This window comes from Oncorhynchus gorbuscha, linkage group LG10 (genome assembly GCF_021184085.1).
Source record: "Oncorhynchus gorbuscha isolate QuinsamMale2020 ecotype Even-year linkage group LG10, OgorEven_v1.0, whole genome shotgun sequence".
NCBI lineage: Eukaryota > Metazoa > Chordata > Actinopteri > Salmoniformes > Salmonidae > Oncorhynchus > Oncorhynchus gorbuscha.
In genome coordinates this window covers 21636312-21707788 of record NC_060182.1, presented here as the reverse complement: position 1 = coordinate 21707788, position 71477 = coordinate 21636312, and the positions used below count along the sequence as shown (strand labels likewise).

The 71477-nt window shown below is 42.3% G+C and overlaps 4 protein-coding genes across 11 annotated transcripts in view; 3 read left to right on the top strand and 1 right to left on the bottom strand.

The window, feature by feature from the left end:
• The window catches only part of LOC124045680 (peroxisome proliferator-activated receptor gamma-like), a 23610-nt gene extending 12200 nt beyond the window's left edge, over positions 1–11410 (top strand). For 3 of the 4 annotated variants that reach the window (XM_046365194.1, XM_046365193.1, XM_046365191.1), the window contains 3 exons: positions 2254–2450; positions 2965–3442; positions 7905–11410. In XM_046365194.1, coding sequence (XP_046221150.1) covers positions 2254–2450; positions 2965–3442; positions 7905–8152 — 923 coding nt within the window. In that variant the 3' untranslated portion in view covers positions 8153–11410. The remainder of the gene's footprint in view (positions 1–2253; positions 2451–2964; positions 3443–7904) is intronic. The other variant, XM_046365195.1, reaches the window with a different exon arrangement.
• Positions 11411–14138: 2728 nt separating this feature from the next.
• On the bottom strand, positions 14139–35346 carry LOC124045679 (RAF proto-oncogene serine/threonine-protein kinase-like). Of its 4 annotated transcripts, none has more exons than XM_046365189.1 (18): positions 35281–35346; positions 35018–35088; positions 27586–27812; positions 27061–27173; positions 26598–26700; positions 24478–24635; positions 23396–23488; positions 21411–21585; positions 20651–20693; positions 20395–20510; positions 19907–20024; positions 19615–19699; positions 18944–19120; positions 18701–18747; positions 18415–18533; positions 17792–17923; positions 14592–14726; positions 14139–14403 (listed from the first exon to the last, which is right to left on the bottom strand). In XM_046365189.1, the coding sequence occupies exons 3-18, from the start codon at positions 27784–27786 to the stop codon at positions 14263–14265; spliced, it is 1956 nt and encodes a 651-aa protein (XP_046221145.1). In that variant the 5' UTR covers positions 27787–27812; positions 35018–35088; positions 35281–35346; the 3' UTR covers positions 14139–14262. The 4 variants fall into 4 exon arrangements, with proteins under 4 accessions (XP_046221145.1, XP_046221146.1, XP_046221144.1 ...); XM_046365190.1 differs by lacking the exons at positions 35018–35088; positions 35281–35346 and adding exons at positions 33677–33710; positions 33939–34159; XM_046365188.1 differs by lacking the exons at positions 35018–35088; positions 35281–35346 and adding an exon at positions 33939–34159.
• Positions 35347–36312: 966 nt separating this feature from the next.
• On the top strand, positions 36313–40300 carry LOC124045678 (CCHC-type zinc finger nucleic acid binding protein-like). Of its 2 annotated transcripts, none has more exons than XM_046365185.1 (5): positions 36313–36463; positions 37755–37877; positions 38241–38306; positions 38705–38903; positions 39288–40300. In XM_046365185.1, the coding sequence occupies exons 2-5, from the start codon at positions 37757–37759 to the stop codon at positions 39403–39405; spliced, it is 504 nt and encodes a 167-aa protein (XP_046221141.1). In that variant the 5' UTR covers positions 36313–36463; positions 37755–37756; the 3' UTR covers positions 39406–40300. The 2 variants fall into 2 exon arrangements, with proteins under 2 accessions (XP_046221141.1, XP_046221142.1); XM_046365186.1 differs by having other exon boundaries at positions 36315–36458.
• Positions 40301–40753: 453 nt separating this feature from the next.
• LOC124045677 (haloacid dehalogenase-like hydrolase domain-containing 5) lies at positions 40754–46839 on the top strand. The gene is made up of 8 exons (XM_046365184.1): positions 40754–41426; positions 42712–42915; positions 43252–43364; positions 44037–44130; positions 44225–44258; positions 44376–44550; positions 44783–44971; positions 45491–46839. The coding sequence occupies exons 1-8, from the start codon at positions 41307–41309 to the stop codon at positions 45888–45890; spliced, it is 1329 nt and encodes a 442-aa protein (XP_046221140.1). The 5' UTR covers positions 40754–41306; the 3' UTR covers positions 45891–46839.
• The last annotated feature ends 24638 nt before the right edge of the window (positions 46840–71477 follow it).

Below are 71477 nucleotides of genomic sequence, written 5' to 3'. Positions count from 1 at the left end.
GTTCTGTGAAGGGAGTAGTACACAGCGTTGTACGAGATCTTCAGTTTCTTGACAATTTCTCGCATGGAATAGCCTTCATTTTTCAGAACAAGAATAGACTGACGAGTTTCAGAAGAAAGTTATTTGTTTCTGGCCATGTTGAGCCTGTAATCAAACCCACAAATGCTGACACTCCAGATACTCAATTAGTCTAAAGAAGGCCAGTTTTATTGCTTCTTTAATCAGAACAAAAGTTTTCAGCTGTTCTAACATAATTGCAAAAGGGTTTTCTAATGATCAATTAGCCTTTTAAAATGATCAACTTGGATTAGCTAACACAAGGTGCCATTGGAACAGAGGAGTGATGGTTGCTGATAATGGGCCTCTGTAGGCCTATGTAGATATTCCATAAAAATCTGCCGTTTCCAACAACATTAACAATGTCTACACAGTATTTTTTATCAATTTGATGTTATTTGAATCGACAACAAATGTGCATTTATTTAAAAAACAAGGACATTTCTAAGTGACCCCAAACTTTTGAATGGAAGTGTAAATGTGATATTTCAGTTTTCTTTTTTATTAATTTGCAATAACATGGACTATTAACAACATTATGAAACATTGTTGCTCCTAGGCAACGCCCCACTCCCTGCAGCACCAGCACACATTGAAATAGAATGAAAAGAATGGGTTTGGAACCTCTAATCATGGCAATTTGACTGGCAAACTCATGGGTACACTCGCAATGGCTGCATGGTATTGGGATTTATACCATGGGTAGGTCTAATCCTGAATGCTGATTGGTTAGTTAAAACTGCATTCCAGCTGATCTCTATTCCACAAGTTGCCACTGGCTAAATCTATGATGTTAAAATGCCTATTTACTCTGTTCCATCTGACTGTGTAATCCACTGTCTCATCAGCCCAGCCAAGCAACATATAAACTTGAAAAAGCATCTAGACATTATCTCACATTTCTTTTAGATTAACATTTTGTTTTCAACAGCAGAGATTTGTATAAACCTTGCTGTCTGTCTCTCCGACATTTGCAAAATTGAAACAATATTAAAATTAGATCTCCAGCTGTCGCATAGTAATGAACGTGTCGGGAGTCGGGACGAAACGGACAAGCAGGCAGCGTTTCTCAGCCAGTCGAAATCATGAATAAGCTGGCATCATGTTTATGGAGATATACAAAAAATATTTTTTAAATGTTGAAAAAAATTCACATGAAACACAGCTAATTTGAGGTCTTTCCAGCTTCAGTTCGAAGTGATCATGTTACTGTAGCTGTGTTGTTGGCTAGCTCCTGACACATTTTCTATGCCAGGCGAAGTCGTGCCTCATTAGCTCATTGTTATGGATGTATCCAAATAAATGTCACTAGAAGACAGCTTAAACAAATGCAACATTTTGACTTTGTCTCAGACCTAACAACAATATATCCTCCAAACATCGACTTCTCTAGCATTACCACTTAATTAAGAAATAATTTGAATGAACATTCTACATTACCATGGAAATTATTGCTTAAGTGATAATGCCTTTGAAGCCGATGTTTGGAGGATATTTTGGCATGGTTTGTCGGCCCTCAACGAACAACACCCATGCCAATATATCCTCCAAACACCGGCTTCAAGCAATCGTTTCCATGGTAATGTAGAATATTCATTCAAATGATTGCTTTAGTGATGTTAACTGATGTGGCTCATGCAATGGAATGTAGTTTTTCTAATGTAAGTTGAGTTGAATCAACAAATCACAGCACACATTGATGGGTACACTTTCTGCTTTTACTTCCTGCTTTTCTCCTATGGGTGCACTCGCAATGGCTGTCAGTCCACCCATTATGCCATTATTGACTTGAACGGGGACATCCGTTTTATTAATTATATTTCTATGGCAGCACAGTCAGGAGCGGAGTAGAGAAGAAAATGTGCGTCTTTATTTTTTGTTGCTATTCGAACGGTTATAAAGGTGACCCAGTCATTTGGCTGACCAATGACCGTCATCCAAAATTCCATGACTGTCACAGGCTTAATCAAGGATGTTACACATATTCAATGTGAACTGTTTCAACAGCAGGTGTCTGTCTGAAACCAGGCCTTAAGTCTTTGGAAAGGTTTCTACACAGCAGGATGAAGTATAGTCCTTCCTCCAACGTCTTTGTCATTGTCTTGTTTGGGCAGCCAGTGACGTGTAGCATTATTCAATACAGAAAGAGTCTGACTGGCACCCAGGCTATATAATGATTTTGATGTCCCCACGCAGCCATCCGCTTTGGCCGGATGCCCCAGGAGGAGAGAGAGAAGCTGCTGGCTGAGTTTATGGATGTGTCCCCCAGGAGCCCAGAGTCAGCGGACTTGAGAGCCTTGTCCAGACAGCTATGTCTGTCCTATCACAGACACTTTCCCCTGACCAAGAGCAGGGCCAGAGCCATCCTGTCTGGGAAGACCCACGAAAACTCAGTAAGGGCCCGATTGTTACTTGAGATACTGTACAACTACATGCACATAATCTTTAAAGTTTTGCATAAATGTTGCATTGATGTCAATGGAACATTTGTAATATGAGTCAGAACAGAGCCATTGAAAGCCACTTGACCTCTTTCTCTCTCACACACACCAGACATTTGGTTCTGTATATTTGAATATCACAGTTTTTGGAAAATGCACTCTGTCCTGATTAACTGGTAGCAAAATATCAGTGTACAGTAGGAAGCAGTAATATTGGGTCATCTCAGCTTGTCGAAGAGGAAATAACTAATAGCCAGTTATTTATACTTTAGAGAAGCAGATATATTTTCACTAACCTAAAAGTCAGGATTTTAATTATCTTTTATTTCCTAGTTAGATTAACCCGTTGTGCACCCAGCAAGGGGCCAAATACTGAATCACTACAAATTGCCAAGAGAATGAATGGCAATGGATGGCAATGCTTCATAATACATTGTTTTTAAGAGATGTCTCTCTTTCCTTCCAGCCGTTTGTCATCCATGACATGAAGTCCCTGACAGCGGGTCAGGACTTTATAAACAGTAGACAGTTCCCTTTCCTGGAGCACCAGAGGTCTGTCCTGCCCCCTCAAGAGCCTGCCGGGGAGCTGGAGCTCTTCTTTTTCCGGCAGGTTCAGTTCCGCACCGCAGAAGCTGTACGAGAAATCATAGAGTTTGCCAAGAGTATCCCTGGGTTGACAGAGCTGGACATAAATGACCAGGTGACCCTGCTGAAGTACGGGGTCATCGAGGTCATGTTGATCATGCTGGCGCCGCTGATGAACAAGGACGGCACACTGTTCGCCTACGGACAGATCTTCATGACCCGGGAGTTCCTCAAGAGTCTGAGGAAGCCCTTCTGTGAGATGATGGAGCCAAAGTTTGAGTTTGCTGTAAAATTCAACGTGCTGGAGCTGGACGATAGTGATACAGCGCTCTTCCTCGCTGTCATCATCCTCAGTGGAGGTGGTGTTTTTCCGTTTTACATTTATGCATTTACAGTTGAAGTCAGAAGTTTACATACACATAAGTTGGAGTCATTAAAACTTGTTTTTCAACCACTACACAAATGTATTGTAATCAACTATAGTTTTGGCAAGTCGGTTTTGGACATCTGCTTTGTGCATGACACAAGTCATTTTTCCAACAATTGTTAACAGACAGATTATTTCACTTACAATTCACTGTATCACAATTCCAGTGGGTCAAAAGTTTACAAACACTAAGTTGACTGTGCCTTCAAACAGCTTGGAAAATTCCTGAAAATTATGTAATGGCTTTAGAAGCTTCTAAGTAGGCTAATTGACATCATTTGAGTCAATTGGAGATGTACCTGTGGATGTATTTCAAGGCCTACCTTCAAACTCACTACCTCTTTGCTTGGCATCATGGGGAAATCAAAATATATCAGCCAAGACCTCAGGAAAAAAATGTAGACCTCCACAAGTCTGGTTCATCCTTGGAAGCAATTTCCAAACGCCTGAAGATACCACGTTCATCTGTACAAACAATAGTATGCAAGTATAAACACCATGGGACCACGCAGCCGTCATACCGCTCAGGAAGGAGACACATTCTGTCTCCTAGAGATGAACGTACTTTGGTGCGAAAAGTGCAAATCAATCCCAGATCAACAGCAAAGGACCTTGTGAAGATGCTGGAGGAAACAGGTACAAAAGTATCTATAACCACAGTAGGTCAGGTCCTATATCGACATAACCTGAAAGGCCGCTCAGCAAGGAAGAAGCCACTGCTCCAAAACCGCCATAAAAAAGCCAGACCACAGTTTGCAACTGCACATGGGGACAAAGATAGTACTTTTTTAGAGAAATGTCCTCTGTTCTGAAGAAACAAAAATAGAACAGTTTGGCCATAATTACATCGTTATGTTTGGTGGAAAAGGGGGAGGCTTGCAAGCCGAAGAACACCATCCCAACCGTAAAGCACGGGGGTGGCAGCATCATGTGTGGGGGTGCTTTTCTGCAGGAGGGACTGGTGCAGTTCACAAAATAGATGGCATGATGATGATGGAAAATTACGTGGATATATTGAAGCAACATCTCAAGACATCAGTCAGGAAGTTAAAGCTTGGTCGCAAATGGGTCTTCCAAATGGACAATGACCCCAAGCATACTTCCAAAGTTGTGACAAAATGGCTTAAGGACAACAAAGTCAAGGTATTGGAGTGGCCATCACAAAGCCCTGACTAAATCCTAGAAAATCTGTGGGCGGAACTGAAAAAGTGTGTGCAATCAAGGAGACCTACAGACCTGACTCAGTTACACCAGCTCTGTCAGGAGGAATGGGCCAAATTTCACCCAACTTATTATTATTTATTTTTTTATTTCACCTTTATTTAACCAGGTAGGCTAGTTGAGAACAAGTTCTCATTTGCAACTGCGACATGGCCAATATAAAGCAAAGCAGTGTGAACAGACAACACAGAGTTACACATGGAATAAACAATTAACAAGTCAATAACACAGTAGAAAAAAAGGGGAGTCTATATACAATGTGTGCAAAAGGCATGAGGAGGTAGGCGAATAATTACAATTTTGCAGATTAACACTGGAGTGATAAATTATCAGATGGTCATGTACAGGTAGAGATATTGGTGTGCAAAAGAGCAGAAAATTAAATCAATAAAAACAGTGTGGGGATGAGGTAGGTGAAAATTGGTGGGCTATTTACCAATAGACTATGTACAGCTGCAGCGATCGGTTAGCTGCTCAGATAGCTGATGTTTGAAGTTGGTGAGGGAGATGAAAGTCTCCAACTTCAGCGAATTTTGCAATTTGTTCCAGTCACAGGCAGCAGAGTACTGGAAGGAAAGGCGGCCAAATGAGGTGTTGGCTTTAGGGATGATCCGTGAGATACACCTGCTGGAGCGCGTGCTACGGTTGGGTGTTGCCATCGTGACCAGTGAACTGAGATAAGGCGGAGCTTTACCTAGCATGGACTTGTAGATGACCTGGAGCCAGTGGGTCTGGCGACGAATATGTAGCGAGGGCCAGCCGACTAGAGCATACAAGTCGCAGTGGTGGGTGGTATAAGGTGCTTTAGTGACAAAACGGATGGCACTGTGATAAACTGCATCCAGTTTGCTGTGTAGAGTGTTGGAAGCAATTTTGTAGATGACATTGCCGAAGTCGAGGATCGGTAGGATAGTCAGTTTTACTAAGGTAAAAGTAAGCTTGGCGGCGTGAGTGAAGGAGGCTTTGTTGCGGAATAGAAAGCTGATTCTTGATTTGATTTTCGATTGGAGATGTTTGATATGAGTCTGGAAGGAGAGTTTGCAGTCTAGCCAGACACCTAGGTACTTATAGATGTCCACATATTCAAGGTCTGAACCATCCAGGGTGGTGATGCTAGTCGGGCATGCGGGTGCAGGCAGCGATCGGTTGAAAAGCATGCATTTGGTTTTACTAGCGTTTAAGAGCAGTTGGAGGCCACGGAAGGAGTGTTGTATGGCATTGAAGCTCGTTTGGAGGTTACATAGCACAGTGTCCAATGTCGGGCCGAAAGTATATAGAATGGTGTCGTCTGCGTAGAGGTGGATCAGGGAATCGCCCGCAGCAAGAGCAACATCATTGATATATATAGAGAAAAGAGTCGGCCCGAGAATTGAACCCTGTGGCACCCCCATAGAGACTGCCAGAGGACCGGACAGCATGCCCCCGATTTGACACACTGACAGAGCTGGACACTCTGTCTGCAAAGTAATTGGTGAACCAGGCAAGGCAGTCATCCGAAAAACCGAGGCTACTAAGTCTGCCGATAAGAATATGGTGATTGACAGAGTCGAAAGCCTTGGCGAGGTCGATGAAGACGGCTGCTGTCTTTTATCGATGGCGGTTATGATATCGTTTAGTACCTTGAGTGTGGCTGAGGTGCACCCGTGACCGGCTCGGAAACCAGATTGCACAGCGGAGAAGGTACGGTGAGATTCGAGATGGTCAGTGACCTGTTTGTTGACTTGGCTTTCGAAGACCTTAGATAGGCAGGGCGGGATGGATATAGGTCTGTAACAATTTGGGTCCAGGGTGTCTCCCCCTTTGAAGAGGGGGATGACTGCGGCAGCTTTCCAATCCTTGGCGATCTCAGACGATATGAAAGAGAGGTTGAACAGGCTGGTAATAGGGGTTGCGACAATGGCGGCGGATAGTTTCAGAAATAGAGTGCCCAGATTGTCAAGCCCAGCTGATTTATATGGGTCCAGGTTTTGCAGCTCTTTCAGAACATCTGCTATCTGGATTTGGGTAAAGGAGAACCTGGAGAGGCTTGGGCGAGGAGCTGCGGGGGGGGGGGGGGGTGCTGTTGGCCGAGGTTGGAGTAGCTTGTGGAAGGCTACCCGAAACGTTTGACCCAAGTTAAACCATTTAATGGCAATGGTACCAAATACTAATTGAGTGTATGTAAACTTCTGACCCACTGGGAATGTGATGAAAGAAATAAAAGCTGAAATAAATCATTCTCTTTACTATTCTGACATTTCATATTCTTAAAATGAAGTGGTAATACTAACTGACCTAAGACATGTCATTTTTACTAGGATTTAAATGTCAGTAATTGTGAAAAACTGAGTTTAAATGTATTTGGCTAAGGTGTATGTAAACTTCCGATTTCAACTGTATGTTAGATAGATGCGGTAAAGAGGTCAATGGAACTCATCCCAAACGTGTGGGGGAAAGATACCTTGGGGAAAATGTCCAGATTCTTCTCATTGCCCCCTAGCAAAATTAGCTTACCTTAAGGCGATTGTTTATACAGTATGTGTATTTCACACTATGTTGAGGTAAACATCGAAGTATATTGCTTGTCTGCATGTCAACCCCAATACATGTTCATGTCATCGTCACCAATCAACTGCATTGCAGTTCAAAATGACTTTGGCTACCACCACCGATTTTTGTATTCTAGCTATTCTACCAGTTTATACAAACCGGATTTAGCATTTAGCAGTCACTTTTTCTAAACCTGAAAAGGAACTTCTCAATGTTATGCAGCAAAAACAGCCATATATATCAAAATCAGACTTTAGAAAACACATTGTGGGCCTGTTACAATACATCAATCATGACGTATTTGACGAAAATCCACTTTGTTTGATCAGATTTGTTGATTGTGCGCCAATATGGCATCCTTCTTCTATCCCCAACGGTCTGCCTTCCATTGACCTCAACTGCAGGATTAGGTGTTTTATTGCTCTGAGATGGCTTGATTGGGCTTGAGACCAGATATAAAACAATGGTGACCTATTTTATGCTGTATCATTTCAATTGACCTTGGACTTTGCTCATCAGGACATTGCAACTTCAGATCATTTGATGTATACTGTATGTCCAATCTTCCTCTATTTCCCTCTCTCCTCTTGCACTTTCCACTCTCTGTTGACCTCTAACCTTGACCTTGTTGTGCTCTACTCTAGACCGTCCAGGCCTGGTGAATGTGAAGCCCATCGAGGACCTCCAGGAGGCAGTACTGCAGGCCTTGGAGCTGCAGTTGAAGACCATCCACCCAGACTGCCCCCAGCTGTTTGCCAGGCTGCTGCAGAAGATGACCGACCTGCGGCCGCTGGTGGCTGACCACGTCCGGCTCATCCACCTGCTCAAGAAGCAGGAGCTGGAGACGTGTCTGCACCCCCTACTACAGGAAATCATGAGGGACCTGTACTAGAGTAGTGGGAGACTCAGGTTAACAGCTATGAAGAAAAGAAGACTATACAGCAGTGGAGGTTGCTGAGGGGTGGACAGCTCATAATAATGGCGCAAATGGAATCAAACACATGGAAACTGCATTTAACCCAACCCTCTAAATCAGAGAGGTGTGGAGGGCTGCATTAATCAACATCCACGTCATCTGGAACAGTGGGTTAACTGCCTTGCTCAGGGGCAGAGCGACAGATTTGACCTTGTCTGCTCTGGGATTCAATCCAGCAGCCTTTTGGTTACTGGCCCAATGCTCCTACCCACCAGGCTACATGCTGCCCATATTGGTGGTACCACCAACATCCTGTGCTATACAGTAGAGTTTTATCCAACTAGTGTGTTTATTATAACAATATGCAGAACCTCGTTGGTCTTTATCTCGCCAGATCTGTTGGTGCTTTGGTCAACTCTTCTGTGTCATGTATATAATAGCAGCAATAGTCACTGAGACCAGGCTAGTTTTCATCAGGCTCTCAGTTAAAGCAAATGTCTGGCTTCACAGGTGACCTCCATGACAAGTGAGGGTTAAGTCTGTTTTCTTGGGACTTGTTGTTTAATAGAAGGATCTGTGAACTCTATTTAAACAATAATGAACGAGGGGGTGTGGTTTATGGCCAATATACCATGGCTAAAGGCTGTTCTTATGCACGACGCAATGCTGATTGCCTGGATATAGCCATTAGTCGTGGTATATTGGCCACATACCACAAAACCCCGAGGTCCCTTATTGCTATTATAAACTGGTTACCAACGTAATTTGAACAGTAAAAATAAATGTTTTGTCATACCAGTGGTATACAGTCTGATATATCACGGCTTTCAGTCAATCAGCATTCAGAGCCCAACCACCCAGTTTATAATACATTATGAATGATTCATTACTGAGCTTCCTAACATCTTGCTGTAACTGCAGCTATTCTGTCTTTTACCATGCTTTTTAATTAAAGGGATGAAAGGAGAATTGCTTTTAATTACAGGACATTTATTGGGGCATCCTAAAATAAAATAAGCAGATACCTACATGTGTTATATACTGTGAAACACAATGTGTGTTATCGTAATACATTGTTCATGATGTCTTTTTTTATGTAAGTTTCCATGTCTTTGAAGCATTTTTGAGAGGTTAGATGAGTGTGAAAACGTCTGTTAGTTTCCATTTCCTCAACTTCACCCCCTCTAAACATTTCAGTGTATAATGTAACATGTACTACCATGGAAATATGCTATCCTGTGTTATGTATAAATCACCTGTATAAACAATACTAATATCCTTCCTGATAAATACTTAAAGTACATTTTAATGTTGCCATCGCGTGGTGAATATGTCAGAGATGCTATCGGCGTCATGATGTTATGCAATGTCTTGATATTCCACTGTTGCTGAGGCAAAACATGTCAGTGCTCGTGTTAAAGTAACGATTGGTAAGTGTTTTTCTGTTGCTCACTAGAAAAACGAGATTTCAGTCTCGGAGGTGTTTCCTGGCCGATTCCGCGTTTGGTTAATGATGTTTGTCCCCCATAAGCCACTGTAGACGCAGAAGACGATTTCACTTCCTTAAAATCCTCAGAATGAGTCTATGACAACTCAAGAAATCAGTAATAAATGTTAACGTTTTTGCTGATAATATTTTAGTTGCTGAATTTTTCATCTAACTGACATGTTTGGTGCAGTATTTCTCAAGTTAATAAATGTGCGGTGTGTTGTCTTACGTAAACAAAGTCCTGTTGTCTTATATAAACAGTGGGAGCTGCTGGGCAGGTCTATCTCACTGTCTATGCTATTGGATAGAGAACAATCGCCGCAGCTGTTCACCCCATGTTAGTGGGCAAATGGACATCGTCAAATCAAAACCCAACCTTAATTTAACCGTTGTGTTGCACGGATGTTACAAAATCCATTTTAGACGAAAACTGACTTTATGACCAAAATTATCATATTTACACTTTAGTACATTTTGACACTATATTAACTGTTTCTGACACATATTGATTCTACATAGGCAGTTCTCAAAGGGATTCGTTGCTTTGATTATTGCTATACAATGAGATATGGTACGGTTCAAATTCTCTAGTTTATTCAAAACATAATTGGGAAATGGTACAATAGTTATTCTGCCAAAGTGAATTAATGTGCATCACAGGTAGTAGACTTGCAGTACACGTATCTACAGGGTTATAATCTTCTTTGTTGTATAAGTGTCTATCTTTTTAATATTTATTTTAATGTTGGTGCCCAAAGTCAGAGTCATCGTGATTTCTTATAGACAAACATGCCTTGTCTGCACAGGGAACATACATTTTGATTGACAGTTATTGTTTTGAGAGGGGGGGGGTTGCAGAGATGGATTCGTTGTATGTGCAAGAGGATGCCGTGTACATGCGTGTGCTTGTAGATCGTGGATAGTGTAGCCCACTTATAGTCCGCTGGATCTGCTACGGCCACCACTGTGTAAGGAGGGTGAATCGGAAGCATGTGTCACAGCTACGTAGACAACAACAAGATCGCAGCATTCCCACCAGGTGGAGCTCTTGTCACCATAGGGTCAGATCAGAATTAGATCTTTGTATTCTATTGCTTGTCTTATTTTAAGGAGTCGCTCTCTATGGCCTGTCAGAAAGCAGAAATAGAACAGTTAAACACACACGCAGCAAAACTCCACAGAAATAGAAGCCAAGAGGTCAGAAGACAGAGATGGTTTTGGTCTTGTGTTTCACCACTTTTGATGACCCCAGGGCTATTTTTCCCTTCACTGAAGTTTTCTGAGACACACATGATTCATAAGATACAGGAAAACACATTGCTAAAACTTACGCCCTGTCATCAGTCTCCGAATTAGGTCTGATGACCAAATGAAAGGAAAACATCAGGGCCATCAGACATTATAGAACACAAAAACATAATGGTCTATGACTGTAAAAGGTGTTGTGAATTTAACATAAGGAGCTTCAACGTAAGTGTTACCCAATAGCTTTGTTGAGATTGTGTTATCATTTACTCCCATCCTCTCTGCCAATAGCTGTGGTGCACCTAATGCCATTTCCCAATGGTGGAATCCCCTAGTGGCCTGTCTAGACGGGATCCACAGAGAGATTGCACCACACTGCTACTGCAACAGCAAACATTGTACCCAGCTACAAAGTCTTGCACATGTATCCTATTGAGGTGCACAGAGTCTAATGGTGGAGATCAGTGTCTCAACGTCTTTTGTACCTGCCTGGGACAATTTACATTAAAACAAGCTCTTTACAGCATACAAAATCAGTGTCAGGGTTATCATTTTTTGTGTTATATGAATGTCTATCTTTTTAATATTTATTTGAATGTAGATGGCCAAAGCCTTTGTTCGTGCACAGGCCACTTACACTTTGATTGACAGTTATTGTTTTGAGTGAACACAGTCATTTTACCAGTCAGTAGCAACAAAGAATGGAAGGTGTTGAACACTTACGCAAATTAGTTTCACTTCATTTTATTAAAATAACATGAAATAAACAACATTCTCACGTTTACAATAAAAAAGAAATGTACCTCCTTGAAAGAGACATGGCAGACTAATTGCAAATTAGATTTCAAATATTTTTTTAAATATTAAAGACAATTGCCCAATATCCAGCTCATAATGGTTTACCCAAAGAGAAGGCTGATTAAAATGTGTGGGTAACTACTGATCAGAACACTCTGCAAAGCCATGAACCAATCACATGGACCGTAGAAACATAGCATTTGTTAAACGTCCAAATAAAAATCAGTCATGCTTGACTGTCTGACAAGTTATAATTTTTTTCCAGAATTCATTAAGGAAAACAATTATAAAAGCATGAAGATGAAGACATTGATAATAATTTCAAATCTCTATCTGATTTAATACTATGTACAATCAAATACCTCTGCAAAACCAATAGATGGATCACACTGTTTTTGATAAGAATCATCCTAGAAGGTGGTTGGTCTAGGCTTCATCTCCTCTTCAGGCAGGTCAGTTTAGAGAATATCTTCTTCATAAGACACTAGGGCAGTCAGTCCTGTCAGACAGAAAGGTGTGCTTCACAGCTCAGAGATAGAGAGCCTCGTATTTCACTCTCTCTCAGGCATTTCCTTCACTGTCTCTGCCTCTCTGTCCCCAGGTAGATGTGCTTTCTTTCACATATTTACATGTTCCACTAACTGCATTGCCACTCTGTCCATTGCACCAATTTTAGCAATGGAGAAAATGACAGTAGGCCTCTGATTAACCCTATAATTTGCATGAATTTCATTCACCATCAATCATCTTCTCCAACCCAATGGGTAGTCAATATTTTTATTTTCTCTCCATACCAAAACAGTCACTGGAAAAACTCAGTCAGTGACTGAAATCCCATATTGATCCCATCCACCGTCACTGTCAGAGGATTCCTTTAAACCGCAGTCACTCGTCTTGTTCTACGCCATACAATGCCTTGCAAAAGTATTCATCCCCTTGGCATTTTTCCTATTTTGTTGCATTATAACCTGTAATTTAAATATATTTTGGGGGGATTTCATATAATGGAAATAAACAAAATAGTCCACATTTTGGTTTAGTGAAATGAAAAAAATTTGTTGTTAAAAAAACTTTAAAAATTTAAATAAACTGGTGCAACCAATTACCTTCAGAAGTCACATAATTTGTTAAATAAAGTCCAACTGTGTGCACTCTAAGTGTCACATGATCTGTCACATGATGTCAGTATACATACACCTGTTCTGAAAGACCCCAGAATCTGCAAGCAACACCACTAAGCAAGCGGCACCATGAAGACCAAGGAGCTCTCCAAACAGGTCAGGGACAAAGTTGTGGAGAAGTACAGTTTAGGTTGGGTTATAAAAAAAATATCAGAAACTTTGAACATCCCGCAGAGCACCATTTAATCCATTATTAAAAAATTGAAAGAATATAGCACCACAACAAACCTTCCAAGAGAGGGCTGCCCACCAAAACTCAAGGACCAGGCAAGGAGGGCATTAATCAGAGAGGCAACAAAGAGACCAAAGATAACACTGAATGAGCTACAAAGCTCCACAGAGGAGATTGGAGTATCTGTCCATAGGACCACTTTAAGCCATACACTCCACAGAGGTGGGCTTTACAGAAGAGTGGCCAGAAAAAAGCCATTGCTTAAAGATAAGCAAAAACGTTTGGTGGTCGCCAAAATGCATGTGGGAGACTCCCCAAACATATGGAAGAAGGTAATCTGGTCACATGAGACTAAAATGTAGCTTTTTGGCCATCAAGGAAAACGCTATGTCTGGCGCAAACCTAACACCTCTCATCACCCCGAGAACACCATCCTCACAGTGAAGCATGGTAATGGCAGCATCATGCTGTGGGGATGTTTTTCATCAGCAGGGACTGGGTTGGAATTGAAGGAATGATGGATGGCTCTAAATACAGGAAAATTCTTGAGGGAAACCTGTTTCCGTCTTCCAGAGATTTGAGACTGGGACAGAGGTTCACCTTCCACCAGGACAATGACCCTAAGCATACTGCTAAAGCAACACCTGAATGGTATAAGGGGAAACATTTTAATGTCTTGGACTGGTCAAAGCCCAGATCTCAATTCGATTGAGAATCTGTGGTATGATTTAAAGATTGCTGTACACCAGCGGAAACCATCCAAGCAAGAGCAGTTTTGCCTTGAAGAATAGGCAAAAATCCCAGTGTGCCAAGCTTATAGAGATATACACCAGGAGACTTGCAGCTGTAATTACTGAAAAGGTGGCTCTACAACGTATTGACTTGGGGGGGGGGTGAATAGTTATGCACGCTCAAGTCTTCACTTTTTTGTCTTATTTCTTGGTTGTTTCACAACAAAAAATATTTTGCATCTTCAAAGTGGTAGACATGTTGTGTAAATCAAATGATACAAACCCCCCAAAAATATATTTAATTCCTGGTTGTAAGGCAACAAAATAGGAAAAATGCCAAGGGGGGTGAATACTTTCATAAGGCACTGTAGATATTTGGTGTGTGTGTGTGTGTGTGTGTGTATGGTCATGCACACACGTGTATGTTTTGGAACAGGGGCAGGTAGGAGGGACAGGTTGGGTATTGTAGTTCAGAACACAGGCAGTCTGCTATAGGTGGAAGTGAAGGCGTTAATATCCTCAGTGTGGGAGGCTCTGTGCATGGAGGGTTCTGAGGCACTGCGGTTGATCTTAGGCAGGGAGTGCTGGAGCAGCTCAATTGACGACAGGATCTGTAAGAGAGGGAGAGGAAAAGAGAGAGAGAAAGAGGAGTAGATTGGAAGAGTACCGGGAAGCGCTCTCATCAAATTTGGAGGCCTTTGCTACAGTGTAATTTACATTCAACTCCAGAGACCTTTCAACCCACTTCAGCCAATAAAGGTGTCAAGATAATGTACAGAGAAAACTCATTAGCTAGTACCTGGGGGAACAGTGGCCTCTCGTCCTTGATTTTCTTGATGCAGTCGGCCACCAGCCTCTTCATGGCCTTTGGACAGCTCTTATAAAGCTTACTGAGATCTGGAGACAGGTACCCCCGGCCCACCATGAAGATAATCTGACAATGGAGACAGAGATATGGGGATTACAGTGTTATTATTTTCTGTGGAGGTCACAACCAGTCACTAATAATACCTGTGAGACAGTGCTTATGACAGAACTTGACTATGGCCCTATCCTCCTAATTCCTGCTTACAAGCTAAAATTAAAGCAGGAAACACCAGTGACTCGGTCTATAAAAAAGTGGTCAGATGAAGCAGATGCTAAACTACAGGACTGTTTTGCTATCACAGACTGGAACATGTTGAAGGATTCTTCCGATGGCATTGAGGAATACACCACATCAGTCACTGGCTTTATCAATAAGTGCATCGAGGACGTCGTCCCCACAGTGACTGTATGTACATACCCCAACCAGAAGCAATGGATTACAGGCAACATTCGCACTGAGCTAAAGGGTAGAGCTGCCGTTTTCAAGGTGCGGGACTCTAACCCGGAAGCTTACAAGAAATCCTGCTATGCCCTGCGACGAAACATCAAACAGGCAAAGCATCAATACAGGGCTAAGATTGAATCATACTACACCGGCTCCGACACTCGTCTTATATGGCAGGGCTTGCAAACTTCTACAGACTACAAAGGGAAGCACAGCCGCGAGCTGCCCAGTGACACAAGCCTACCAGATGAGCTAAATCAGTTCTATGCTCGCTTCGAGGCAAGCAACACTGAGACATGCATGAGAGCATCAGCTGTTCCGGACGACTGTGTGATCACGCTCTCCGTAGCCGACGTGAGTAAGACCTTTAAACAGGTCAACATACACAAGGCTGCGGGGCCAGATGGATTACCAGGACGTGTGCTCTGAGCATGTGCTGACCAACTGGCAGATGTCTTCACGGACATTTTAAATTTCAACATGTCCCTGATTGAGTCTGTAATACAACATGTTTCAAGCAGACACACCATAGTCCCTGTGCACAAGAACACAAAGGCAACCTGCTTAAATGACTACAGACCCATAGCACTCACGTCCGTAGCCATGAAGTGCTTTGAAAGGTTGGTAATGGCTCACATCAACACCATTATCCCAGAAACCCTAGACCCACTCCAATTTGCCACGCTGATCCTCAACACGGGAGCTCCCAGGGGTGTGTGCTCAGTCCCCTCCTGTACTCCATGTTCACCCACGACTGCATGGCCAGGCACGACTCCAACACAATCATTAAGTTTACAGACGACAACAGTGGTAGGCCTGATCACCGACAACGACGAGACAGCCTATAGGGAGGAGGTCAGAGACCTGGCCGGGTGGTGCCAGAATAACAACCTATCCTTCAACATAACCAAGACTAAGGAGATGATTGTGGACTACAGGAAAAGGAGGACCGAGCACGCCCCCATTCTAATCAACAGGGCTGTAGTGGAGCAGGTTGAGAGCTTCAAGTTCCTTGGTGTCCACATCACCAACAAACTAACATGGTCCAAGCACATCAAGACAGTCGTGAAGAGGGCACGACAAAGCCTATTCCCCCTCAGGAGATTGAAAAGATTTGGCATGGGTCCTGAGATACTCAAAAGGTTCTACAGCTGCAACATCGAGAGCATTCTGACTGGTTGCATCACTGCATGGTACGGCAATTGCTCAGCCTCTGACCACAAGGCACTACTAGGGTAGTGTGTACGGCCCAGTACATCACTGGGGCTAAGCTGCCTGCCATCCAGGACCTCTACACCAGGCGTTGTCAGATGAAGTCCCTAAAAATTGTCAAAGACCCCCAGCCATAGACTGTTCTCTCTACTACCACATGGCAAGCGGTACCGGAGAGCCAAGTCTAGGACAAAAAGGCTTCTCAACAGTTTTTACCCCCAAGACATAAGACTGCTGAACAGGTAATCCAATGTCTACCTGGACTATTTGCATTGTGTGCCCCCCCAACCCCTCTTTTACGCTGATGCTACTCTCTGTTTATCATATTGGCATAGTCACTTTAACTATACATTCATGTACATACTATCTCAATTGGGCAGACCAACTAGTGCTCCCGCACATTGGCTAACCGGGCTATCTGCATTGTATCCCGCCACCCACCACCCGCCAACTCCTCTTTTACGCTACTGCTACTCTCTGTTCATCATATATGCATAGCCACTTTACCCATTCTAAATGTACATTCTACCTCAATCAGCCTGACTAACCGGAGTCTGTATGTAGCCTCACTACTTTTATAGCCTCGCTACTGTATATAGCCTGTCTTTTTACTGTTGTTTTATTTCTTTACTTTACCTATTGTTCACCTAATACCTTTTTTGCACTATTGATTAGAGCCTGTAAGTAAGCATTTCACCTGTTGTATTCGGTGCACGTTACAAATAAACTGATTTGATTTGAGAGAGACAGAGAGAGAGAGAGAGACAGAGAGAGAGAGAGACAGAGAGAGAGAGAGAGAGAGACAGAGAGAGACAGAGAGAGAGACAGAGAGAGACAGAGAGAGAGACAGAGAGAGAGACAGAGAGAGAGAGAGAGAGAGACAGAGAGACAGAGAGACAGAGAGACAGAGAGAGACAGAGAGAGAGAGAGAGAGACAGAGAGAGACAGAGAGACAGAGAGACAAAGAGACAGAGAGAGAGAGAGAGAGAGAGAGAGAGAGAGAGAGAGAGAGAGAGAGAGAGAGAGAGAGACAGAGAGAGACAGAGAGACAGAGAGACAAAGAGACAAAGAGACAGAGAGAGAGAGAGAGAGAGAGAGAGAGAGAGAGAGAGAGAGAGAGAGAGAGAGAGAGAGAGAGAGAGAGAGAGAGAGAGAGAGAGAGACAGAGAGACAGAGAGAGAGACAGAGAGAGAGACAGAGAGAGAAAGAGAGAGAGAGACAGAGAGACAGAGAGAGAGACAGAGAGACAGAGAGAGAGAGAGACAGAGAGAGAGACAGAGACAGAGAGAGACAGAGAGATACTAGATCAAAATAAGTACATTTATGCCCGTGGCTGAAACTGGGTCACACAATCTTAGTTATATTTGATTTGTTAAAATCAAACAAGGCAGGACCGTATCTATCCCTAAATTTAGCACAACTGAAATAGAGACTACCATGGTTTTAGAGATGGCTGTGTGGCAGGCTGGGTTTACCTGGTCTCTGTTGGCTATCTGTGAGTATGGCAGCTCTCCCGTCATCAGCTCATGGAGGACAACACCGTAGGAGTACACGTCAGACTGGAAACTATAGGGCATGTTGTCCTGCATACGGATAACCTCAGGAGCCTGAGAACAGTGGATAGAATAACAGACAAACTTGTTTAAATTGATTTCATTTTTAATTCCAGGAACCATAATGAGTACATCTCAAAGGTGTGGTTTCTAAGTTTCATTTTCAAAAGAGACAAGTCAAACGATTGCTGGAGTGCACGACCACCAAAACCAACACATTTTCCCAGATTAAGAAACTGCTCCCCTTAACCCAGGGGTGGGCAATTCCAGTCCTCGGGGGCCTGATTGGTGTCACAGTTTTGCCCCAGCCTCAGCTAACACACCTGACTCCAATAATCACCTAATCATGATCTTTAGTTTAGAATGCAATTTGATTAATCAGCTGTGTTTGCTAGGGATGGGGAAAAAGTGTGGCACCAATCAGGCCCCCGAGGACTGGAGTTGCCCACCCCTGCCTGAACCCCATCTCTCAGGCCCGATCTCAACAGCAACGAAAGTAAGGTACTTTTCTTCTAGCGTGACATTGACATTTTCCTCTTACTGACCATCCACAGTATGGACCCTGAGGGTTGTTCCACCTGGTGAGAACCACTCCACCTGGCCTTGACCGTGGCCAGACCAAAGTCTCCTATCTTCACCGTCAGGCCCTCATGTAGGAAAATATCTGTACCACTGTCAAGGAAGCAGAGCTGTGGCAGACTGCTGAATCTGTGAAAAATACTACGACTTTGAACTCATACATCATTTGTCTAATTTCAACTATTTTCAACTATTTTCTATTCAGTTGTCACAACAAAGTGACAGAGCTTAAAACAGTGAAGAAAAGGATACTGTTTGACTTCATGTCCCGGTGGATGATGTTTTTGGCGTGTAAATAGCTGAAAGAAAAATACAGTGAAAATGGGAATTTACGACATTTCAGTTGCATGTTAATAATAAACATAATATCCTTCTAAAGCTATCACTTTTTTATAGCGTCAATCTAAAGCTAACACCCTTGTAAACCTAGTATTCCTATAGAGCTATAAGTAGCACCAATCTACAGCTAAGCTTGTCCCTGCTGTGTGGACTCACTCCATGCCCTGAGCTGTCTGCCTGGCAATGTCTATAAGCTGGAACATCTGGAAGTTGGTCTCCTGGACGTGAAGGTGTTTGTAGAGGCTGCTGCCCTCACACCACTGGGTCACGATGGCCAGGTTGTCCTTCGTCATGTAGCCCATGAACAACAGGATGTTGACGTGCCGCGTTTTCCTGCGGCCAAAAAGGAGAGAGACATACAGACAGCGAGAGAGAGAGGCAGAGCAAGAGTGAGAGGGCGATACAGGAAGAGGAAATCACAAAAACAAAGATGAGATAATGCTGCATGAAAATTATCTACCAACAATAAACACATAAGTTATATTATACAATATATTGCTCTCTCTAAAGTGATGAATACAATAAGAATATCACTATAGGGCAACAGAAAGCCCAGTGGTTAGAGCGTTGGGCCAGTAACCGAAGGGTTGCTAGTCAAACAAGGTGAAAATTCTTGAGCAAGACACTTAACTCTATAGGGGTCGTTGTTAATAATGGCAGACCCAGGTCATGACCCCACTCTCTGAGAGTGTTTCAGTGGGATTTGGGATATGCAAAAAACACATTTCCAATAAATACACACTTGTACATTTGTGCAATAGGACAAATATAAGCACCCACCAAATGAGTATTATTATAGTTCTCTCACTGCCCTCACCCTCTCTTACCTAAGGACAGCCACCTCGTTTCTGAAGGCCTGGAACTGCTCTGGCGTGGGGTCAATCACCTTTAGGATCTTCACCGCTACGTCACCTACAACAGACAAACAACGTGGTACAGAAACTGTCTACGCTGCTGTGTGACCATGTAGACTAGGCTCAGTACAAATGTTCAAGTCAACTCATAGGCATGATTGGAAGATCCAGAACTCCTCACAAACCTTTGTAGACCTTCGCAACAGCATAACCAAGCATTACAAGCATTGTTTATCCAACAGGTGCAATCCAGAAGTGTGCTCACCGTGCCATTTCCCTTTGTATACTGTTCCGAAGGAGCCTGAGCCGATACAGGAGTGAAGAACCACTTCACTGGCCTCAATCTCCCAGTAATAACTGGAGTCCCGCTTGTCCCTCGGACGCTGCAGTGGGATAGTCAATATAAGGCCACATTCTCCATCTAAATTAGATCTTACGTACAATTCACTTATACAGTTATTCCTACACTCTTACAAAAAAAGGTGCTATCGAGAACCTAAAAGGGTTCTTCGGCTGGCCCATAAGAGAACCCTTTGAAGAACGCTTTTTGGCTCCAGATACAACCATTCTGGGTTCCATGTAGAACCCTCTGTGGAAAGGGTTCTACATGGAACCAAAAAGTGTTATTCTATTGGGACAGCTGAATAACCCTTTTGAAACCCTTTTCTTTTAAGAATGTAGGAATTAAAAGTACTATTGAGATGCTATTCATTCACACTCAGTGTACAAACTACAGGGGCTGTCTTAACTTACTATTTTGTGTTTCTCCTGAGTGTTGAATGAAGGAGCCCTCTCTCGTCTGTCTGGAGCTGGGGTGTTAGACTGGGACTGGGACCAGCCTGTGGGACTCTGGCTGGGGGAACTCCCGCCTAGGAAGGGAAGATGGACCAATGGTATTTAGAATGGCAGGTTATGACAGAAAGTGTTGTTGTGGGAGGTTGTGCATGTTTCCATTAGCTTAGCAGAAACTGTGCCACTCATGTGGGGTAACCACCTTTTAAAATCTTACCTGAGTCATGATTACGCATTGCTTCATGATTACGCATTGCTTCCTAGGAAAACACAAAACAAAGTATTCTTTCAGATTTTTACACATATCAAATGAACACAAGTCATTAAACAGTTTCCTCATTCAGTTAAAGAAACTATAAAAGCATGTGGGGTACTAGTCTGTTGAAAGGCATGTTATTTATCACACAACACTCTGAAACTCTGCCTCCTAACCTTGTCTGGGCTCTCTGACGTCGCCTCAACAAAAGAGTCAGAGAAGCGAATAATACCTACTCTCCTCTTCAGCCAGAAACACCTGCACCATGAGCTAGGGGAGGTATTCAGACCATCTAGCTAGTCCCCATCAGGGCACAACACAGTGGGACAGGGAAGGAAAGGGAGATGAGGAGAGATAGAGTGCTACCCAGGTGTTACATTTTGTGGGCATATTAGATACAGCTATCAAGTTATCATTTTTCCAATTCCACGGGTATGGAAACTAATGACTCAGAAAGGAATACTGTAAAGTGCAGCGTATAAAAAGTGAAACGAAACAAAGAGAATAGAACACAATCAAGGAAATCATGCAAAGTAAATTGTAATCATGCTAGATGAATTACTTAGTAGAAACAGTAAGGGGGAGGGATGACAGAAGTTACGGAGAAGATGGTTGAGATTCCGAGCGTGTAAGAAGGGCCAGATCGGGCAGGGAGGTTATTTTAGGATGGGCTGCCTGGACCTCCAGGAGTCTCCTGGGGACCCACGTGGTGTGTTGTTACCTCCATCATGCTGCTGTCGACGGGCATGGTGGTGCTGACCATGTGGACGTTGGGCGTGGAGGTGGAGCGCTGCCTCTGGGACAGAGCGCCCCCCGTGGGTGGGTAGGGGGCCGTGTAGTTGAAGGCGTGAGGGGTGAATACAGGGGCAACATCAGTCTTAGGAAAAGTAGGGACACTGAACACAACACATTAAGTGCATCAGTAAGATAGAATCATGGTCATGGTTTTGTCATGACAATTGTTTGGATAAAAAAAGCATCAAATATTATTACCATGATTGAATAATTACTATTTTTGTTTATCTTAATCTGAGATACCATTGAGTGGCTCTTCTAATGCAAAAAATAATAATAATTCACACACAAGATAATTCTACAACTTCTTACAATCAATCTCACAGGGGTGTAGTGGATGGCAGCTTGTCAGTTTCATCTCTGCCATTATGTGACATTTTTCTCAGGCACACCTTAGAACACCCTCACTATGTGACATGGTTAGGAGGCCGTTTCTGTTTCAGGCAGTGACCGTTTGACACTACATCTCAAAATCTTTCCTCTACTTTCTTGATAGTTGAACAAACACAGTCCTGCACACATTGAGATTCTACTAAATTCAATAACAGGAAAATGTTCTAGGTATTAGGATTTCCATTCTACAAATACTACCCCATTCACTAGGGGAAGTATTTCAACCTCAGTTTTTGCCAAGAATTTGCTTAATTTGTTATGCTACAAAGCTCACCAGTCAAAGTTAGCACAAAGCTTACCAAAACATTTCACATGGTACAGATGTGGGATCTAAATTTGAACAGTATTGTCGCAGTAAAAGAATCCTACAGCAACAGGATTTTAACTTTCACACTTTTCCAACAATGTAATGTTTAATCTGTAATTAGGCTATTATCTGGCCAAAATTGGGCTACATGAAAAGTGCAATTCTGCTAATATAACAGTTTGTTAGTGCGGGAGATTTACATATATTTCTGTGAATTTATGTAAATCTCGACACTCATCTGCATTTCCTGCAGTGCAAGAAAATTCTCAGCAACAACAGAGTAATCAAATTAAGATCCAATCTCAGAGTAGTACATATTTCACAATAACTTGGAGGGAAAGGATATGGTTTTTAATGTCTTGCATGTGCCATGCTTTTCTAGGAGTCTATGCAACTCATGGTTGCAGGTTAGCCTTTCAGAATGGTGGTAGGTGACAATTCTCCTTGCACTCCCATTAAAGTTCTTGTTGATTCAGTGATGCTTAGTGTGATTCTGGTCTTGGTTCACTGCTGACTGGAAAGTATATTGTACTGTACTGTCAGTTGCTAGTGAAAGTGGCACTCCATGCTAGTGACATACCATAACAACACTCATAATGTATTAGACCACACTTCTAACCCTGTAAAGCACTCTATGAGAACAAATCCCCCTTTTGGCCATAACAGGACTTTGTTTCGAGGAGCATTTGAGATTGTTCTGCACCAAACAACTTGATACTGTGTGCGAGCTAATTTGGCAATGATCTGAGTGCTTTTAAACTGTAATAAATGCTTCTGAAACAACAGCCTCTTTTCACACCTCTGGTTACATCATAAAGCTAGAGATAAAAAACAGGCATTGATTCGGTTTGAGGCCTGGGTTAAGGTGCTTTACAACTTACAGCTGCATCAGCTGAGGGCCAGTCAAACATGGCAACCAAAGAACCCTTAACATTTGGCCACCATTACCTCTGAGAGTCAAAGACTTAGTAAACCTTACTGTACTGTAGTTAAATCAATTACAACCACACGCAACCCTTAGCCGTCATTAAATGGTAAGTCAAGAGGAAGACTTTGGCTGTACTTCTGTAGTTATTTGATTGCTGATGTTCTGTTGCTGCCTGGAGATAGCCTTGCTCACAGTACCAGGGTGAAAGAGGTCCATGGGACCAGTATCACCCATGGGTCGGAAGTCATAGGTCAGAGTTCAAGAGCAGGAGGGGTGGCTTTACCTGCTGGGGAGTCGGGACAGCGATTCTCTCATTCGCCGAGAAGTAAGAGGAGGAAGAGATGGACCCCCACTTTCACCTGGTGTCGGGAACAACCTAGAGAGAGAGAGAGAGAGTTTCAAGCTTTATTAGTCATATGTACAGGATACACATGGTATACACTGTCCAACGAAATGCTTACTTGCAGGATCCTTCTCAACAATCCAACATAAATAAGAAACAAAAAATCTACAAATGCATCTCTTCATGGCCAGTGATAGCCATCTACAAATGTATCTCTTCATGGCCAGAGATAGCATCTACAAATGTATCTCTTCATGGCCAGTGATAGTGATCTACAAATGTACATCTTCATGGCTAATGATAGCCATCTACAAATGTATCTCTTCACAGCCAGTGATAACCATCTACAAATGTATCTCTTCATAGCCAGTGATAGCGATCTACAAATGTGTCTCTTCATGGTCAGTGATAGCCATCTACAAATGTATCTCTTCATGGCCAGTGATAGCCATCTACAAATGTGTCTCTTCATGGCCAGTGATAGCCATCTACAAATGTATCTCTTCATGGCCAGTGATAGCCATCTACAAATGTATCTCTTCATGGCCAGTGATAGCCATCTACAAATGTATCTCTTCATGGCCAGTGATAGCCATCTACAAATGTATCTCTTCATGGCCAGTGATAGCCATCTACAAATGTATCTCTTCATGGCCAGTGATAGCGATCTACAAATGTATCTCTTCACGGCCAGTGATAGCCATCTACAAATGTATCTCTTCATGGCCAGTGATAGCGATCTACAAATGCTTATTGTTGAAATACGGAGAACTAAAGCCTGCATGCAAAACAATTCTCTATGTAAATATCTATCTTCAATGCAGACTGTGAGAGCACCACTATCATTTTTCTTACTTAGCTCTTTTGTTAGTATGTTCCTTATTTTATTTATTCACCCATTGCTGTATACTTGTACTGTTAATATTTATATTGTTTGTAAGTGTTCTTGCTATTCAATATAAACAGTTAGGTGTTAGCAGCCATTTTGATTTGCTCTGCACAGAAGAGGAGAGGAGTCTTACAGGAGCTGTCTGATGTTGCTCCAATCCACACACATCGTGGGCACTTTGGTGCTGCAATGCTCATGGAATTTGTAGCCGCATGTTTGGCAACGGAAACCATTCAAAAGGAACTTCTGGCATATATCGCAGAAGGCCAACTTCAGAAATGTTTTCCGAACCTGAAAGTTAAAGAGGAAAATTAAGTATTTCATTATTTTCCAGCCGATGCTAACGGCCTGGGTAAACAGTGTCAAATCCTTTATGGGGGGGGGCAAGATATTAAATTGACATTTAAATGACTAAAACCAAATCAAAACTGTATAGAAATGTATAGTCCCTACATTTATAGTTGAAGTCGGAAGTTTACATACACTTAGGTTGGAGTCATTAAAACTAGTTTTTCAACCACTCCACAAATTTAATATAATAATAATATATGCCATTTAGCAGACGCTTTTATCCAAAGCGACTTACAGTCATGTGTGCATACATTCTACGTATGGGTGGTCCCGGGAATCGAACCCACTACCCTGGCGTTACAAGCGCCATGCTCTACCAACTGAGCTACAGAAGGACCTTGTTAAAAAACTATAGTTTTGGCAAGTCGGTTAGGACATCTACTGTGTGCATGACACATGTCATTTTTCCAACAATTGATGAAACAGATTATTTCACTTACAATTTACTTGCTTTAGAAGCTTCTGGTAGGCTAATTTACATCATTTGAGTCAATTGGAGGTGTATCTCTGGATGTATTTGAAGGCCTACCTTCAAACTCAGTGCCTCTTTGCTTGACATCATGGGAAAATTAAAAAAAATCAGCCAAGACCTCAGGAAAAAAATTGTAGACCTCCACAAGTCTGGTTCATCCTTGGGAGCAATTTCCAAACACCTCAAGGTACAACGTTCATCTGTACAAACAATAGTACGCAAGTAAAAACACTCCTAGAGATGAAAGTACTTTGGTGCGAAAAGTGCAAATCAATCCCAGAACAACAGAAAAAGATCCTGTGAAGATGCTGGAGGAAACAGGTACAAAAGTATCTATATCCACAGTAAAATGACCTATATCGACATAACCTGAAAGGCCGCTTAGCAAGGAAGAAGCCACTGCTCCAAAACTGCCATAAAAAAGCCAGAATACGGTTTGCAACTGCACATAGGGAGAAAAATCGTACTTTTAAGAAATGTCCTCTGGTCTGATGAAACAAAAATAGAACTGTTTGGCCATAATGACCATGGTTATGTTTTGAGGAAAAGGGGGAGGCTTGCAAGCCGAAGAACGCCATCCCAACCGTGAAGCACGGGTGTGGCAGCATCATGTTGTGGGGGTGCTTTGCTGCAGGAGGGACTGCTGCTCTTCACAAAATAGATGGCATCATTAGGATGGAAAAGTATGTGGATATATTGAATCAATATCTCAAGACATCAGCCATGAAGTTAAAGCTTGTTCACAAAAGAGTCTTCCAAATGGACAATGACCCCAAGCATACTTCCAAAGTTGTGGCAAAATGGCTTAAGGACAACAAAGTCAAGGTATTCGAGTGGCCATCACAAAGCCCTGACCTCAATCCTATAGAAGGTTTGTGGGCAGAACTGAAAAAGCGTGTGCGAGCAAGGAGGCCTACAAACCTGACTCAGTTACACCAGCTCTGTCAGGAGGAATGAGCCAAAATTCACCCAACTTATTGTGGGAAGCTTGTGGAAGGCTACCCAAAACATTTGAGCCAAATTAAACAATTCAAAGGCAATGCTAATTCAAAGGAATACTAATTGAGTGTATGTAAACTTCTGACCCACTGCGAATGTGATGAAAGAAATAAAAGCTGAAATCATTCTCTCTTTTTTAACTAGGATTAAATGTCAGGAATTGTGGAAAAACTGAGTTTAAATGTAGTTGGCTAAGGTGTATGTACATTTCCGACTTCAAATGTATAGTCTTTTTACTCTGTCAAAATGAAAGCTAGACAGTCAGGGAGCATCAAAAATACAAAAGCGATGGATAGAGGACTATTTTGTGCAAATGTGTACAACAAGGAAATATAATACATTTTAAAAGCGGCCCTTCGGACCTCGGTTAGGACCGAATGCAGCCCGCGGGGTAAAATGAATTTGAAACCCCTGCTTTATGGGCTACTTACAAAGTTGTGCGTCGTCAAGGGGACATGATCTAAGACTTTCACCAGCAGTTCTTCCCCAATTAGTGAGGTAGAGTCGGTATTCCAATCCATACGTGACTTTTTACTGTTAGAAAAGGAACATGACACATTAAGTAAAGTAACAAATACTAGAGAGCAGACTGACACAACCAACCTTTACAGGAAAAGGTCATTCAACATCTCTTAGCCTGAAAGGTTGTATAGCTGCAGAATTATTTTTTTTGCAAAAAATAAAACACTTTCTTACAGCATCATATGGACCTACCTCAAGGTAGAAGTTGCCCCTAACCACAGATCTAGGATCAGCTTGTCCCACCCCCAATCCTAGCTTTTAACCTTAGGTGGGTGAAATAATACCTCACCCTGTATCAGTGGTTAGGGATCATTTCACCTACACTGCAGAGATCCAGTGACACCCCTCTGTTCCCCAGTGCCCAGAGCATACCTCCTCTGTCCTGGGTGCAGTCTGAAGACAGCACAGCACTCCGGTTGCAGGCCCCGCACCTTCAGTGCTTTGATCAGGCAGCTGTGCAGGGTCATACCTGGCCTCACATTCACCTGAGGGACCACAACTAAAACACTCAACAACAACTACAACAACAACACTTACTGGGACCAGTGAAAACACAAGCATGTGCATAATATATTATCTTTTGGGATAATGGGATGATTTGGAATAATGGTGTGCCCTTTGGTCTGTGTATGATGATGACAATCAATTTAGGTAGCAATTTTCCACTAACAGACTGCCACACTGCACTTAGGTGACTCAGTTAATTAAGCCCCCACTCAAACAACATTAGCGCAGCAGTGTGTTGTTGTTTCCATAATCCCACTCACTCACCGTCCCCTAAACTACTGTATTTCATTGCTTCCATTTTTTTAGTGTCCTTGGGTGTTTTGAAAGGCTCTTCAAATGAAATGTATGATTAGTAATGTACTATTATTATTATTGTTCTAATGGACTCACCACTGTGCGCTGCTGGTTGGGGAGGTAGACGCGGATGGTGCTGCTGGTCTTGGAGTCGGGGATCTTACTGTCGTCGGAGGAGCGGCGCTGGGAGGGGAAGCCCTGCACCATGGTCGGGGAAAGGCAAGGGCCCTCGAACACAGAGTCCTTCATCCCAAAGCCGTTGCTCAGGGTCTTCCATGCTCCCTGGAGGTGCTCCATCAGCAAACACTGGTGCTCTCAGCGCTCTGGGGACATAGTCAAAGTGTTGGGTTGAAATTCATCATATAATAATGTTTACGCAGTGTCTGTCTTCATTCCCTCACAACTCCCAATACATTGCATATTCTGAAAAGTAGCTGAGAAAACTAGAAAGGAGTCTACCTGGTAGTAGTAGTGGTAGTAGCTAGTAGGATTTGACAGTCCTCCAAAACATTCTGTGATTTTATTGGTCCTATTAGGGCTGTGGCGGTCATGCCATTTTGTCAGCCGGTGACTGTCAAGCAAATGACTGCCGGTCTCACGGTAATTGACCGTTAATTAACATAAACACATTTGGCATCTCCTGGCTTCCACACATAGCCTACAAGCCCCTGATGCAGGCCTTTGGAACATTTTAAAAAGTCTAATAAATCCATTTAATGTAGCCTACACCATCACAGTAAATCCATCACTTATTTTAGACAGGTCTAAAATGATACAAAGAAAATGTTGTCTATTTCAGATGTCCTTAGGCCCTGATATGGCTATGCCATATGGCTGTGGGCTACACTAGTTCATTTAGCAGACAAAATTTGCTTTGAATTCCGTGGCATTCTTTTATATTATTTTATAGTATTAAGAATACTATTGAACATAGCTGAATAAAATAGAAATAATATTTTCTCCAAACTATTTCTGAGGGAGCGCGCACTTGAGGCTATTCTGTGTTGAGAGGTTAACGAAGAAACTGGTGCTCCTATATGCCTAATTTAGAGTTATTTATGCAACGGTGATTCAAACATTGGGCAATGTGTTTTGATTTTTCATACATTCTAAGGCTGCATGATGCGACTCTAATGATGATTTCACAAAAGTTGCATGAAAGGCATGAACTCTGCTTTGTTTTTTTTTGTGCAAGGCTGTACACTCTTCATCAGTCTCTCATTCACAATTTCACAAGCACTTGATAATGCCTTGAATATCCCGGCCCTTTGCGGCCAGTGGCCGTTGTGCCCTGGGTTGAATATAATTATTATAATTCCCTTCTCCCGGCTGTGTGCTCCAAAGCACTTCTCACTCACATACATGGCTCTCTCGGATATCTAAATTCTTATTAGCCAATGCCCGTCACGTGAGCAGGTCCTTCTCACAGGCATCTCAGCTCCGAAGTAGGCTACAAGTGAAGACAGACACATCGGGGATGCAACTACGCACGTCCTTTTTATCGAATTCTGAAGTGCATATTGAAGATAGCACTGTCCACATTTACTTTTTCGTCAGCCAACAAGATGAGTAGGCCTAACAAACAGCAAAAGCACTAGCCTATGTCCATCTACTATCCCCCATAGTACAAAAGTTGACCTATTTAATTGGTCAACTTCTCCTTCTGTGCAAGAAATAAATATTCCAAACATAGTCTGGGACAGCTGTGGGATGCGATAGATCCCAAAATAATGCAACCACTCTCATCAAAAAAAGTTTAAAAGCAACAAGGCTGATGCAACAGATCAGAACGTTTAGCTTAAAATGTTGATAACCTATTAGGCTATTTCTTCACATCATAAGCACAGCAATGAGCACACGGCAGTAGGCTTTAAGCCGCAAATGTTACAAAATTCAATGAACTAGTGGGAAAACACAATTCTCAAAAGTGACCACAAATGTGATTATGCATGTAATGCTTTATTATAAAGGGAAATTATCTTCCTCAAACTTGAAACTCAAGCATTGCCTATGTATTGTATGCCAGTTAGGCTCTACATTGGTTGTAAAGTGGATTAATGTGCTTAATTTTAAGACGTTATTGGGCCACTGTAGTTGTGATACAAACCTTACCAAAACATATAGGTCTATGAGCTAGTCTACATGAGGTGTGCGACTATGATTTGAAAATTTAACAAAAAAAGCCATGTGCTGTTTCTGCCCATACTGCATACAAGCTGGGCATCATTCACAAGTGATAATATACACTCCATCTCATTTCAAAATCATGGGCATTAATATGGAGTTGTTCCCCCCTTTGCTGCTATCACAGCCTCCCCTCCTCTGGGAAGGCCCTTCCACGAGATGTTGGAACATTGCTGCAGGGACTTGCTTCCATTCAGTCACAAGAGCATTAGTGATTGTTGGGCACTGATATTGGGGGATTAGGCCTGGCTCACAACCGGAATTCCAATTTATTCCAAAGATTTTTGATGGGGTTGAGGTCAGGGCTCTGTGCGGGCCAGTCAAGTTCTTCCACACCAATCTCGACAAACCATTTCTGTATGGACCTCGCTTTGTGCACTGGGGCATTGTCATGCTGAAAAAGGAAAAGGGCCTTCCCAAAACTGTTGCCACAACGTTGGAAGCACAGAATCGTCGAGAATGTAATTGTAAGCTGTAGCATTACAAATTCCCTTCACTGGAACTAAGGGGCCTAGCCCGAACCATGAAAAACAGCCCCAGACCATTAATCCTTCTCCACCAAACATTACAGTTGGCACTATGCATTCGGGCATTTAGCGTTCTCCTGGCATACACCAAACCCAGATTTGTCTGTCGGACTGCCAGATGGTGAAGTGTGATTCCTCACTCCAGAGAACGCGTTCCCACTGCTCCTGAGTCCAACGGTGGCGAGCTTTACACCACTCCAGCCAACTCTTGGCATTGCGCATGGTCATCTTAGACTTGTGTGGCTGCTCGGCCATGGAAACTCATTTTTTGAAGCTCCTGACGAAAAGTTATTGCCCTGACGTTGCTTCCATAGGCAGTTTGGTACTAAGTTTGGTACGAGTGAGTGTTGCAACCGAGAATAGATGATTTTTACGTTACGCGCTTCAGCACTTGCCGGTCCTATTTTGTGAGATTGTGTGGCCTACCACTTTGTGGCCGAGCCGTTGTTGCTCCTAGACGTTTCCACTTCACAATAACAGAAATTACAGTTGACCGGGGCAGCTCAAGCAGGGAAGAAATTTAACGAACTGACTTGTTGGAAAGGTTGCATCCTATGACAGTGCCATGTTGAAAGTCACTGAGCTTTTCAGTGAGGCCATTCTACTGTCAATGTTTGTCCACGCCGATTGCATGGCTGTGTGCTCGATTTTATACACCGGTCAGTAACGGTGTGGCTGAAATAGCCGAATCCACTAGCTTGAAGGGGTGTTGACATACTTTTGTATATACAGTTGATGTCGGAAGTTTACATACACCTTAGCCAAATACATTTAAACTCAGTTTTTCACAATTCCTGACATTTGATCTAAATAAAAATTCCCTGTCTTAGGTCAGTTAAAATCACCTCTTTATTTTAAGAATGTGAAATGTCAGAATAATCGTAGAGAGAATGATTTATTTCAACTTTTATTTCTTTCATCACATTCCCAGTGGGTCAGAAGTTTACATACACTCAATTAGTATTTGGCAGCATTGCTTTAAAATGGTTTAAGTTGGGTCAAATGTTTTGGGGTAGCCTTCCACAAGCTTCCCGTAATAAGTTGGGTGAATTTTGGCCCATTCCTCCTGACAAAACTGGTGAAACTGAGTCAAGTTTGTAGGCCTCCTTGCTCGCACACACTTTTTCAGTTCTGCCCACAAATGTTCTATGAGATTGATGTCAGAGCTTTGTGATGACCACTCGAATACTTTGTTGTCCTTAAGTCATTTTTCCACAATTTTGGAAGTATGCTTGGGGTCATTGTCCATTTGGAAGACCCATTTGCAACCAAGCTTTAACTTCCTGACTGATGTCTTGAGATGTTGCTTCAACATATCCACATAATTTTCCATCCTCATGATGCCATCTATTTTGTGAAGTGCACCAGTCCCTCCTGCAGCAAAGCTGCCACCCTTTACGGTTGGGATGGTTTTCTTCGGTTTGCAAGCCTTCCCCCTTTTCCCTCTGAACATAACGATGGTCATTATAGCCAAATAGTTCTATTTGTGTTTCATCAGACCAGAGGACATTTCTCCAAAAAGTACAATCTTTGTCCCCATGTGCAGTTGCAAACCATAGTCTGTCTTTTTTATGGCGGGTTTTGGAGCAGTGGCTTCTTCCTTGCTGAGTTGCCTTTCAGGTTATGTTGATATAGGACTCATTTTACTGTGGATATAGATACCTTTGTACCTGTTTCCTCCAGCATCTTCACAATGTCCTTTTTTTGTTGATCTAGGATTGATTTGCATTTTTCGCACCAAAGCACGTTCATCTCTAGGAGACAGAACGTGCCTCCTTCCTGAGCGGTATGACGGCTGCGTGGTCCCATGGTGTTTATACTTGCATACTATTGTTTGTACAGATGAGCGTGGTACCTTCAGGTGTTTGGAAATTGCTCCCAAGGATGAACCAGACTTGTGGAGGTCTACAATTTTATTTCTGAGTTCTTGGCTGATTTCTGTTGATTTTCCCTTGATGTCAAGCAAAGAGGCAGTGAGTTTGAAGGTAGGCCTTGAAATACATCCACAGGTACACCTCCAATTGACTCAAATTATGTCAATTAGCCTATCAGAAGCTTCAACAGCCATGACATATTTTTCCAAGCTGTTTAAAGGCAGTCAACTTATTGTATGTAAACTTCTGACTCACTGGAATTGTAATACAGTGAATTATAAGTGAAATAATCTGTCTGTAAACAATTGTTGGAAAAATGACTCGTGTCATGCACAAAGTAGATGTTCTAACCGACTTGCCAAAACTATAGTTTATTAACAAGAAATTTGTGGAGTGGTTGAAAAACGAGTTTTAATGACTCCAACCTAAGTGTATATAAACTTCCGACTTCAACTGTATCGTGTGTCTGTGACCAACAGATGCATATTTGTATTCCCAGTCACGAAATCCATTGATTAGGGCCTAATGAATGTATTTCAATTCACTGATTTCCTTATATGAACTGTAACTCAGTAAAATCTTTGAAACTGCTGCATGTTGTATTTATAGTTTTGTTCAGTGTCGTACCATTGGTAATATATGATTTATAGTGTACGGTTACATTTAATTTGCTCTTTAAAAACCTAACCTTTGGGATGACTTCAATGGCAACAGTGAATCTATTAAGAGATCTCTCAATAATCATTCTCATGACAGCACATTGGTAGTAGTCAGTGTCAAATATTAAACCTTGATGAGAGATCAAATGGATAAAAGTAGCTGTAGAAAAGGTCAATTCTCAGGAGGAGGTGCTGCCCAGCCTATTGTTTTTTCTTCTTCTGATAGTGGATATAACGTTGAAGATCTGACATTGGTTCAAAGGTGCAAATCCAACATATGTTATACAAGGCTTGCCTATGTTGAAAATTGGTTACCATGATGACATAATACTGTGGTTAAAACGTCACCCTCAAAACACTTTTTGCAAATGCAGTGTATTGTCCACATATATTCTACGTCAAAATACCTTGACAAATTATGTCGAAACAAGTTGATTCAACCAGTTTGTGCCCAGTGGGTTATAACTGAAAATAAAAAATAATAACTACATATTCCATCTTTCAAAAAAAGTAGAGATGACAAATGCCAATGTGTTATAGAATGAGAATAGAATGTGTTATATGCAATGCATTTACATTCGACAAAATAAGTAAATATATTTGTGCAGGAGAATAGTGGTAGAAATGGCTGAACACAGTCCTCTAATTTACAAGTTTAGAGTCTATTTTCAACTTTTCCTCTAAACATAGATTGAAATAGCATAAACAATGCCACGCTGTCTAAAATATGACAGTAGCCTATCTAGGGCCCTTTTCCGTACGATCCAAACTTCTTCATCAACCGAAACTTTAGACAGATCTATCACCATTTTCCTATCACATTAAAATACACATATTTGTTCTACTGACTCCAACAAGACTGAAAATGATCTGACTAGTGATAAAGACGACAGCTGCAATCCAATTTTGTGCAGAATTAATGGCACTGCCAGAGCAAACTCACCAACACAAGCTAGAAAACTTCAGCTCCGCCATAACTTGAGCAAAATGTGGAGTCGATGACATCGTCATATTTGCAACGCATTCAGAAAGAAAAAAAATAGCGGGTTATGATCAATCCAAAATGTTTAGCCCGGAAAGAAAGTAACAATGTATCAAACTATCAAACCATGAAATAATAACCCACGTGAAAGGAACTCAACCAACTCCTAAAACCAACTCAACCAACTCCTAAAAAGATCTTTAGCCTTCCTTTCATTACTTACCCTGGGTGAGAGAAAAAAATACAAGCCGACGAGTCCAACACCTTCCCAAAGTCACATGTGAATGACACTATGCAACCGCCCGCTTCTATTTGCCTGATGCTAAATTAAAACTTTAAAAAGTGGTTGTAGTTATGTTGTTCACATACCAATCAATATTTACGGCGATAAAAGAGTTTGAGTTCATGACGTGCGCCTGCCTGACGCCAGTGACTGAAACAGGACCCCACAGTCATAACAAGAATTTCAGCTATACAATTTACTGCGCAAAAATGAGGACACAAATTTAAGTCAGCCAACCCACTCTGACACTATGATATTTACTTTTTATGTGAATAACTAGTGAAAAGTAAACAAAGTCCAAAAAGTGGAGGTGTAGGTTAATAGAAAACAACCACACTTATGTTATTAATGAACTTTGAATGTGTGATGGAGGTTGGGCACTGACAAAACAGCACACAAATTAGACTAGATTTAGCCTAGCTATAGGCATTCAGGATGATTAAAATGTGTTGAGATTGCAATAGGCAGACTTTACATTAAAATATGTAATTATATCAAAACTTCAAAACATTGCTCAATTGCTAAATCTGTGAATCTGTGCAATATATGGTGAATCAGCATAAAATGCAGCCAATTATATTATTTTATATTTTTTGTAGACTATATGCTTATATTCAGTTGCAGAAGGAGAAATCCATCAAAAGAATAGAAAGCACCCCATCATCTGGTAAAAAGAAGGCACTACCCATAGCCTAGTTCAATGAGCATCTACAATTACGCTATCTTTTCAGGCCTGTCTATTAGATTTTTGACAAGAGATTTTAAAATCTTGGTTACTTGATATAGATTAAACCTGCTTGTTGACTTGAAATAGATAAAACCTGCATGGTGACTTGAAATATATAAAACCTGCAAATCTTTTGAACTTAAATGTACTGCATCTATCTTATTTGAGACATGCTGTACTCATCATGAAATAGAGTCCTTTCTCATAGCAAAGAACAAGCTTAAAAGTGTTTGCTCTTAAATGGAGCAATAGGATCTTAGGGTTCTATCTTACCTTCAAACCTTCTACTCACCATGTGTTCAAGATCAGGTCCCCAGCCAATGGTCCCCTGAGTTAGATTACAACATCAAAGAGCCCAGAGTTCTATTGTGGAGAAAGATCAGAGCTTTGGTGATGTGGCTCTCCTCACCAGCACAGACCAGCAGCCTGCTCTCCTTAATGCTATGAGCACACATTGAATGTACGGGCAGATGACATCCTTATTAAAAAAATGTATATAATCATCCTAATTTTATAGTTGCATATCATATCCTCTCTCTCCTGTCAAATGCTCACCATTTTCTGATCATATATTTGATTTAATCTCCATTCCAGCAACTACCTAATTCATATCCTGACAGCAACAAATACCAGGAAATACCAATGCAAGCACTTTGTAAGCAGCCTAAGAGGAAGAGGGCAGGGCTTTATCACTGTACGATCTTAAGGTATTCCATTAGGATGCAGTCTAATCATCCATCCCAGTGCAACGTCAGATGCAGTTTTGGGAGGAAAACAGAAAACCATTATTTCGGGGGAAAGTGTCCAGTCACTGGTATTCACTAAACCAAAATGATGAAACTCAATTTAGAGAATCTATAGTTTTGAAAAACAATGTATTGAGGGGTTCAATATCCCACATCACCCTAGTGAAATCAGCCTATCCCTTCCACGTCCATGACTGTGCAGGCCACCTTAAGATATGGATTATTGCATCTTTCCCACTTATTGATCTGACCATGCACTCAGAGCAGTGAGCTGAAATGCTTAGCCTCCAAGATTCAGTGTAATGTCTTTCTCACTGACCAGCACTGTGTTCAAATAACCTATCTATGATGCAACCTCTGTGTGGAACGGGATGGGTCAGTTTGCATCCATTTATCCCATACACTAATATTCTTACACTTTATAGACCCCTTTACCTTATATCAAAATGATCCAAGGTCATTGGCTATGCTCAATACTGAATATCAAAAAATTGTATTTGATTGATTACCTGCATGCCCACGAGAAGATTGGTGTCAGTCAACACTGATGCATAATATGCATTTTAGCCTACATACAGCTCTTTTAATGTGATATTTGGAGGTGGAAAGCTTTTAGAATATATCCATAGAGGAATGATAAGTTCTTAGGCTACATGATTGTATTAGGCTATAATTCTAGCAATTATACGTGTAATATATGGCAAATGAAACATCAAAATATGAGATCACCTTTGATTTGACAGCAGACAGCAGGAACTAGAAACTTGGGAGGCGGGACATAATTGCTGTCTTATTCAGTGATTTGCCAATCCATGGAGGAGGTTGTCCAAGTGCGCTCGTTTGCTATTGGTCCTGGAAAAAAGACCATGCCCAAGTGCTGCGTTAGCTTTGACTGGATAGTGTGAATGATCACTAGAAACTCGTGTTCACACCGCATGTGGCGCAACGGAGAGAGGAGGCGTAAACAGCAGAGAATCTCGTAGCTAGGTAAGGTGAGTAATAAAAACATTTTATTAGAAAATATCGGAGTATTTGTAATATGTTCGATCTTAGTTAAAGTGTCAAACTTAGAGGCGCCATCAAATAAATATCCGAAATCATGTGTTTTCATGGCGATAATGGCTCGCTGATGTTCGCTAACGGGTAGCATTAGCCTTTTCTAACGTTATTGGGTCCGTGGCCTAACTGCTACTTCGACTTTTTTCGTTATGCGCGGGAAATTAGCCCTATTAAATTATATTTTTTCCTCGTTAAAATATGACCGGTTAATGTGTCTAGCAATATACTATTGAAACGAAGTATTTGTGAATGTGCTTGATAACTGCAATTTTAGAACGTTGAATGGCTGCTGCGCGGCCTAGCAATGCCACATTCAAGAGGTGGTGTTTGCAGCAGTTTCTAGCTGTAGCAAAATGCAATCTCAACGTGACAAGGCCAGAAAGCCTCATGCACTGGTCATGTTTTTACGGAGGATAACTACATTTTTAATGGATCTGTATAGAAAGTACCTCGGTAGATCAAATTGTCGGGGAGAATAAGCCATATTTTGCAGTTAATCAGGTTTGTGTTTGCTAGGTAGCTAGCATTGCTAACGTTAATCAATTGGCCAGACGTGACATGTGTTTCATTAGCTACCGACGTTGCTAGCTAGTTGGCTAGCTATCTACGCTCGCGTTGTAGGGTAACGTGTTAGGCCCTTTCATAATGCCCGCATGTCAGCTTTCTCAAGCAGGGGTAGACATGACCAAACCACCACGAAATGTAGCTTATTTCAGGTGGCATACGGATCATTATTTTTTACATTTTAAAATAGTAGCCACGAGCTAGCATGGTCCCATCTACTGGGCATACTGGTTGAATCAACGTTGTTTCCAAGTCATTTCAGCCTCAATTGTGATGACAATAAGTCAACTTTAAACTACGTTTCTGTATAGTCATGCACAGGCGTGCACAATTGTATTTTTTTTTACCACCCAACGTTTAACCTACATCCAGTGACATACATTTTTATTTTATTCACGTTAGTTAACTTAACAAAGTAAAAAACAAAACTAGAAGTTGAAACGTCTGTAGGCAGGGCTGATAATCAAGCTAACAGCATAGTTGGTCAGTCACTTGATTGGGTCAGAACAAGCCATGGATTGGCCCAACTTTTATTGGCCAATCCTACCTTTGACTCCACTGTTGAATGCATCATTTACCATACCCTTAGAATTCCTGCAGCTTTGGAAGTGACTTGCCAAAAGTGCGGTTTTAGTTAAGTATTTTCTGTTTTCTTTGCAGATATGGAGATGAGCAGCAGCAGTGAGTGCTTTCGGTGTGGCCGTCCTGGGCATTGGATCAAGAACTGTCCTGAAGCTGGGAGTGGGGGGCGTGGCCGCGGCAGGGGCAGAGGAAGAGGAAAGGGTACTTTTCTTGGTTTTTGGGACACCTCACACATTCTACACCGTGTGTGAGACTGGCTTGTCAAGCCGAGATCTATGAACGATTATCAGCAGCTGCCTTAAGTTTGCTGCGCACAAAAGCCTTCTCCTATGGGGAATAACCTCACTGTTGGTTGCTTTGTTACCACTGGGATATCAAAATGACAACGCATGGTTGTCTTAGTCACAATATGTTATGTGATTCTGTTGATTTAGTTCACAATTGCATAGTTCAATGTCAATTTAGCTGACATAGCAGCAGAACTATACATGTTCCTCAGAGTTAGTTGCCAGTTTTCTTCGCGGATGAGAATATAGTAAACCTCGGTCACCTTTCTTCTTCTAGATCTGTTCTGCTATCGCTGTGGAGAGCAAGGTCACATTGCCAGGGACTGTGAACAGACTGAGGATGGTGAGAATACTTTTCTTTCCTTTATTGAATGCTAAATACATGCCAACGGTTTTATGTCAACCCAACTCCCAGTTTTCTTAATGTTAAACTTGTCGTTTCAATATGGACTTGTTCAGCTTTACAGTGAGCAATAGTTGCAGCCTTCTTGTGACTGTCACTATGTACTAGGTCCTACTGTTATTCAGGATCTGGGGACACATGGTATTTCAGAATGTTTATTGCATGTTATAAACATTGTATAAAACACATTCTTGTTTGAGAAATGGTATTTTGAAAGATATGTATTCATTATTGATAGCAATGCCGTTAATTGCTTTGAAGTAGTTCTGACAAAATGCCATATTACACTTTTCAATTTAAAGAACAAATCTTGAAATAACTTTTTTCTTTCTCGTCAGCCTGCTACAACTGCCACAGGAGTGGCCATATTTCCCGGGACTGCAAGGAGCCCAAAAAGGAGAGGGAGCAGTGCTGCTACAGCTGTGGCAAGGCTGGCCACGTGGCCCGTGACTGTGACCATGCCAACGAGCAGAAGTGCTATTCCTGCGGTGGCTTTGGTCACATCCAGAAACTCTGCGATAAAGTCAAATGTTACAGGTGAGTGGCCACTTAGTAAAAATATTTTTTTTGTAAAAAAATAATTATAAGTACACGTGGTAACGACTCATACTTGCATGTTTCCATGTACAGCGCAAACTTGACTAACAACTGCTGAACGCACAACGTGTTTCGACAAGTCTTCTCGAGGGTGACATGCAGCCTCTGGTACCCCCTTCTTTTGGGGACATAAATGGGTTTACTGTAGTCTTAAAAGCTTTCAAGTAGTTATGCAGTGTATCAAGATATATGTATGTTTGTGCTGTGTATATGGTCCTTCCGCTTTTTGTTTGCAGATTAGTTCCCGTCTCCGCCAAAGCCATGTAAATGATAACTCTTATGCTTGGTCAACTGAAATCCTAATGTTTTCTCTCCTCTCTCCAGGTGTGGCGAGATTGGCCATGTTGCTGTGCAGTGCAGCAAAGCCAGTGAGGTGAACTGCTACAAATGCGGCAACACCGGCCACCTGGCGAAAGAGTGCACCATCGAAGCCACCGCATAATCAGTGCCCTTTGTTGCCCCTCCTATTTTTTTCTGATTGATGGTTGGTTGTATTATTTTTCTCTGAATCCTCTTCACTGGCCAAAGGTTGGCTGACAGAGGCTAGTCCCGGGCCAGTGAGCCTCTCAACATGTAATATGAAGAAAGGGGTGGGAAAAAAATCTTTCTGCATTCAATACAAAAAATGTTTGTTTAGTTTGGTAGCGGTGTTATGTATAATGCTTTGTTAAAGAATCCCCCTTTCCAAGCCACTGGTGAACAGAGATGAATGAATGGGACTAAATATATGGGATAGAGAGGACCTCTGGGCTTGTGGAAAGCGAGTCTCAGTAAGAAGGGAGTAAAAAGAAACCTGAACTTCCATGTATGGTTATTTTTGGTTTGTTTTAGTGGGATAACATGAGTTGGCCAAGAGTATGACATGGGAAACAGTTCACAACATATGAGCTGTTTGCATCTGGGCCCAACAAGCAGCTAAGTGCCGGGCGATAACAAAACTGCATGTTATATCGATAAATGCCATTACATTTTGGAAGAATTTAAAGAATCTTCTGTTCTTTTATAAAAAGAAATCTGTTTACAATTTAAAGGAGTATCAGTAAATAGACCAGGGTAGGTGTTTCCCCCAAAAATTATTTTGGAAACTTTTACCTTGGAGGAACAATTAGCAACAAACAGTTGTCAGATCATCAGAATTAAGCAGTTATTTCGGAATGGAGAATGTTTTCACAGAAATCAAATGTTATTTTTGTACAATATCACTTAGACTACTGTAAAAAAAAAATCAAATTTGCTTGTACTCAGTTTTTAAGTCGGAAGGAAAACGCATCTGAAGTCGTAGAACATAGAAATGTAATTTTAAACTATCAATAAAGCAGGAGGAGCACGGGGAGGAAGATTCTTGTGATTGCATTTATTTCAATGCTCATTTCTTCTAGGTCTTGTATTGCTTTCTTGAATGTAGTTGTGTATATATTCTGTATTGGTCAGCGGTTCTGAGTTTGTAGAACTTAACCTGCCCTAGAAATGTGTCATGTAACATTTTCTTTACAAATTGACACTCATTGATTGTGGGTGGCCCCACATTGTCAAGTTATAGTACAGGACTAGGCAGACTTTTCTTCCCAGAGAGAATATAGAGCAGGTTGTGGCAAACTCCATAGGGAATCCTCCTGTCATCTCTAACCCATAGCTCAGATTTCCATGTCAAATTACCCTTGGATGGCACTTGCAGTGTAAATTTAGCCAACCTATATATAAAGACCCACTTGTGCTTCGGCTCTCCCGGTTGTCAATTTTGCTGTCAGTTTGGCCCTTATTTGGTCTCAAATTGAAATAAATCAATTGAAAACATGGACTAGGTCAATTAATGTATTATTTTGAGGAATTTTGTCTACTGCACTGCACCAATCTATACTTCTAAAATGGCCAGTATCCTTGCTGCTGTTTTCCCCTGCATTTCTATTGCTCCACCTGATGTTCAAAATGGCAGCTGGGGCCGCAGTCTAGTTCTACCGCTGTTTTCGATTTTCAACAGTGCGTAATAAAATGCCGCGTTCAAAAAACCTCGGAAATCTCCGACTTCCGTGCGGTCAAGACAACTGACGTCGCGGAGAAAAAACAAGCACTGACTAAAAATAATCGTTTCGAACGATAATCCAACTCGGGATTTCGAAGGTCGGAAACGCGAGCATCTTTCTAGAGCTCCGACCTGAACACTACTGACGTCATGATTTGACCTCGTTTTTTTTCAGTTGTATTGAAAGCACTAAAAGGAAGTCCTCATATGTCGTCATTTCGCCGTGTATAGAAAAAAATCGGAAGAAAACAAGCTCGTTCCAAACCGGCTTTTTTATTTGGTGTTTCATTATTTTTTTCGGTTGCCGGTGAAAGTAGGCGGAGATGAGGGGACTCCTGCCGTTTTACCGAGCTCTGAACGCCCTGTGTAACCGACAAGTCAGGCGAAGAGCTGGATTTGCCGGTTCTGAGTGCGGGTTTAGCGGAATCGTGTCTATTAGCAAGGTACTATTCGAACTGCAAAGCTGTTGCTTCCAAATGAATTCTGCACTGTCAGCTGATACATTGTAGCCAATGTTTCCTTGTAATAGGAATACTAAAGAACGTAGAATTGCACTGGTATTTTTGGGGATGGTCGCTTTGGTCCCCCAAATGCACATTTTTATGCCTCCGAATGTTATCGCTCAAGATGAGTGGGTATTTTCTTGAAACAAACAAATGAATAAAGACACCCACAACCTATTGTATTTTTTTCTGGAGACTTAAACCTACGATTGACAAAATATAGACAAATGCACATTTGAGTTGTAACATGGCCAGAACAATCAGATTTTCCATAATATGTCAAAACATCGTCTCATTTGTTTATGCCAAATCGCGATCTTGAATCGATAGGCCTATAGTAGCCTAGGCTGATATTTGTTTGCCTATTTTATTTATTTAACCAGGTAGGCAAGTTGAGAACAAGTTATCATTTACAATTGCGATCTGGCAAATATATGTGGATGCTTTAGCCTTTGATGTTGCATTTCGCTGTGTCATTCACAGGGGGGGCTCTTCTGCCTTTAATCACACAGTTGCACTGTTCTTAGCAGTCAAATCTGCACCCCCCACGTTGTTTTGTTTAAATGTGGGTAGGGGCCATTTGAATAGGAAAAGAGATTGCAGTTCCATCACAATCCCATATCATTAGCTCCTTCTGTAATGTTGGCTACAATGAATTGAATTACATCAGGGTTTTTTCTCTCTAAATAATAGGCCTCAGTGGTGCATATGTATCCATATGGCATATTGGGCCTGTCAGTAAAGTGGCTTTGATAAGAGGAAAGTCCCAATAATCACAGGGCCTATGAATTTCTACCCTCACATCACATATTATGTTTATTTTCTCTTTATGTGAGCTGCCTCCACAATTCACATTTCCTTCCACATCTACCAAGAGGCGAGACTGTTGTAGCCTGATCCACACCAATAGCGAAACAGATTGTAAACTTACGGAACTTCAGGATGGTCGTATGAGGTTAAGACTGTTGAGCAATACCCTGGAAATAGTTGTGTGTTGTAACATACAGAAACTAAATCATTACTAGTCTAGATTCATATTTAAAACAACCACACGCATGGTCCTGCATCCTGTCTTGTGTGTCAACTCAGACCCATGCTTTGGGGATGGGTCTTATATTGCTGAGTGGAATATTTCTAATGATGCATGATGTCAACATTACAGTTTTATGTCATAATGTAACGATCTAGAATGTAGCATATGAATCATTCTCTCTTCCTATCCCAGCCACAGCCATGCTTTGGCCTGCTGTTTGACATCGATGGCGTGCTTGTCCGGGGAAAGATACCCATCCCTGCTGCAAAAAAGGCCTTCCAAAAACTGGTCAACTCCCAGGGACAATTTGTGGTACCAGTTGTTTTTGTCACCAACGCAGGGAATTGTATGCGGCAGATGAAAGCAGACCAGCTCTCGCACATCCTGGGAGTGCCTGTAAGTGTCTCACTGCTCTCTTCTGCCACACAATCTGTAATGATTAAGACATACTTTAATTCTAGTCCCTGTGTGGGCAGTTAGCCACTCATGCTGTACATGTTAATGTGGTGCCTTGTCTTTTGACTTTAAACGAGTTCTCAGCCATATGATGGCTAAATATCAGGACCAGCAGAGGTAGACAATGACCTACCTGCATTATACACAGCCTTTTGACATGAAATTCAACTGTATGTGTGTCTCGTTGCACAGAAAATCAAACCAATTAGGTCCTCTTGAAGATATTGCTTGCTGTAGGTCTGGCTCAGCCTATCTGACTGGTGTTTTTGTTACCAGATCACCATGGACCAGGTGATGATGTCACACAGTCCACTGAGGATGTTCAAGAAATACCATGACAAGTGTGTTCTGGTGTCAGGACAAGGGCCCGTCCTGGATATTGCCAAAAAGTATCCTTTTGAAATACAATATGTATTGTCAGACATTATCAAAGCATCTACTCGACTTAGCTTGATAAGAGAATATCGGGGCGGCAGGTAGCCTCGTGGTTAGAGCTTTGGACCAGTAACCGAAAGGTTGCTAGATCGAATCCCCGAGCTGACAAGGTACAAATCTGTCATTCTGCCCCTGAACAAGGCTGTTAACCTGTTAACACTGTTCCTAGACCGTCATTGTAAATAAGAATTTGTTCTTAACTGACTTGCCTAGGTAAATAAAAAATAAAAATGACCTAGAAATTAATTAACAAGCTGATTATATCAGGTATATCAGACCCAAGTGCAGACTGTGTTGAAGTTACAATGATTATTGCAACAACAGGGGCAGACAAACAAAAGGTCAAGGCAGGTAGAGTGGTCAGGCAGGCGGGCTCATAGTCAGGGATAGGCAGAGTGGTCAGGCAGGCGGGCTCAGAGTCAGGAAAGGCAAGGGTCAAAACCAGGAGGACGAGAAAAAGAGAGACTGGGGATAAACAGGAGCTGAGAAAACTCTGGTTGACTTGAACGAACAAGACAAACTGGCACAGACAGACAGAAAACAAGTGGGGAAGATGGGCGACACCTAGAGGGGGGTGGAGGTAAGCACAAACAGATCAGTGGTGGTGTAATCCTTAAAATTATAAGCTTGGGCTTCCAGAATGTGGTCAGTATCGACATGTTGAGAGAATCCTTTCCTCTGCTGGACATGGTGGACCACAACAGACGGCCCAAACTGCCGGTGAGACTCGAGCCGATGTATACATCAGGAACCATAGACAGGCTATATTTCAGAGGCTTTCCTAAGCACCTTCCATTTCTTATTTTATTTTCAGTCCAGTCCTATTGCCAACCTTCCCACAGTAGAAGGTGAGGGCTTGTAAATGGATTCTCTTCTTCTGATTGATCTTGTTGTTGAACTGTCACCGTAATTGCAATTTTATATCATATCCATCATATTCCACATCTTTTCTCTTCCCGGTCCAGCTGTTATTCTGTTTGGGGAGCCCATCCGATGGGAGACCAACCTCCAGCTGATAATTGATATCCTTCTGACCAATGGGAACCTGAGCGGAGCCCATCAGACCCAAAAGCTTCCCCATCTCCCCCTGCTGGCCTGCAACATGGATCTCATGTGGATGGCTGAGGCCCAGTCTCCACGGTAACCACACTGTATCAGAGCTGTTATTGAAATGTGGTGAAAAGAAAGGCAGATATGAATAGGAAGAAAGACATTTGTTTTTTTCACCATAGAATCTACTAATGTCCTGGATGCAAAACGGGACTAAGCTCATTGAAGTCTGGCCTTCAAGAAAACGGTTCAATGAGTGTGATTAGTTTAATTGATCATGTTTTCATTACATGTTTGCTTCTTTATATGATCTCAACTCCAGGTTTGGTCATGGGACATTCCTGGTGTGCCTGGAGAACATCTACAAGAAGATAACAGGTAAAGAGGTGAAGTACAAAGCTCTGATGGGGAAGCCCAGTGAACTGACCTACCACTTTGCTGAGTACCTCATCAGAGGCCAGGCTGTGGAGAGAAACTGGACACAGCCCATCACCTCCCTCTATGCTATTGGGTAAGACCCCTGTCATCTCACTGTTGACAGCAAAAATGGTGGCCATTTATTTTATGTAAAAAATGGGTAATTGCAGAATGATAACATATCATTATAATTACTTGTTTGTTTTTTGGGGATTCAAAGCACAGCTAGATTTCATCTTGAAGCTAAAGTAGTTGTTATAAGTGTGGGCTCTTAATTTGATCGCTGTTGTGGCTGAGAATTTTCCTGCACCGCAGGAAATGCAGATGAGCTTTGAGATTTACATACATTCACTGAAACCCGCACTACAGTTATATTAACAGTATTGCACTTTTCATATAGCCTAATTATAGCCTAACCACAGATTAAACATTACATTGGTGGAAAAATTTGAATGTTCAAATCTTGTTGTTACAGGATTATATTGATGCGACAATACTGGTCAAATTAAGATTCTGCACCTGGATGTGCTGATGTCCATGATGTGGGATGTAATTTCTGTACTACCTGATTCCTCTCCTTGATTTCCTTTCCTTTGCCTCTCTACTCCCTCAGGGATAACCTGATGACTGACATCTATGGGGCCAACCTCTACAGTTGTTACCTGAAGGAGAGGAACAGGAGGAAGAACTCCAAAGCTGTTGCCAAGATGGCCACTGGCACTGGCTCTAATGCACCCCTTCCCCAGGACAATGACCACGTAGAGAACGCCTGGGAGAGCGAGCTGGCACCCCCCTCCGCCACCTCCTGCAAGTCCATCCTGGTGTGTACTGGGGTGTACAACCCCCACACGGAGGTGCCCACTTATGCCAACAAGTGCATCAAGGAGACTGTGTTTCACGGGCATCGCGACTTCCGCTTTGACCCGGCATTGATAGAGCCCGGGCACATCGTGCAGGACGTGGCTGACGCCGTGGAGCTTATCTTTGAGCAGGAGAAGTTTGTGCCTCAGTAATGTTTTCAAATTGGTGTCGTCATGGAGACCTCCTTAGTAGAGGTCTCAGGTTTGCCTGTGCCGGCCATAGAATTAGAATGGATTATATTCAAATGATATGGTTCTGGGTTAAAAAGGAGGGGGTTCCTAAAAATTGACAGAGCAGACCTGATCAATATCCAGTGTTGTGCAGATTTGTTTTGTATGATACGATGGATAAGATTAGTCTTAACTGGGAAACACCACTTACTGAGTTACGTTGGACAGTGTTTTCAACTTGGCAGTGCATTGAAGGAACCTAATAGGTCATATTCAAACTCATAACGGTGTAAAGTACTGTAGTGAGATTTAACTGTTATTCATTTTGTTGTATTGTATTGTACCCGCTTTTAAGTAATGGCAATTGATTTCAATGAAAGCCTTATTTAATAGTATTATGAATAAGTATTTTCTTAGTTGTGATTATGTACAAAGATTATGACAATCTTTCAAATTGTTAATTTGATTTAAGTGGTCTTATGTATCTTAATGACTACAATAAGTTATAAATATTTTTATGAATTCTATGTAATTCATATGTTTTCAATTCCTTCTCAAACTGACCATATTACTGTCTACCATATGTTTTGTCTGTTACATCTATGCATGCATTTCATTAAGGTAGATTTAATGCATTATACTGTACTTGGCCCGGTTTCCCAAAAGCATATTAATGCAATTTTATCGTTAGAACCATAGATGGTTCTAATATTAATTTAGCTTTAAGATGCTTTTGGGAAACCGGGCCCTGTACTGTAAGAATACCTATTTGATATTTAGGGTGCAATGCCGTCCTTCAACTGTGCTGTCTACATTATTTCTAGCAATGTAAACCATGTAACCTGTATTTGCACAGAACAAAACGATTCATTCTCGTTTAATGTTACCATATCTTGCCGAGCTAGTAAACCTGCCCTTTGTTGTAAATGTACCATTTGTCGTATGTGTTTAAACTTTGACCACAGATGCAAAGACTGTATCTAGCCACTTATATTTATATAAAATATAGGAATATAAGAGAAGCTATTTTATCATAGGTGTATTAACCAGGCATTTCAGTTGATGCGTTAGATATTTTATAAGATATGAAAATAGCGTAGCCTTAAAAAAAGAAAAGCTGGCTACCTGTTCGTCAGTGCTGATGATATAGCATGGGTTTGTTAACATGAAAACAAACGACTCCATAGAAAATAAAACATGCTTATCTTCTTGTCATATATCCTACCGGTTTTCTTCTTACTGTCCTCATGCACACATCTTCAGTTTCAGAAATAAATATTCTCACTTATCTAGTGTTAACAATATTTGCAAATTGTACAACACCTAAATGTCTCCCGAATTGCACAGCTGTATAAGGCATTGCATCTCAGTGCTTCAAGCGTCACTACAGACACCCTGGTTCGCATCCAGGCTGTATCAAGGGTATTGCTGTAATACAAGGGGTATTGTGAGTAGACAAATAATAATAATAATATATGCCATTTAGCAGACGCTTTTATCCAAAGCGACTTACAGTCATGTGTGCATACATTCTGGAGTATATGGAAAAGAATGATCTGATTACAGCCAATCAGCATGCTTATCGCAAAAAACATTCCACTACCACTGCATTGGTTGACATGACTGACCAGTGGCTCAATGCTATGGATAATGGCAGGTTTGTAGGTATACTATTTTTAGATTTCAGTGCAGCATTTGATTTAGTGGATCATTAAATTATCTTGACAAAATTAATGCATTATGGTTTTAAGGAGGTAGCATTGAATTGGGTACAGTCATATCTAACTGACAGGAAACAGTCTACCTATATCAATGGTTCATTTTCTTCCCCTAATGTGTTAAACTGTGGAATACCGCAGGGCAGCTTCCTTGGGCCACTTCTCTACTTAATATACACCAACGACCTTCCCTATGCCTTGGTTGAAACTCAAGCTTCTATATTTGCAGATGATACTACAATTTATGCAGCAAGACAATCGGTTCAACAGGTACAGCAAGCTTTGCAAGGAGATTTGGAGATTATCAGGAAATGGGTTTGCCAAAACAAACTTGCTTTAAACACTAAGAAAACTAAAGTTATGTTTGTCTGTTCAACTAGGAAAAGGCCAAAACAGCATGGGATACAATTAAGTATGGGAGGAGTACAAATTGAAGAAGTGGCAGAAACCAAACTACTGGGAGTGCAGCTAGACAACTGCTTATCATGGTCGTCTCAAATAACTCATCTATGTAAAAACAAATATTAAAACGGCATGCATAATCAGAAGGATAGCTAAATATTTACCAGGGAAAATCCTTCAACAAATAACACAGGCATTGGTTGAGAGTCAAGTGAACTATTGTTCGGTGGTCTGTGGAAATGCATCATCTAGTGAAGTTAGGAGTCTGCAGAATGCACAGAATAACGCAGCAAGGATTGTTTTAAGGCGGAGATATGGTTCTTCTGTTGCAGTCATGCGCAGTGTTCTTGGTTGGTCATCAATCGATAAAGATAATTGAAAAAAACATGCTTATTTTATTTTATAATATACATAATTTAAAACGGCCAAGTTCTATTCACAATGGTATTCAGTTGGTAAGAGACAGACATTCCGTAAATACTAGGAATAGATTGTCCACCATCTATGCGTTATCCAGACAGAAAAAAGAAATGGGCAAAAGAACATTTCAATTTAGAGCAATAAATAAATGGAATAAATTAACTGAGCAAACTAGAAACCTTTCAATATATAAGTTTAAACATTATTTAAAAACAATTTAAATACAGTATATAGAAATTTTGTGCGACTATAGTAGATGAAGAATCAATATTTTTTTAGATTGAGTATTCATTGGGTCATTATGCTAGTGTATTATGTATGTTTGTAATAGTGTGTTATATGTGTGTTTGTATTATAAATTGTATTTTAATGTTGAGGACTCTTGGAAGATTAGTCCAAATGGGGACTAAAAGAGATCCTAATCATATCAAATCAACCGGCCGTAATTGGAAGTCCCATAGGGCGGAGCACAACTCCATAGGGCGGAGCACAACTCCATAGGGCGGAGCACAACTCCATAGGGCGGAGCACAACTCCATAGGGCGGAGCACAACTCCATAGGGCAGAGCACAATTAGCCGAGTGTTGTCCGGGTTTGGCCGGTGTCAGCCATCATTGTAAATAAGAATCTGTTCTTAACTGACTTGCCTAGTTAAATAAAGGTCAAATTTTAAAAAAAAGCTTCACCCTCATGTGGGTGCTAGCAAGCAAGATGGGTTGTGCTAGGTCTCAACAGCCAATCCAATAGGGGCTGGAAGCTATAGTGAGCTTCGATTGGTAAAAAATGACGCGATGTCGGCCTCCCGGGTGGCGCAGTGGTTAAGGGCCCTGTACTGCAGCGCCAGCTGCGCCACCAGAGACTCTGGCTTCGCGCCCAGGCTCTGTCGTAACCGGCTGCGACCGGGAGGTCCGTGGGGCGACGCACAATTGGCCTAGCGTCGTCCTGGTTAGGGAGGGTTTGGCCGGTAGGGAAATCTTTGTCTCATCGCACACCAGCGACTCCTGTGGCGGGCCGGGCACAGTGCGTGTTAACCAAGGTTGCCAGGTGCACAGTGTTTCCTCCGACACATTGGTGTGGCTGGCTTCCGGGTTGGATCGCGCTGTGTTAAGAAGCAATGCGGCTTGGTTGGGTTGTGTATTGGAGGATGCATGACTTTCAACCTTCGTCTCTCCCGAGCCCGTACGGGAGTTGTAGCGATGAGACAAGATAGTAGCTACTAAACAATTGGACACCATGAAATTGGGGAGAAAAAGGGGGTAAAATTCAACAACAACAAAAAAATGGCGTGATGTCACAGAGTATTTGCATAAAGTTCAGCTTTCCCTAACTTTGGTCACACTCCCTCGTCCATGCTCGCATCACCCGGTGAGAGAGGCAGAGTTATCACATTCCTCAGACAACAGAGAGCCTCTGGAGTGTCCTCCTGTGTTTGGGCTCCAGCGACTTCAGAGAGTCAGCCTCAAACCATGCGTGTCTCTGATCCAGTAGGCATCACTGAGCACAGTGATTGCTGTGTGTGCCACACTACTTGGGCTGGCACAGGAGGGTCTCCCACCAGACACGACAGCCCCGTTCCCCTTCAGCCAGGTACTTAGGTACTGGATTTCACAGTTACAGTGGAAAGGGTTCCCAGACAGGGTGACCCTTCTCAGGCATTGCAGCTTGTCGAAGTGTCCTGGAGGTACTGTGGAAAGCTGGTTGTTCTGGAGGTGGAACTAGTGGTGTCTGGAGAGAGAGGTGGGACTTCTCTGAGGCTCAGGGAGCTGCAGTTGATCGGTAGTCCTGCAGGGTGTAGGGCTGAACACTGACAGGGCTGTGGGCTGGTCTGTGCACTGGATGTGGCCAGGAGGAGGAGGATGGCTAGCCCTGAACCAAAGAGCATCCTACAGGAAGAAAAACATACCATATCTGATGTATACATACACTATATGGCCTCTGGAAGCAACGTCAGCACAAGAACTGTTCATCAGGAGCTTCATGAAATGGGTTTTCATGGCCGAGCAGCTACATACAAGCCTAAGGTCACCATGCACAATGCCAAGTGTTGGCTGGTGTGGTGTAAAGCTCGCTGCCAGTGGACTCTGGAGCAGTAAAAATACGTTCTCTGGAGTGATGAATCTCGTTTTACCATTTGGCAGTCTGACGTACGAACTTGGGTTTTGCGAACCTACCCGAATGCATAATGTCAACTGTAAAGTTTGGTGGAGGAGAAATAATGGTCTGGGACTGTTTTCCATGGTTCGGGCTAGGCCCCTTAGTTCCAGTAAAAGGGACATCTTAACGCTACAGCATACAATGACATGGTAGACGATTCTGTGCTTCCAACTTTGTGGCTACAGTTTGGGGAAGACCCTTTCCTGTTTCAGCATTACAATGCCTCCGTGCACAAAGGGAGGTCCATACAGAAATGGCTTGTCGAGATCGGTGTGGAAGAACTTGACTGGCCAACACAGAACCCTGACCTCAACCCCATCGAACACCTTTGGGATGAATTGGAACGCCGACTGCGAGCCAAGCCTAATCGCCCAGCATCAGTGATATGTAATATCAGTAATATGCATACCTGTCAAAGGAATATTATGTTTTGACAGCATAGAGGTGTCTGTAACGTTTATCGATCTATTTACATAATAATGATGTGGGTACATTTTGGATCTATCCCACATTGGGTGGGAAAACATGTCTGTCATGTCATATACAGTATCCTATGGGCTGAACAGGCTTATCATAGCCATAGCCATAAATGTTAAAGTGAGGCCTTACCTTTAAGTGTGAAGTTGTTGACAACAAGGCTAGAGTGAGGCCTACTGTGGTGGAAATTCAACACCAGGGACACCTGAAGTGGATAGGTTACAACAACAAACTCTGCACACTGTACAGGTCTATCAGAAAACACAGCTGGGGCGGTCCCAACAGTTGTCTTATGTACAGTGTCGTGTCTTTAGTATCATTGAAGGTGAATACTGCTTTTTTTATCAAATCAATTCTCTGTAATAATTATTACATGATTAAACTAATCATGTACATTTAATTAACTAGGAAGTCGGGGCACCACGGAAAATCTTCAGATTACAAAGTTATTCTTTTCCGAATATAACTCTTCAGATATTTTAATATCTGATCAATTAGTCTTCTATTTATGAATTATTCTTTACCTTACGTCAGTCTCATTTCAAAGGTCGTAGAATTCTTGGTTATCTGCACGAACCCAGGCTAAATCATGAATCATCCATACACCAATTGGCTTAATCATTTATCTACTAACTAACTAACTAAATAATCACAGAAATGCATAACAAACAGTAGATATTGGTTACAAACCATGATAGGGAAGAACCCCTAGTGGGCTAAACTGATATGACGGCTTGGTATACAAAGAAAAGGGCGTTTGGACTGATAAAGGAGTGGGAAAGGCTAAACGGATTTACTACACAAGTATATTCATTGAAATGACAATCCTTTGCACATGAACGCTCGCTCATTCGGGAATAATTGCAATCAACATTTTTACACCCATATGTCGTTGTCTTCTCTGTTGGAATTGTCGGTCAGCCTGCTGGAGAGTCAGTTCATCAGAGAGTCTCTGGTTACTTCTCCAGAAGTCACAATGTATTTCACGGTTGTAGCTATCGGCTGCTCCTGAAAGTGTCTGTTGTAATGGATATGTCAGGCGTCCATTGTTCTTAGAGTAGATGTTTCGTGGCTGTCGGTATTCGCATCCCAGGTTTACATAATTTCTATCTGCAGACTAGTAATTAGTATCTAAGATTTGCTCTTATTCTGTAGGGATCGATAGTCTCAGAGTTGAACCTCTTTCAGCCATGTAGCCAATGCTCCACGTGGTATAGTTCTCTAGTCTTGGTACTCAACTATTCATAATCACAGCTCCCACTGTGGGTTTGCTTAGTCTGAAGAGGATTTCTTCAGGGGGAGTTTTATTCATAACAATATAAAGGGTGGTTCCATGACGCCAGATCATGTCTGTGCTCACCGGGGTGTGGCCGCTGACTAGTTAAACTTTACAGGGAATACAATTCTCACAAAATTAAAGGTTAACATCACATTACATGATTTCACAAATAGTTTCATCTTTACTCATTCATTTCATACAAGAATTAGATGCAAACACCATAATTGAGAAATGTACACATTCAGAGATATAGTCATGTGTGTTTCCTGTCCTTCGTGAGGTCACCAAATTAAGCACACTCAACATAACTGTCTCTTAAGTGTCCACTGACCATTCCCACAAGTGGACATATTGTTTCATTCTCCCATTTTGGGGATCTAGGAGTTCGGCCATGTCAAATCAAATCAAATCAAAGTTTGTCATGTGCGCTGAATACAACAGGAGTAGACCTTACAGTAAAATGCTTACTTACAGGCTCTAATCAATAGTGCAAAAACAGGTATAAGGTGAACAATAGGTAGGTAAAGAAATAAAACAACAGTAAAAAGGCTACATACAGTAGTGAGGCTATAAAAGTAGTATATACAGTAGTGAGGCTCTGTGGTTATATAATGCAAAAAATGTCATGGGGTCAGGGTTACGTGGCATCTCTACTAGGAATGGTTAGTCAACTTGCATAGTCAGATTTACTTGGCAAAGTGACAAACCTGCTCTTACCTTGGCTTTGAGTTGAATATGGTGATGATTTCATCATAATCCAATGTATCTGTCAGTTCACGCTCAAAAGACAGCAATAATGGTGCCGACAGAGATGGTCGCCTCTCTTCAGGTCCTTAGGAAATTATGCAGTAATTTGTTTTTTGTGTATTATTTCCGACATTGTTAGCCAGGAAAATCTCAAGTGTTATTACATACAGCCGGGACGAACTACTGGATATAAAAGCGATGTCAACTTACCAACATTACGACCAGGAATACAACTTTCCCGAAGCGGATCCTTTGTTCGGACCTCCACAATGGACATGTGATCTTATCCCAGAGGCCGACCCAAAACAACACGGTTAGACTTAGAAGGTGAGCACACCATCCACCGTTTCTGACCATATTACTCACCAATGTCCAATCTCTGTAACATTCTCTGTTTCACGGAAACATGGCTCACTCGGGATATGTTGTCAGAGTCGGTACAGCCACCCGGTTTCTTCACGTGGCAAGAAGAAGGGTGGGAGTGTATACCTTATGACTAAAGACTCATGGTGTAATCAACAACATACAGGAACTCAAGTCCTTTTGATCACCTGATCAAATGCCGACCGCATTATCTACCAAGAGAATTCTCTTCGATTATGGACTCTATGTAAACTGAAACCATATATCCTGAGGCTGCATTTATTGTAGCTGGGGAACAAAGCTAATCTGAGAACAAGGCTTCCTAAATCAAATCAAATCACATTTATTTATATAGCCCATCGTACATCAGCTGATATCTCAATGTGCTGTACAGAAACCCAGCCTAAAACCCCAAACAGCAAGCAATGCAGGTGTAGAAGCACGGTGGCGAGGAAACACTCCTTAGAAAGGCCAAAACCAAGGAAGAAACCTAGAGAGGAACCAGGCTATGAGGGGTGGCCAGTCCCCTTCTGGTTGTGCCGGGTGGAGATTATAACAGAACATGGCCAAGATGTTCAAATGTTCATAAATGACCAGCATGGTCAAATAATAGGTCTGGGACAGGTAGCACGTCTGGTGAACAGGTCAGGATTCCATAGCCGCAGGCAGAACAGTTGAAACTGGAGCAGCAGCACGGCCAGGTGGACTGGGGACAGGAAGGAGTCATCATGCCAGGTAGTCCTGGGGCATGGTCCTAGGGCTCAGGTCCTCCGAGAGAGAGAAAGAAAGAAGGAGAGAATTAGAGAACACACACTTAGATTCACACAGGACACCAAATAGGACAGGGGAAGTACTCCAGATATAACAAACTGACCCTAGCCCCCCGACACAAACTACTGCAGCATAAATACTGGAGGCTGAGACAGGAGGGGTTAGGAGACACTGTGGCCCCATCCGAGGACACCCCCGGACAGGGCCAAACAGGAAGGATATAACCCCACCCACTTTGCCAAAGCACAGCCCCCACACCACTAGAGGGATATCTTCAACCACCAACTTACCATCCTGAGACAAGGCTGAGTATAGCCCACATAGATCTCCGCCACGGCACAACCCAAGGGGGGGGGGGGTGCGCCAACCCAGACAGGATGACCACAACAGTGAATCAACCCACTCAGGTGACGCACCCCCTGCAGAGACGGCATGGGAGAGCCCCAGTAAGCCAGTGACTCAGCCCCTGTAATAGGGTTAGAGGCAGAGAATCCCAGTGGAAAGAGGGGAACCGGCCAGGCAGAGACAGCAAGGGCGGTTCGTTGCTCCAGAGCCTTTCCGTTCACCTTCCCACTCCTGGGCCAGACTACACTCAATCATATGACCCACTGAAGAGATAAGTCTTCAGTAAAGACTTAAAGGTTGAGACCGAGTTTGCGTCTCTGACATGGGTAGGCAGACCGTTCCATAAAAATGGAGCTCTATAGGAGAAAGCCCTGCCTCCAGCTGTTTGCTTAGAAATTCTAGGGACAATTAGGAGGCCTGCGTCTTGTGACCGTAGCGTACGTGTAGGTATGTACGGCAGGACCAAATCAGAGAGATAGGTAGGAGCAAGCCCTTGTAATGCTTTGTAGGTTAGCAGTAAAACCTTGAAATCAGCCCTTGCTTTGACAGGAAGCCAGTGTAGAGAGGCTAGCACTGGAGTAATATGATCAATTTTTTTGGTTCTATTCAGGATTCTAGCAGCCGTATTTAGCACTAACTGAAGTTTATTTAGTGCTTTATCCGGGTAGCCGGAAAGTAGAGCATTGCAGTAGTCTAACATAGAAGTGACAAAAGCATGGATTAATTTTTCTGCATCATTTTTGGACAGAAAGTTTCTGATTTTTGCAATATTACGTAGATGGAAAAAAGCTGTCCTCGAAATGGTCTTGATATGTTCTTCAAAAGAGAGATCAGGGTCCAGAGTAACGCCGAGGTCCTTCACAGTTTTATTTGAGACGACTGTACAACCATTAAGATTAATTGTCAGATTCAACAGAAGATCTCTTTGTTTCTTGGGACCTAGAACAAGCATCTCTGTTTTGTCCGAGTTTAATAGTAGAAAGTTTGCAGCCATCCACTTCCTTATGTCTGAAACACATGCTTCTAGCGAGGGCAATTTTGGGGCTTCAGCATGTTTCACTGAAATGTACAGCTGTGTGTCATCCGCATAGCAGTGAAAGTTAACATTATGTTTTCGAATAACATCCCCAAGAGGTAAAATGTATAGTGAAAACAATAGTGGTCCTAAAACGGAACCTTGAGGGACACCGAAATTTACAGTTGATTTGTCAGAGGACAAACCATTCACAGAGACAAACTGATATCTTTCCGACATATAAGATCTAAACCAGGCCAGAACATGTCCGTGTAGACCAATTTGGGTTTCCAATCTCTCCAAAAGAATGTGGTGATCGATGGTATCAAAAGCAGCACTAAGGTCTAGGAGCACGAGGACAGATGCAGAGCCTCGGTCCGATGCCATTAAAATGTCATTTACCACCTTCACAAGTGCCGTCTCAGTGCTATGATGGGGTCTAAAACCAGACTGAAGCATTTCGTATACATTGTTTCTCTTCAGGAAGGCAGTGAGTTGCTGCGCAACAGCCTTCTCTAAAATTTTGAGAGGAATGGAAGATTCGATATAGGCCGATAGTTTTTTATATTTTCTGGGTCAAGGTTTGGCTTTTTCAAGAGAGACTTTATTACTGCCACTTTTAGTGAGTTTGGTACACATCCAGTGGATAGAGAGCCGTTTATTATGTTCAACATAGGAGGGCCAAGCACAGGAAGCAGCTCTTTCAGTAGTTTAGTTTGAATAGGGTCCAGTATGCAGCTTGAAGGTTTAGAGGCCATGATTATTTTCATCATTGTGTCAAGAGATATAGTACTAAAACACTTGAGCGTCTCTCTTGATCCTAGGTCCTGGCAGAGTTGTGCAGACTCAGGACAACTGAGGTTTGGAGGAATACGCAGGTTTAAAGAGGAGTCCGTAATTTGCTTTCTAATAATCATAATCTTTTCCTCAAAGAAGTTCATGAATTTATCACTGCTAAAGTGAAAGTCATCCTCTCTTGGGGAATGCTGCTTTTTAGTTCGCTTTGCGACAGTATCAAAAAGGAATTTCGGATTGTTCTTATTTTCCTCAATTAAGTTAGAAAAATAGGATGATCGAGCAGCAGTAAGGGCTCTTCGGTACTGCACGGTACCGTCTTTCCAAGCTAGTCGGAAGACTTCCAGAGCTCGGGTATTTTCTGTGTACCAGGGAGCTAGTTTCTTATGAGAAATGTTTTTAGTTTTTAGGGGTGCAACTGCATCTAGGGTATTGCGCAAGGTTAAATTGAGATCCTCAGTTAGGTGGTTAACTGATTTTTGTCCTCTGGCGTCCTTGGGTAGGCAGAGGGAGTCTGGAAGGGCATCAAGGAATCTTTGTGTTGTCTGTGAATTTATAGCACGACTTTTGATGGTCCTTGGTTGGGGTCTGAGCAGATTATTAGTTGCAATTGCAAACGTAATAAAATGGTGGTCCGATAGTCCAGGATTATGAGGAAAAACATTAAGATCCACAACATTTATTCCATGGGACAAAACTAGGTCCAGCGTATGACTGTGACAGTGAATGGGTCCAGAGACATGTTGGACAAAACCCACTGAGTCGATGATGGCTCCGAAAGCCTTTTGGAGTGGGTCTGTGGACTTTTCCATGTGAATATTAAAGTCACCAAAGATTAGAATATTATCTGCTATGACTACAAGGTCCGATAGGAATTCAGGAAACTCAGTGAGAAACACTGTATATGGCCCAGGAGGCCTGTAAACAGTAGCTATAAAAAGTGATTGAGTAGCTGCATAGATTTCATGACTAGAAGCTCAAAAGACGAAAACGTCTTTTTTTTTTGTAAATTGAAATTTGCTATCGTAAATGTTAGCAACACCTCCGCCTTTGCGGGTTGCACGGGGGATATGGTCACTAATGTAGCCAGGAGGTGAGGCCTCATTTAACACAGTAAATTCATCAGGCTTAAGCCATGTTTTAGTCAGGCCAATCACATCAAGATTATGATCAGTGATTAGTTCATTGACTAGAATTGCCTTTGAAGTAAGGGATCTAACATTAAGTAGCCCTATTTTGAGATGTGAGGTATCATGATCTCTTTCAGTAATGACAGGAATGGAGGTGGTCTTTATCCTAGTGAGATTGCTAAGGCGAACACTGCCATGTTTAGTTTTGCCCAACCTAGGTCGAGGCACAGACACGGTCTCAATGGTGATAGCTGAGCTGACTACACTGACTGTGCTAGTGGCAGACTCCACTATGCTGGCAGGCTGGCTAACAGCCTGCTGCCTGGCCTGCACCCTATTTCATTGTGGAGCTAGAGGAGTTAGAGCCCTGTCTATGTTGGCAGATAAGAAGAGAGCACCCCTCCAGCTAGGATGGAGTCCGTCACTCCTCAGCAGGTCAGGCTTGGTCCTGTTTGTGGGTGAGTCCCAGAAAGAGGGCCAATTATCTACAAATTCTATCTTTTGGGAGGGGCAGAAAACAGTTTTCAATCAGCGATTGAGTTGTGAGACTCTGCTGTAGAGCTCATCACTCCCCCTAACTGGGAGGGGGCCAGAGACAATTACTCGATGCCGACACATCTTTCTAGCTGATATGCACGCAGAAGCTATGTTGCGCTTGGTGATCTCTGACTGTTTCATCCTAACATCGTTGGTGCCGACGTGGATAACAATATCTCTATACTCTCTACACTCGCCAGTTTTAGCTTTAGCCAGCACCATCTTCAGATTAGCCTTAACGTCGGTAGCCCTGCCCCCTGGTAAACAGTGTATGATCGCTGGATGATTCGTTTTAAGTCTAATACTGCGGGTAATGGAGTCGCCAATGACTAGAGTTTTCAATTTGTCAGAGCTAATGGTGGGAAGCTTCGGCGTCTCAGACCCCGTAACGGGAGGAGTAGAGACCAGAGAAGACTCGGCCTCTGACTCCGACTCACTTAATGGGGAAAACCGGTTGAAAGTTTCTGTCGGCTAAATGAGCGACACCAGTTGAGCTTTCCTACAGCATTTCCTTCCAGAAACCGTGAGAAAGTTGTCCGGCTGCGGGGACTGTACCAGGGGATTTATACTACTATCTGTACTTACTGGTGGCACAGACGCTGTTTCATCCTTTCCTACACTGAAATTACCCTTGTCTAACGATTGCTGTCTGAAGCTGGGCTTGTAGCACAGCTATCCTCGCCGTAAGGCGAGCACAGCGACTACAATTAGAAGGCATCATGTTAATGTTACTACTTAGCTTCGGCTGTTGGAGGTCCTGACGAATCGTGTCCAGATAAAGCGTCCGGAGTGAAAAAGTTGAGGAAAAAATAAATAAATATATGAACGGTAATTAAAAAGTGAAAACCGTAAAGTTGTCAGGTAGCAAAATAGGTTGGCAACAAAACGCACAGCAACTCGAAAACAAGCCTGTAAGTTGTGACCGGAAATGACGTCTCACCCACAATTCCAGTGGGAGTTTTTTATATGTCTGTTGATTTGGAGGATTGGTTTATGGTTCTGGGGTTTTGGGAAAGGAGACAAAGCTGAACGATAAATTATGTCTATGCTGTCTGACTATGGGTGTCTTTGCTATTAAAAGGAACTCAGTTGCATTGTAAGGGACTCTCAGAGAATTCACTGGGGAGACACTGAATTTATCTGAGAGTCACAGGATTGTGATAAGAGCTCATATAATTAAAGATGGACTTTTATAACTAACTGTGACGTGTGTGTGTGGTTTGCTCCCATGATTTGGTAAATAGAGGAAATTTCCACGACAAGGTGCAACAGCGCCTCTTCAACCTCAGGTGGCTGAAGAAATTTGGCTTGTCACCTAAAACACAAACTTTTACAGATGCACACTCAAGAGCATCCTGTCAGGCTGTATCACCACCTGGAACAGCAACTGCACCGCCCTCAACCACAAGGCTCTCCAGAGGGTAGTGCGTTCTGCACAACGCATCACCGGGGGCAAACTACCTGCCCTCCAGGACACCTATAGTACCCTATGTCACAGGAAGGCCAAAAAGATCATCATGGACAACAACCACCCGAGCCACTGCCTGTCCACCCCGCTATCATCCAGAAGCTGAGGTCAGTCCAGGTGTATCAAAGCTGGGACTGAGAGACTGAAAAACAGCTTCTATCTCAAGGCCATCAGACTGTTAAACAGCCATCCCTAACATAGAGAGGCTGCTGCCAACATACAGACTCAAATCTCTGTCCACTTTAATAAATGGATGTAATATAATTGAAGTCAGAAGTTTACATACACTTAGGTTGGAGTCATTAAAACTTGTTTTTCAACCACTCCACAAATTTCTTGTTAAAACCTCTCAGAGCTCCCCCCCTACTTTGTGAAATTTCCACCTGATGACATAGCCAAATCTAACAGCCTGTAGCTTAGGCACAGAACCAAGGATATGCATATTCTTGGTACCATTTGAAAGAAAACACTCTGACGTTTGTGTAAATGTGAATTGAATGTAGGAGAATATAACACAATAGATCTGGTTTAGATAAAACAATGAAAAAAAACAGTTTTTTATATCATCATCTTTAAAATGAACAAGATAAAACAAACATTCGGGTAGGATGATGGGGACAATTTCAGTGAGACATAGAAGAGGGCAACAGTACTTGTGCTGTTTCAGAATGATAACTTCCAAAATGAGTGTGCTACATGACATTTATCATGAAGTTAACCAGGTGTCCCACACAAGTAGCCCAAATGTACCCAAGTGGCCTAATTGGTGAAGGTATACATTTTGAAACAAATAACCATATACAAAATACCAAAATGGTATTCTAACACACATCCCCCCAAAAAATTGACCAAAAAAATGGGGGGGAAAAAATTATTGATTAAAAAAATATATGAAAAAAATATATATATACATTTACAAAATAACATGGGTAACTATTTACACACTTTCAATATTTGGAAGGCCCTCAGTCCTCTATCAAATCAAATAAATTTATATAGCCCCAGCCTAAAACCCCAAACAGCAAGCAATGCAGGTGTAGAAGCACGGTGGCTAGGAAAAACTCCCTAGAAAGGCAAAAACCTAGGAAGAAACCTAGAGAGGAACCAGGCTATGAGGGGTGGCCAGTCCTCTTCTGGCTGTGCCGGGTGGAGATCACAGTGGTTGTAGAGGGTGCAACAGGACAGCACCTCAAGAGTAAAAATGAACAGTTTAGGGTTCTATAGCCCCAGGCAGAACAGTTGAAACTGGAACAGCGGCACGGCCAGGTGGACTGGGGGCAACAAGGAGTCCTCATGCCAGGTAGTCCTGACGCATGGTCCTAGGGCTCAGGTCCTCCGAGAGAGAGAAAGAGAGAATTAGAGAGAGCATACTTAAATTCACACAGGACACCGGATAAGAATCCCATTCGGAGTCAGTGTCACTGTGAAAGAAAATGTTCAGTTAGAATAGTTTCACATATGAGCCCTGTATCAACAGGTATAATAAACAGATATATAGAGAGTACAGGGAACATAAGGTTGAATATATTATTATGACCTGCTAGATCTACTGTCTCTTTTATTTTATGACATTTCAGCTAGATCTACTGTCTCTATTATATTATGACAGACCAGCTAGATCTACTGTCTTTATTATATTACAACAGACCAGCTGTATCTACTGTCTCCATTTCACTTTGGCCATTGTTGTGGGCCTGCCCTCCCCTCAACAGCCTCAAATAGGCTATTTCATGTGGGTTGGGGTGGGGCGACAGACACAAGCATCTCACATTTCATGACATTACATGTTTATTTATTGCTTCTAAAATTTAAAAGAAATCACAAATAAGATTTTATATTATTAATTTCAAACAAGGGCATTAGCATGATAAGAACTTACCAGTCCAAAACGATGTCCTCTCCCGTTCAAAAAATATTCCTCCACAATCGCTAAATGATTCGTCCTACAACAATCTCTGTCTCACTTTCCCAATCAATTTATTCTAAAATTGTGCGTACATCTGTATATCTATACTTAGATTTAGCTTTCCCTGACTTAGTCGCCATAATGATTGATATATAAACAGCTGAATCTGCGCGTTTACCAAACAATGCAGTGCGTAATATGTGTTTCTCCTTCTGGTATGAAACTTCAATAGCTAATGACTCTCGTTACGCTGGAGCTTATTGCATGGGTTGGTCTTGCAACACATAAACATGACCTATTGCCGTTTACCTCAGCTCATTGGCTATCTACCCAGCTAGATTTCAAGACGATCAGTGGTCATTGGGTTAAAAGACAGTGAATCAACGAAACAGAGGGCAAATCATTGGTGCACAATGATGTCATGACTTGTTGTCTTCAAATCGGTTTCTTTCAGTCAATACCTCCTGTGAAATTGCCCATCAGGTTTGATTGTGTTACAAAAAAACTAGTTGATTGCAGTGAAACAAAACATGACTGGAAAAGCCACGTTCTGTGTGGGTTATTTACCTGGATTATGTCGTCGAAAATGGAATGAGACGGAATTCACGACACAAGCGGTTCACAAAATGTTTCGTGTTAGGCTATAAAAACTGATTTTATCAAACAAAAGATCATTCATTGTGTAACAATGAGCATTGGAATTGCAAACATATGAAGATGGTAAACTATTTATTTGAATGCAGTTTGTGATTATGTTACGGCTGTGCTGGTTAAAATATATATTTTTTTTATGGGGCTCTATGCTCAGATAATCGCATCGTATTCTTTCGCAGTAAATCCTTTTTTAATATCTGACAACGCAGTTAGATTAGCAAGATTCTAGGCTTTCGATACATGTGAGACACTTGTATTTTCATGAATGTCTAATATGACTATTTATGTCGCGATCACCGTATGTTGTGGAATTTCAGCCTGCTAGTGGGTTCCGTGCACAGAGAGGTTAACAAACTATAGTTTTGGCAAGTAGGTTAGGACATCTACTTTGTGCATGAAACTCAGTGCCTCTTTGGGAAAATCAAAAGAAATCAGCCAAGACCTCAGGAAAAAAATTGTAGACCTCCACAAGTCTGTGTCATCCTTGGGAGGAATTTCCAAATGCCTGAAGGTACCACGTTCATCTGTACAAACAATAGTATGCAAGTATAGACACCATGGGACCACACAGCCGTCATACCGCTCAGGAAGGAGGCACGTTCTGTCTCCTAGAGATTAACGTACTTTGGTGCGAAAAGTGCAAATCAATCCCAGAACAACAGCAAAGGACCCTGTGAAGATGCTGGAGGAAACAGGTACAAAAGTATCTATATCCACAGTAAAACAAGTCCTATATCGACATAACCTGAACGGCCGCTCAGCAAGGATGAAGCCACTGCTCCAAAACCGCCATAAAAAATCCAGACTACGGTTTGCAACTGCACATGGGGATGAAGATTGTACTTTTTGGAGAAATGTCCTCTGGTCTGATGAATCAAAAATAGGATTGTTTGGCCATAATGACCATCGTTATGTTTGGAGGAAAAGTGGGAGGCTTGCAAGCCGAAAAACACCATTCCAACCGTGAAGCACGGGGGTGGCAGCATCATGTTGTGGGGGTGCTTTGCTGCAGGAGGGACTGGTGCACTTCACAAAATAGATGTCACCATAAGGATGGCAGGCTGAGACAGGAGGGGTCAGGAGACACTGTGGCCCCATCCGATGATACCCCCGGACAGGGCCAAACAGGAAGGATGTAGCCCCACTCACTTTGCCAAAGCACAGCCCCCCCCCACCACTAGAGGGATAACTTCTACCACCAACTTACCATCCTGAGACAAGGCCGAGTATAGCCCACAAAGATCTCCGCCACGGCACAACCCAAGGGGGGGCTGCCACCCCCAACCGTGAAGCATGGGGGTGGCAGCATCATGTTGTGGGGGTGCTTTGCTGCAGGAGGGACTGGTGCACTTCACAAAATAGATGGCACCATAAGGATGGCAAATTACGTGGATATATTGAAGCAACATCTCAAGATATCAGTCAGGAAGTTAAAGCTTGGTCGTAAATGTGTCTTCCAAATGGACAATGACCCCAAGCATATTTCCAAAGTTGTGGCAAAATGGCTTAAGGACAACAAAGTCAAGGTATTGGAGTGGCCATCACAAAGCCCTGACCTAAATCCTATAGAAAATTTGTGGGCAGAACTGAAAAAGTGTTTGCAAGCAAGGAGGCCTACAAACCTGACTCAGCTACACCAGCTCTGTCAGGAGGAATGGGCCAAAATTCACCCAACTTATTGTGGGAAACTTGTGGAAGGCTACCCGAAACATTTGACCCAAGTTAAACTATTTAATGGCAATGCTACTGCATACTAATTGAGTGTATATTAACTTCTGACCCACTGGGAATTGAATGAAATAAATAAAAGCTGAAATAAATCACTCTCTCTACTATTATTCTGACATTTCACAGTGGTGATCATAACTGACCTAAAACAGGGAATTTTTACTAGGATTAAATGTCAGGAATTGTGAAAAACTTAGTTTAAATGTATTTGGCTAAGGTGTATGTAAACTTCTGACTTCAACGTTAAATGTGTCACTAGTCACTTTAAATAATGGAACTTTATATAATGTTTACATATCCTACATTACTCATCTAATACTGTGTTCTATACCATCTACTGCATCTTGCCTATGCTGCATGGCCAACGCTCATCCATATATTTATATGTATGTACATATTCATCCCATTGCCTTTGTGTGTATAAGGTAGTCGTTGTGAATTTGTTAGATTACTTGTTAGATTTTACTGCACTGACGGAACTAGAAGTCCAACCATTACGCTACACTTTCATCTCCTAACCATGTGTATGAGACCAATAAATGTTTTTTTAACAACACTCTTTGTCCAAATGTAAGATTAGCAAACATTTCTGCTCTAAGAGAAGAACAGATTGTCCTCATGGTTATGAGGGCACAGCAGGGCTCTCCTCCTACTTCTGGGTCAATGCCCTGGACCTGCATTGGCCCCTTTGGCTCAGGACTCCTTCTACAATGCCCATCTACTTCTGGGCCACTACTCCGGACCGGCGTTGGCCCTTTTGGCTCGGGACCCTCTGCCAGGTTCCCCTTTGGCTCATCTCACCCTCTGCCAGGTTTCCCACAAGAGGACAACCTACTATTCTTATTAGCACTCCTGTACTAATGCAGAGGAGGGCCATACTGCACCACCGGAACTGGCAAAGCCCTATCTTCTCCTAGATCAGGAACTCGTCTGCAGTGCGACACGTGGATCCAGGTATCTCTCTCAGCAACCCAGAAGAACTTGGTATGGCCCTTTCCAATGGGAGTCCTTCCAACTCTTTCTCCTAAAGTCCTCGACCACCACAAAATCCCCTGGGCTCAAACAGTGCTCAGCTCCACCTGCCATGTTCAGCAAAGATGCCTTCATTTGAGGAAAGAGAGTCTTGAGAACACTGCTAAGGGTGACACAATACTCAACCATGTCTTCCTCCATCCCTTGAAGGAACAACCCGTTCTGGGTGAAAGGTGCATTTGTCATTCGCATAGGACGGCCAGTCAGCACCTTGTGTGGAGAGAGACCAGTGACCATATGGGATCTGCCTTCATACTCATCAGTACCAATGGAAGCACTTTCACCCATGTCAGGCTTGTTTCACCAATTAGCTTAACCAATTACATTTTCAGAGATTGATTCGCCCTTTTGACTGCACCCGCAGGTTGAAGATGAAATCAATCTTCAAAGCCCCTGACAGGGACTGGACAAACTCATTCACGAAATGTCAACTATTGTTGTAGAGATTTTAGATGGCAGACCATACCTGGGTATGGTCTCTCTGGGTATGATCTCTCTGGGTATGATCTCTCTGGGTATGATCTCTCTGGGTATGATCTCTCGCACAACTGCTTTCGCCACAGCAACCGCTGTGTCTCTCCTGCAAGTGAAAGGTTCAATCCATTTAGAAAACATGTCAACAATCACCAAACAATACTTGTACCCCTCACAATGGGTCAACTCAATGAAGTCCATCATTAAGTGCTCAAAAGATCCTTCAGGCCTTGGATGGGACGTGGGGGATACTAAAATGCCGCGTCCAATATTATTAGTCATGCAAATAAAAATGTCTTGCAGAAATGTTCTGCAAGCACAGTAAAACCTACTGTACACCAACATTTATTTACAAGATCCACCCAATGAAAAGTACAACGGGGCATGGCAGGTCTGCTCCACTCATAATCAGTCTGCTAATCAGGATTTGTTAGATACTGATTGAAATGAAACAGACGGAGGCCCAGCTAAAATAGTCAATAAGGTTTATTCACGAGAGCGCTGGTCTGTTGTACAAAACCATTCATGGCTTCTTACGCCCACTTACGCACATATTCACACAAACATACGCACACATATTCACACAAACATACGCACATACATTCACACTAACATTAGCACACAATGTCCTGCTACCCAGCCGACATAGATTAGGGGAATCCGTGAGACTTACTCCCCATCCTCCCTTAAGATAGGGAGACCCTGGGAAGTACTCTCAGTGGCCCCAGCCAAGGTCGGCACCGAATCTTGCTCAGATGGTCTGTTTTTAAGATACTATAATAGACATAAACTACACACACACAGATATATAATTCTACTTACTAAAACCACACACATCATTAGAATAATCTCATGATTCTAATACATTTCATACAATCATATGGTTTCAGTGTGGAAAATTATAATCATTTATATGAATCGATATCAATCCCATTATCACACACCCAACAAAGACATCATGTGCTGCTTGGTATCAGCTTTAGGCAAAGCTTTAATTGCCTCTAATCTACCTTTGGAGAGGGTGCGACCCACAAAAGTAATGTCATGACCCAAATATTAAATGGAGCTCTGGCATAATTGCATTTTACTTGGGGAAACATCATGACCATTTTCTGCCAGAAAAATCAACAATGCACAAGTGTCCTGGTGACATATCTCCTCTGATTGTGATTAAAACAACAAATTGTTAGCATACTGAACCAAAGTACTCCCTTCCGGAGCATCAAAACTCTCTAGGTTTGGAGACATTTCTTGGGCAAAGATTGCAGGTGATTTCACGTAACCTTGGGGAATTACCATCCATTTCCATTTGGCCCCAAGAAACATAAACGAGAACCAGTGCTGACACTCACCCTTCCCAGGCCATCAATCAGTTGCTTCAAACCCACATCTTTACTGTTGTCTTCCTGAACTTTTGATAAGCTCAGTCACAGGGATGTTAAATAAAGCATTTGCCAAATCAATTAATTACTGAAAAGCAACAACTACCTCGAGGCACCTGGGATAAAATGGTAACAGTGTTAGGCACCAAGGGTGCTCTAGCATGTACATCATTGTTTACTAGTCTAAGGTCTTGCGCATAATGATTATCACCGGGTGTTTTGTAGTTTTTTTACCCCTTTTTCTCCCCAATTTTTTTGGTATCCAATTGGTAGTTACAGTCTTGTCTCATCGCTGCAACTCCCGTATGGACTCGGGAGAGGCAAAGGTCGAGAGCTATGCGTCCTCTGAAACCCAACCAAGCCGCACTGTTTCTTGACACAATGCCCACTTAACCCGGAAGCCAGCTGCACCAATGTGTCGGAGGAAACACCGCACACCTGGCGACCGTGTCAGTGTGCACTGCGCCCAAGGATATGGACAAAGATATCCCGGCCAAACCCTCCCCCTAACCCGGATGACGCTGGGACAATTGTAAGCCGCCCCATGGGCTCTATGGACTCTAATCCAGAATCTCTAGTGGCACAGAGATCGGGAGGCCCCACCAGATGGTTTTCTGACAGGTAAAATTGGTGTGTTACAAGGCGAATTTGGGGAGGGAACCAAGTCGCCTATTCCAACTAACGCACTATGAATGGGAATGATACCCTTTTCAGCTTCTTTGCTAAGAGGGTACAGAGCTTTTGAAGGTTTGTGGGTGCTTTTTGGAATTACCACAACTGGTGCAGCTCCTTTCATGTGTCCAATGTCGGTCTTTGATTTAGCCCATAGTTCTTCAGGGATATCTTTTAGCCAAAGTGTGAATTATCTTGTAATACCACAGGCATGGTTTCAACGGGAATTGGTTATTTTCTTGGTGTTGTCATTGCAGTAGCCCAGTATGGGGAAGAGAAAGTTGCTGTATAAGCTGAATACTGTCCTTCCCTTCCCAGGCCATCCAATCAGTTGCTTCCATCACTTTCTTCATACAAATACCCACATCTTTACATTGTCTTCCTGGAACTTTTGATAAGCTACAATGGGGAACAGAGCCAGGGACGTCATACAAACTCATCTAAGTATCCGTCAACAATACTCTAGCTGCTACGAAGTCTTCTCCCATGTATTTCACCTTCATGGTTTTCTCAACTTTCTCTTTTTTGTTTTGACCATCTCTGTTGGTATTCAGGGTCCTCTTCTCATGAATGAACAGCAGCAGTACAATGTAGGTAATCAGACACTTCCCAGTTACCATGCAACGGGGAAGAGAGGGACTGCTCTCTTAGCTCCCCATCAACATGTTGATCATTCAGGTGCCAAGCATAGTAATAATTCATCAGGCATGGGAAGATTCAATTTTCTCGCAATACCAATGACAATCCTTCTTCAGTACAGAAAACAGATAAATTAATTTTACACATCAAATCTCTTCCTAATAAATTGACTGGGCAGACGGAGGAGTACAGGAATCCGTGTCTCCATTTGCTGTCTCCCCACTCCACATCCAGGGGAAAAGTCCAATTCCAGACGCTCCCACTGTGTGCATTGGTTCTTCATCATTGTTTTCTTATTTTTTTCTTCTTCTGTTTCCGCCTCATCCTATGGTTGGTATACCCCTCGTTCACCTCCGCTTCCAAATGGGCTTTTCAACTGCACACCTGCACACCATTTGGCCTTTTCCTTGGCCTTGTCCTACTACCTTCCCACCTTCCCCACAGTTGTAGCAGCTCCAGTCTCTCCCCAGTCTCTCTCCAGTCTCTCTCCAGTCTCTCCCTCTGGTCCTTAGTTTCATTTTCCTTCAATTGTCTTTCTGCATGGGTGATATATGGCTTTACGTCAGACAGTGGTTTAGTTTCCAATGCAATACAAGTTGTAGTTACTGCTGTCTTCAGATCTTGTCTCAGGCCTGTCAACACAGCATGACACAATAGGCTGCTGTATGAGTCTTGTTCAGGTGTCAGACCTGAGGGTTGGATTTGTCATCAGTTCCCTGTTTGGTGGAATGTATTTTCTGCCAGTCTGTGCATTTGGGGAAAGCAGCCTTTATTGCGGTACAAACGGTATCCAGCTGGTCACCACGATCAGCAACAGGTACATCGCAGTCCCAAGTGTTTATAGTCCTTCCATTTCAATTTCAAACAGCGGTGGAGTATTTCTTCAATTTATCTGGTGGTGGGGTTGTACATGGGGATAATTGCTTTTACCTCTTCCTCAAACCTAACAGCATTTTTTGCTGGGTCAACAACTTCGCCCACTATTGCTTTAATTTCGTCAACATCCCACCGTTTCTCCATTTCCAACATCCCATATCCATTGGTGTTGGTGTATTATTGTAAACATTCCCTCAAGCTTTTTAGGGGTTTTCTTTTTATCCTTCTTATCTTTGTTTTTTTCATTCGTTATTCAACCTCGCTGCAGCTCCTTGCATCTTCGTCTTGGCTACTTTCTTCGTCACTGACGTCATTCTCCCTGCTTGCACTCCTTCATTTGCCTCTTGGCTACTTTCTTCTTCACTGACGTCATTCTCCCTGCTTGCACTCCTTCATTTGCCTCTTGGCTACTTTCTTCTTCACTGACGTCATTCTCCCTGCTTGCACTCCTTCATTTGCCTCTTGGCTACTTTCTTCTTCACTGATCATTCTGCCTGCTTGCACTCCTTCATTTGCCTCTTGGCTACTTTCTTCTTCACTGATGTCATTCTCCCTGCTTGCACTCCTTCATTTGCCTCTTGGCTACTTTCTTCTTCACTGATGTCATTCTTTCTTCTTCACTGATGTCCTTGCACTCCTTCATTTGCCTTGCACTCCTTCATTTGCCTCTTGGCTACTTTCTTCGTCACTGACGTCATTCTCCCTGCTTGCACTCCTTCATTTGCCTCTTGGCTACTTTCTTCTTCACTGATGTCATTCTCCCTGCTACCTCTTGGCTTTTCTTCTTCACTGACGTCATTCTTGCTTGCTCACTGACGTCATTTTCCCTGCTTGCATTCCTTCATTTGCCTCTTGGCTACTTTCTTCTTCACTGACGTCATTCTCCCTGCTTGCACTTTCATTTGCCTCTTGTTTCTCTACTTTTTAAAATTTTCTCTCACGTTTCTCAATTTCTTTTCTGAGCTCTTCTAGCTCCTCTTCTTTACTCTCCCTCTCCTCTGTTCCTCTCTGCTCGTTCACTTTGGTCCTTGTCCTCTCTGCTCCTCCACCTAGCACAGGCCCAATCCCAACTGGGTTAGGAGGGGGTGGAAGGGCACTATCTCTGTCTGCTACTGGAGGATTTGCCAGTGTTGGATACAAGGGGGGCCCCATGAAAGGGTTGCTCTCGGAGAAAGTCCAGCCAGGCTTCTTCTTTTTTTCCCATCTCCATCTTTCCTCTCTGGTTCCACTTGCTTTACCAACAGTCCTCTTACAGCTTTATCTTTTGCACTTTCTCCTTCTTTCTCCCACTTTCTGAAATATTCCCACTTCCCTTTAACCCTCTTGTGTTTTCTTTCTTTACTTTCAAGTTGGCCTCTCACAGACTCCCATCAACAGGGAAATGCCCATCTGCCCATTTTGTCCAGTCTTCTGATTGGTTCAGTACCTCCCTAACATTTTTTTTGTTGCCATTACACCACACAACCCTTTCAGGTTCTCAGCACAGATCTTCTATCCTACTCTTACTATTTCCCTTTCCCATACTCTAACCCTTTGTTGAACTCTTCAGAAACAACTTCCAGCTTAACACGTCATACCACACTCACACAACTCTCACACCATGGGCTAAACCCCTGTTCAGTTAGTTAGTCAAGCACACAATTCTCTCATCCACATTCACTTAGTTCTATTCCCAAACACACACAGTAATCTCCCCTATTACTCGTCATTGCCTCCTATGCATACATATGTATCTTCTGCGGTTCCTCTATAGTCTCCATAGTCGCCATAGACTCTACACTATCTATACTCTCTACCGTATCTATAGTCTCACATGTCTATAGTCTCTCAGTGCCTATGGTCTCAGTAGTCTATGTAGTCCAGTCTACAGTATCTATACTCTCTACAATATCACGTCTCTATAGTCTCATTATTTTATGTAGTCATAAATGCTACAGTCTCTATAGACTGTACAGTCTTGCCACTTCCCATTCATATAGAATAGCACGTAGTGCACCTTATGATATTCTCAGTGGATCCCCGACCACATACAGTTGAAGTCAGAAGTTTACATACACCTTACCCAACTACATTTAAACTCAGTTTTTCACAATTCCTGACATTGAATCCTAGTAAAAATTCCCTGTTTTAGGTCAGTTACGATCACCACTTTATTTTAAGAATGTGAAATTTCAGAATAATAGTAGAGAATGATTTATTTCAGCTTTTTATTTCTTTCATCACATTCCCAGTGGGTCAGAAGTTTACATACACTCAATTAGTATGCGGTAGCATTGCCTATAAATTGCATAACTTGGGTCAAATGTTTCGGGTAGCCTTCCACAAGCTTCCACAATAAGTTGGGTGAATTTTGGCCCATTCCTCCTGACAGACCTGGTGAAACTGAGTCAGGTTTGTAGGCCTCCTTGCTCGCACACGCTTTTTCAGTTCTGCCCAAAAATGTTCCATAGGATTGAGGTCAGGGCTTTGTGATGGCCACTTCAATACCTTGACTTTGTTGTCCTTAAGCCATTTTGCCACAACTTTGGAAGTATGCTTGGGGTCATTGTGCATTTGGAAGACCCATTTGCGACCAAACTTTAACT

Excerpts from the sequence above, each read along its gene's own strand:
- LOC124045678 (XM_046365185.1), top strand. The coding sequence starts at position 37,757 with ATGGAGATGAGCAGCAGCAGTGAGTGCTTTCGGTGTGGCCGTCCTGGG. Across the intron at positions 37,878-38,240 it reads GGGCAGAGGAAGAGGAAAGG|ATCTGTTCTGCTATCGCTGT; the intron begins GTACTTTTCTTG and ends TTCTTCTTCTAG. Across the intron at positions 38,307-38,704 it reads CTGTGAACAGACTGAGGATG|CCTGCTACAACTGCCACAGG; the intron begins GTGAGAATACTT and ends CTTTCTCGTCAG.
- LOC124045679 (XM_046365189.1), bottom strand. The coding sequence starts at position 27,786 with ATGGAGCACCTCCAGGGAGCATGGAAGACCCTGAGCAACGGCTTTGGG. Across the intron at positions 18,534-18,700 it reads CCGGGACATGAAGTCAAACA|ATATTTTCCTACATGAGGGC; the intron begins GTATCCTTTTCT and ends ACAGTGGTACAG. Across the intron at positions 17,924-18,414 it reads CAGGGTCCATACTGTGGATG|GCTCCTGAGGTTATCCGTAT; the intron begins GTCAGTAAGAGG and ends CACTGTTCTCAG.
- LOC124045677 (XM_046365184.1), top strand. The coding sequence starts at position 41,307 with ATGAGGGGACTCCTGCCGTTTTACCGAGCTCTGAACGCCCTGTGTAAC. Across the intron at positions 42,916-43,251 it reads CGCACATCCTGGGAGTGCCT|ATCACCATGGACCAGGTGAT; the intron begins GTAAGTGTCTCA and ends TTTTGTTACCAG. Across the intron at positions 44,551-44,782 it reads GCTGAGGCCCAGTCTCCACG|GTTTGGTCATGGGACATTCC; the intron begins GTAACCACACTG and ends TCTCAACTCCAG.